General features: G+C 39.5%; 1 protein-coding gene across 1 annotated transcript; it reads right to left on the bottom strand.

Annotated features, from left to right (window-relative positions):
- Positions 1-11424: 11424 nt before the first annotated feature.
- Positions 11425-70987, bottom strand: LOC309979027 (RAD52 motif-containing protein 1-like; the record flags this gene model as incomplete). Its single annotated transcript, XM_082865607.1, has 4 exons — positions 11425-11532; positions 14691-14801; positions 70443-70511; positions 70865-70987. 4 exons carry the CDS (start codon positions 70985-70987, stop codon positions 11425-11427), a joined length of 411 nt encoding a protein of 136 aa, XP_082721733.1.
- Positions 70988-72089: the final 1102 nt, after the last annotated feature.

Genomic DNA, 72089 nt, shown 5'->3' with positions numbered 1-72089 from the left:
CAGACTTACTAGAGAATGGACTTGAGGCTATGGGGAGGGGGAAGGGTAAATGGTGACAAAGCGATAAAGAGGCATGGACATATATACACTACCAAACGTAAGGTAGATAGCTAGTGGGAAGCAGCCGCATAGCACAGGGAGATCAGCTCGGTGCTTTGTGACCGCCTGGAGGGGTGGGATAGGGAGGGTGGGAGGGAGGGAGATGCAAGCGGGAAGAGATATGGGAATATATGTATATATATAACTGATTCATTTTGTTGTGAAGCTGAAACTAACATACCATTGTAAAGCAATTATACTCCAATAAAGATGTTAAAAAAAAATAATAATAAACAATAAAATAAAATTGCAGCCTCCCTTTTCATATACTTTGTAACTGCTTGGGATGTGTCTATATGAACTGTGTACTATAGGCTTCTGTTATAGTCCTTACAATATTTTATTGTCTTATTTTCTGTAACAATGTTCCATGGATTCTTTGGGGTTAAGGTATATTAAAAGGGAGACTGCGATTCTGGGACTTCCCTGGTGATGCAGTGCTTAAGAATTCGCCCGCCAATGCGGGGGACAAGGGTTCGATCCCTGGTCCGGGAAGATGCCACGTGCCACGGAGCAACTAAGCCAGTGGGCCACAACTACTGAGCCTGTACGCCACAACTACTGAAGCCGGTGCACCTTGACTCCGAGCGCCATTTATTTTTTGGATAATAAAACCACCTCTGAGTGATTAAAATTTAGACCAGCTAGTCAAAATGCTTTATCACCTGTTCCTAAAAACACTGATCAACGGAACAAGTTTTACTAGGGATAACAGTGTAATTGTATTCTGGAGTTCATATCGGCAATACGGTTTATGACCTTGATGCTGGATCACGACATTTCAATGCTATAACTGCTATTAATTGTCTGTCTGTTCAACGACTTTTCAATGGTATAACTGCTATTAATTGTCTGTCTGTTCAACGATTAAAGTCTCACATGATCAGACTGGATCAGACTGGAGTCATCCTGGTTGCTTTCTGTCTATTGCAGGTTTCTTCCAGTATGAAAGGACAAGAGCAATACGGTTTACTTTACAAAATGTCTGCAAGCTAAATGATGATAAAATCTACATTCAATTAATTTATACATACCTTACTGTAGAACCGGGTTGGTTACGGTGGCAGAGCCCAGTAATTATGTAAAACTGAAACATTTATCTGCACTGTTTCAAGTCCTCTTCCTAAGAATATGTTTATAATCAACGTTCTTTCACAAATGACCCAATTTAACTCACCATAGCATTGCTCATATTAACTAAATGGAAAATCCTAGGCTATATACAAATCCAGAAAGGGCCAAAAATCATCAGCCCCCATGGATTATTACAAACCATTGCTGAGGCATTCAAATGACTTATTAAAGAACCACTATGTCCATCAACATCATCAATTTATATATTATTGCCCCAATGCTAGCCTTAACCCTCACTCTCACAACATGAATTCCTCTTCCCATATCTTATCCACTAATTAATATAAATGTAGGCATATTATTTATATTAGCCATATCACACCTAGCCATTTATTCCATCCTCAGATCTGGATGAGCTTCACATTCAAAATACTCACTCACTGGAGTTCTAGGGACAGTAGCACACACAATCTCATATGAAGTAATGTAGCAGTTATTCCATTCTCAGTCTTACTGATAAATGGATCATTTACACTTTCAACAGTAATTATTACACGAGAACACCTATGACTAATTTTCTCCTGACCGCTACCCAGAATTTGATTATCTCCGCAGTAGCAGAAATCCAATGAAACCCACTTGATTTCACAGGAGTAGAATCAAAACCTGTATATGTCTTCAATGTAGAAAATGTAGCAGGCCCACTCACCCCTTCTTTCCTAGAGAATATGTCAATTTCCTTATAATAAACATTTCCACAACAATCTATTTTTAGGAGCATTCGACAATCCCTAGGTGACAGAATTATATACAGTCCAAGTCATCATTAAAACACATCTAACAATCTCCTTTCTATGAATTTGAGCATCCTACCCAGAAGTTTGATATGATCAACGTATACATCTCTTATAAAAAGTTTTTTTACTACTAACATTAGCCCATTAAATGAGAGTTTTTTTCACTACCTGTCATCATACCAGGCAACCCACCACAAACTTAAGTACTATGTCTGACAAAAGAGTTACTTGGATAGAGTAAATCATAGAGGTTTCAATGCTCTTATTCCTGGAATTGAATTCTTCCTAAGAATCTTACATTCTCCATGCTACCACTTTACACCACATGCTATATAGTAAGGTTCTCTAAGTAAGCTTCAGGCCCATACCCCCAAAATGTTGTCGTATATACTTCCTGTACTAATAAACTCTCATTGTTTTTACTATCATTTTACTGACCATTTTCTCAGGAAACATAATTGTATAACAAGCTCACACTGGTTAATGGTATCCCCATTCTAATAAAAAACACGAACCCATAAGCTACAGAAGCATCCAACAAATATTTCCTAAAATGATCCACCACATCAATACTACTTATAATGGCTATTATCATTAATCTAATATACTCTGGTCAAAGAACACAATGAATAACAAAAATCTTTAATCCAGCAGCATCCACCCACATGACAATCGCCCTTGTCACAAAAGTAGGACTTTCCCCATTTCACTTCTGAGTGCCTAAAGTCACACAAGGCATCCCATGAACAGCAGGCCTGATGCTATCAGCCTGACAAAACTGCACCCCTATCACGTTTATATCACATGTCACCATCCATCAAGCTAAATATACTATTAATCATAGTGATATTATAAATCATAACTGGAGGCTGAGGCAGACTTAGCCTTACTCACCTGGAAAAAATTACACCGTCCTCATCAATTGCCCATATAAGATGAATAACAGCTATTATAAAGTATATTCCAATTATAACAATCCTAAACATACTAATTTATATCATAACAACACTCTCTTCTTATTATTTATGCCCAGATCATGTACTACAAGAGTATCGTTATCACACACATGAGATAAAACACCTCCCATCACAATCCTTTTCCTCACCATTATAGTATCATTAGGACATCACCCATCACTATCAGGGTTTTTACCCAAATGAGTAATTATCCAAGAGATAACAAAAATGATAACATCATTCTTCCAACACTAATAGCCATCACAGTAGTCCTCAACATATATTTCTACTTGCAGCTAACATACTCCACATCACTAACTATGTTCCCTTCATTAAACAACACAAAAATAAAACAATTTGAACATACAAAGAAATAACATTCCTATCATTACCAATCATAATATCCACATGATTACTACACATAACACCCATTCTGTCAGTGCTGGACTAGGAATTTAGGTTAGTTCAGACCAAGAGCTTTCATAACCCTAAACAAGTAAAATTTACTCAATTCCTAAAAACAAGGATTGCAAGACTTCATCCTACATCAATTAAATGTAAAGCAAACATTGTAATTAAGCCAAATCTTTACGAGATTGATGAGTTTTAACTCCAGGAAGCTTTAGTTAACAGGCCAATCCTCTAGTCAACTGGCTTCAGTCTTCTTCTGCTTCATTTAAGAAAGAAAAAAAAGGCAGGAAAATCACTGGCAGAAGTTTAAGCTGCTTCTCTGAAGTTACAATTCAATTTGTTGATTCAGCACAGGGTTTCTGAGAAAGAGGGCTCAATCTCTGTCTTTAGATTTACAGTCGAATGCTAGCTCAGTCTTTTTACCTCTGTTCATACACTGCTGATTATTTTCAACAAATCACAAAGATATCAGCATTTTATATTTACTATTTGGTGCTTGAGCTGGAGTAGCAGGCAGCACCTTAAGTATATTAATCCAGGCTGAGCTATGCTAACCTGGAGCGCTACTTGGAGATGCCCAAATCTGTAAGGTAGTCATAAGAGTCCCTGCACTTGTAATAATTTTCTTTATAGTTGTACCCATTATGATTGCAGGGTTTGAAAACTGACTTGACCCACTAACAACTCAGACACCTGAGGTAGCATTTCCCCAAAAGAACCATGTAAAATTCTGACTACTCCCCCCATCATTCTTACTCCTACTCATATCACCAACAGTAGAAGCAGGTTCTGGTACCAGTGGAATGCCATATTCAGCTCTAGCCTACAATCTGGCCCACGCAGGAGCCTCTCTCGACCTAACCATTTTCTTCTTACATTTAGCCCGTGTCTCTGTAACTCTTGGTATTATTACTTTTATTACTATAGTCTTTCATACAAAACCAGCAGTCATATCCCAATACCAAACACCACTATTAGTTTAATCTTCCCCGACTATAGCCATATTACTATAATTACCAGTGTCAGTCCGAACAGCCAGAATTGCCATACTGTTAAGAGATAGAAATCTCAACACTACTTTCTTTGACCCTGCAGGAGGAGACCGAATCCTATACCAACACCTGTTTTGATTCTTTGGTCACCCTGAAGTCTGCATTCATGGCCTACCAGGGTTTGTTATAAACTCACATATCATTACATACTATTTAGGACAAAAAGTGCCTTTCAGTTATTTGGGAATAGTATGAGTCATGTCTACTGGCTTTTTAGGATTTCTCTTATGGGCCCATCATATGTTTACCATAGGGATAGCTGTCAACTCAGGAGCATACTTTGCATCAGCTACCATAATTACTTCTATCCCTACAGGAGTAAAAGTATCTAGCTGATTAGCAACTCTTTCTTTAATTTTTCTTTTTTTCTTTTTTTTTGGCTGCGTTGGGTCTTGGTTGCTGCACATGGGCTTTCTCTGCTTGCGATGAGCGGCAGCTACTCTTCGTTGCGGTGCGCGACCTTTTCATTGCAGTGGCTTCTCTCATTGCAGAGCACGGCCTCTAGGTGCGTGGGCTTCAGTAGTTGTGGCTTGTGGGCTCTAGAGGGCAGGCTCAGTAGTTGCGTCGCATGGGCTTTTTGCTCCGCGGCATGTGGAATCTTCCCATACGAAGGCTCGAACCTGTGTCCCCTGCATTGGCAGGCGAATTCTTAACCACTGCGTCACCAGGGAAGTCCCTGGTTAGCAACTGTTCACGGAGGTAATACTGTATGACCTCCCACTATATTATGAGATTTAGGCTTTAGTTTTTCTTTTTACAGTAGGTGGTTTGACAGGAATCATCTTAGCCAACTCATCTCCAGACATTGTCCTCTAGGATACATACTATGTAGTAGCACACTTCCATGACCTAATGTCCACGGGAGCAGTCTTCACTATTATAGGAGGCTTCCTACACTGATTCCCACTATTCTCAGGTTATACAGTTAACTCAGCATGAGCAAATATTCACTTTCCAAGTATATTTGTAGTAGTAAATATGACTTCCTGCAGCACTTTCTTGGCCTCTCAGGGATGTGACTACGTTAGTCTGAGTACCCTGAGGCACACACAACATGAAGTATTTTGTCTTAGGCTCATTCATCTCAGTAGCAGCGGTAATGCTAATAATCTTCATTCTTTGAAAAGCACTTGCGTCTAAACAAGAAGTCTTAGCAGTGGAAACTGCTACTTCTAACCTAGGATGGTTACACAAATGCCCTACATCATATCCCATGTTTCAAGATCCTACCTATGTAAATGTAAAATAAGGAAGGACTCAAGTCCTTTTCAACCAGTTTCAAGCCAACACCATAACAATTATGTCTTTCTCAATAAATGAGATAAAAGTAAAAAGTGATGTAGCTTTGTCAAAGTTAAATCATAGGCTAAAATCCTGAATATCACTAAGGCATATCAATTTCATCTAGGCGCTCAAGATGCAACATCACCGATTATGGAAGAACTTTTACATATTCATCATCACACAATAGTGATTTTTAAAATAAGTTCTCTAGTCCTCTATATTATTTCACTAATATTGACAACTAAACTAACTCATATATGTACAATAGATGCACAGGTAGAGAAAATGTGAACAATTTACCAGCCATTATTGTAATCTTAGCTGCCCTATCATCATTGTGAATCCTTTACATGATACATGAAATCAATAACTCTTCCCAAACAATAAAAACTATGGGTCAGTAATGATACTGAAACTACAAATACACAGATTATGAAGATGAAATGTTGACTCCACTGTAATCCCCACATCAGAGCTAAAACCAGGAGAATAATGACTAATAGAAATCAACAACCGAGTAGTTAGAGATAGTCATTGAATATTAGTTAGTTTCATCTGAAATTGTTGTACACCCCTGGGCTGTTCGTTCTCAGGCCTAAAAAGAGCTGCTATCCCAGGACACCAAAATTAAAGAATCCGAATACCAACAGGTCCAGGCCTATGTTGTGAACAAGTTATTCCACCACCCCTACAGAATTTGTTCTTGTCATTGTTCACATCTGAGCCATTCTAATGGGTGTCTGCAGAAGCCCAGTGGCGGAGGGGGGTTGGGAAGGATGCAGAGCTTCCCGAGGAAACCACAGGACCTGGCATTCTGGGAAATTCAAAAGTGCTAGTCCATTTCTGGCAATCTGAACACTTCCTCCTGAAGGCTGAAGTCTGAGAGACATTCTTCCTCCCTTTGGCCACATGGCTAACAAGAAAAGTAGCTGACCTGCAAAATGAGCACCAGTTAGGGTGGCGGGGGGGACACTCCTTACAATTATGCGAAAATGTTGCCATTTCCTCCAAACTCTCAGGATTCACGTCTCATTATTCATTCACAACTGTGTTATTAGGGGTTACCACTGAATCAGGGATGACTCCAGAATTTCTGTACGAGGGGTTTGGGGCAGGTGAGCAATTCATTCTGTGAAAGAGAGTTTAAAACCAAGTGAATGGCCCTTTACATTAGCATGGGAAGACTTCCCCCATCCCACCTTGTCCCAACAGAGCCATTAATCTAGAAAAAACTACAGTGTCACTTTTCAGAGGTCTACCCTGTGTGAAAACATGGAGAAGACAGTTAGAATGTTAAAGTCAGCATGTTAAGTAATTTTCTTGAAATACTGTAACTAGCACCCAGTTTACTTTCTTCACAGTCCTTTTCATAATCTATTTAATTTTAGTCCTTTTTAATTCTCTGGTACACCTTTAACACCTAAATTCCAAGAGAGAAGGAGATTCATCTTATCTCCACTGCCTAACACATAATGGTTTCTAAATGTAACTGATTCCAAGATTGGCCTCATTTAGGAGTGGATATGTTGTTATAATCAGGTTTCCAAAATCTTTAGTATCAATACGGAATCCTTTCCTCTCACATTTCACAGGAAGCTTGACTTCTTATAGCCCAAACATGGATACGTTTGAAGTTTCCTTGACTGATTGAAATTGAATTAAAAGTAAAATAATTATTTTGTACAGAAAAAACTTTCAAAATTTTTTCATTTTTCAGAACATAATCACCTTTCTTTCTCTACTTTCCTCCCTTCAAAACAAACTTTGCAACATTGGGGTGAGTTAAATAATCAGAAATCTAGCCAAAAATTAAGCTCTCAATGACATGAAACACATTTTTTGCTCCTTTTAAATAAAAATCCTATATGCAGTACATTAATGTTTTCTTTGAGAAATTACACTGACAACTTAATCCCTAATTCGAGGTATCCATATAACTGGTTTACAGAAAGGTTCTTTGGCAAAATATTTAACACAAGATATATATGAGATGTTGAGATCTGGGTAATATACCTTACTTAAAAGGCATGAATAGTTTTTAAACAGTGTAGCATAATCACACTTAAGACCATAGTTACTTTGTTCCCAAGTCCCTGCAATTCTATTTGAGGGGAGTTCTAAAAGGCCTGTGTCTTCTCCTGTGTCCACAACCGTAGACATACACTGGTGGCCCTCAATCCTGCTCTCGAAACTTCAAATAAGGGGCCAGAGACAAGGTCCGGGACTTGGAAAAGTCCTAGAAATTCCCTGTCTCAAAAGCACTTTCAGAGTTTCACATTTCCCTAAGGAAGACAAGGCTGAGTAGACATGCCGAAGTCTTCCAAATCCTGCTGGTTGTTTTGAATTATGGCTATACTGGCTGTGTACCCCTTGAGTTTTTATCTCCACATACTTGAATTAAATCCTGTAGTTCCTCTTCGGTTCTAGCATCTGTGACCTCTTCAAAGGGTCTATATGCCACAGGTGTTTTACCACTTTCTGTAATAAAGTTAACAAGGATCAATTCAGAAGTTTTCTTGTTCTAAAACTTCCTATATACAATGGTAGCACCGAATAATTAGACATTCTTTTGACTTCTAAAAGCAGAAAATAAGAGCATTTTCCTAGAAGTTCCCTCATCTGACACTTCAGTTTTTATCATAATTATTTGTGAAAACATATATAAGAAGTATCAACTTTGGTTCAAAAACTTTTTGATCTTGGAAATAAGAACTAAGGAATAAGGACATAGAAATTAAAAGCTGTGGAAACAAAAATGTTCAATCACAATACAATTAAATAGGAAGGCATCAGGTGGGGGTCAAAGTGAGTTCAAACCTGGGAGAGATACCACTGGACTATAACAGATACTTCCTATTAGAAGTAAGGCAAGTGCCTACTCCTTGGGACCAAAATTCTACCAGATACAATGAACAAAGCTTTGGAGACAGAGACAGACAGACACAGCATTGGAACACTCTACTGGCAGAAACTGGCCCATGTACCCTTTGGACAATACAGCTTTCCTCAAGGCAAGCTAGAGACACCAGGCTTTTTGGTCTAAGGAGTTTTGGGTACATATAAGGAGTACATTGGCATATTAGGCACAAACAACCCAGGCATTAAGTTTGGTTCTTAAAGGTTGTTACCCAGAGTTGACAGCTGATGGAGATTCTGCCTGATGACCAGGGAAGTCAAACTTCACTGGAAGGACTGCCCAGGCTGGAAGGCCAAGACCAATCCAGGGTCAACTCTTACAAGCAAATCTCTCTGACAACTTAGCTAGGATTTCTCAGTCTCTCAGCCTGCAGGGCTGTGAACCAGGGGAGCAATTCTGTTCCGGGAATCTACTAATCATAAAGTTTCCTTTGGGCACAGCCTGTGACATTCTCACCGTTGTATAACTTGATAGGGAACACATCAACGCTAGTCAATGGCATGACCAATTTCAAGACTCACAAAAACATAGCCGATTTTTATATAAGAATCATATTCACCCAATATATCAGAAATGAAAACTGAAATTAAACTGATTCCAAAAACATAATCTAATAAACTCTTCAACAAGAAAACAACGGTAATAATAATAGTCAATATACTTTGTCTCCTTACTATGTTTCAGGCATAGTTCTAAGCTTTTTACATTCATCACCTCATTTACTCTTACAATATCCCCCATTTGGTGGTAAGTTGAATTACTAACCCTATATGCAGATAAAGAAATTGCAGCTTACAGATATTAAATACTTTCAAATGTCTCTGGCTGGAAAAACCTAAAATTGCAACAACGACAATATCTAAGAGACAAAGTTAGGACTCAAACTCAGGTGTCCAAGGCTTATAATCACTACACTATTCTGTATGATAAGCAAGCAATTGAGGAAGAACTGGATCAAACATTTTCTGTATGAACTGAGGCAAGTGATTCTACATCTAAACACTGGGGACAATAATATTTGCTGTCGTTTTCCTCATAAATGCCACAAAGAACAAATGTAAGACTCCTGCTGTGAAAGCATCTGGTGAATGAAAGAATATGTAATGTTTCAGATAACCATTATTTTCATCCAATTAACTTTTCAAATAAATTTATTTGCTCACTGAAACTGAAGCACTTCAACGACAATCAAAAAGGTCTTACCTAAAACTGCAATCAGCGATTTCTGGAATGCATCTGTCATAGCTTTCTGAATAGCAAGCTTCTGGGTTACCTTCCTTTTCATAAGTAATGATAATGACCCTATATCCAACCAAAACAGATGAATTTAAAATGCCTATATGAATAACTGATTTCTAGGTTATACGTTTAAAACTAAAAATGCATCTGTGATTCTTAGATCATTACCTTAGTGATTAAGGGCAGGCACAACACTGGGGTACGGGTGAATGTCTCCGTTGCAGGTATACCCTGGCATGGCACATTTTTACAGCTCGGATCTATTCTGGAAGTTCCTAAAATACTACATGGGAAATGCAAACCAAGAACGTGGCACAAATCTCATATTACTCACAGATTTCAAATAGACAAGCTGAGGCTACACTGCTACAGACCCTGCTCTCCCGTGCGTAAAGGCCTGGACTCATACAGTGAGATAGATTTGATTGTAGTGCAGATGATCTGGCCTCTACTCAACCATCACCCACTCAGGTGGATGGTGGAGCCTCCTCCACCCCATTCGTTAACAGCCCTGCCTCTGACTTAAAACCCTAAGCCCAAGTGCCATGGATTCTAGGAATAAACTCAGTACCAATGAGAATCCCCTTTCTAGGGACCTACATTTACCTATTCTGCTCAGGCCCTTTTATAGGAGGCAAAGGACTGAACATTTACACAAGAGTTTATTTCAATCTTTAGACAATGCTTTTGTTAGGATAACTGAAGGCCAGAAGACATGTGCATTTGAAGGAGTATTTTAGCCCAAAACAAATTATTAACAAAAAAAAAACCCTCAAAAAACAAAACAAAAAAACCTAATTTTCCCTCCTCCTAAGCTTCTAGGCAGGCAGTCAGTATTAAAATTCTAAAGTTTAAGGTGCTGTCAGGTATTGCCTAAGATAAAAACCTATATTGTCGGGCAGAACAAGTCTGCCCAGGGCTGTAGTTGCTTAGAAAAGGTGATGATGTATCTGAAAAGTTGAGTTTCAGAAAGAAAGGAAAAAAGAGAAATCCCACTGCCTCACGTCCCCACACACACACATACTGGAAAACAGACCTTCCTCCAACTTATCCAAAGGTTCCTCAGCCATGCCAACTCAGGGACTCCTGCACTCGTGGGAGGGCAACACCACGTCTAAAGCACAGAAGAACTTCAGGCTTTGCTTCTGAAGTGGTGTCACAATATCTTCATTTTCCCTTTCTTCAAGGTTATAAAGATCCCAAAGCTGTTAGGATTTTGAATTAAAGGCTAGACTTCAACATATACTGTTGTTAGAAATAAAAACTAAACTCCAGCAATCCCAGATAATAGTTTAGGTATGCTACCCCTTCAAAATCAACTGAGACTTGCAAATGAATGACTAGATATGGACAAGTATTTTTTATGATATACCATAGAAATACTGGAGAAAATTATGGACACCACCATCCAAGTCATTGAGATTATCACTAATTCTAGGTGGTAGGCCAATACTCAGATACTTCCATGTGGAAGTCTCTCACATCTCCTCCCCATAACCCTGTTCTATTCTTCTCTCTAAAGTCTAGGAGTTCAGTGTTGAAAAGAGTCTGGTTAGTGAAAGAAAGTCTACAGAGTTTACCTTGATGATCCTTTTTCACCACCCATGGAAACCAAAGAAGTAATTTGCCAATTCTTGGCATCTGGAGCTCTTTAGGGCAAGCGTATTATGGTGAACCGCCTTATGTCTGGTGCCGAGACGAACCTAAAGACATAAAAGACCTAAAAATATCACAACCCTACACAGAGACTTATTTTGGATATACCTGAGATTTATCAATACCAATTTTATAGAGTGGTTGTGAAGATTAAGTAGGACATTTTAAGCAATGTGTTCACAGTGAGCCCTAAATACATGTTATTTATTATTTTTAAGTCAGTACTTTTCTGCATCATTTCCAGGGCCCCTGATTAACCGGGAGGTTCCCTGACCTCTGGTGGTGAAAGTGATGATGAAAGCAACCAAGGAAGCCTGGCAGAAGCCTATTATGGGGCTGGGGGTAAGCAAAGGAAGTGAACTGTTTTACTCATCTCATCCTGTAGCTCCTGCTTGAGAATATGACCTGAAGAGGAGACAAGATGGACCTGCCACTGAATTAGGACCTTAATCTGTAGCACCCCCTCCCCAAGTTACTAACCCCTGTAAGAAGAGGGAATACGTCTACCTCTATAAATGTAAATGAAGCAACGAAAAGAGTTAGAGGTTCATCTGCATTAACAAGCTTCTTTGAGAGTGCAAATATTTCCTTTCTTAACTCTCTAAAGAACTTCCATATTACTGTGGATTTTTTACATCACTAGTTCTTTCTTAAATGTCTATTTCCATTTTGAACATGGTATAGTATATAAATATAGTAATAAAAATTCAAATAATACAAATAAAGTCAAAGCATTGTTAATTCTTTGTTGATTTGTTTGTGCATCTTCCTCTGTCACTAGTTTATGAGCTCCTTCAGTGCTTGAAGGAACCATGTATTATTCTTTCCTTGTTACCAGAAACAAGCATAAATATTGTCATATAATAGAGGAGCGATGGTCTGTTGACTGAGTGAATGAATGAGTACATAATAAAATGAAAGTACTTTCTCCAACTGAAGCTGCCTGCAGGGAAGGAGAAATGAAGACTAATTTTTAAATGTTGAGTGTCACATGGGACGCTAGGTCCTGTGTGGTGAGTCATAATGAAGCTGTCCTGGACAATTAGGAAGCTTCAGAAGGGCTCTGAGCCCCTGGGTGGTAGAGACAGTTCACATCTGGGATAACCTTGCCACAGTTCTTGCTGGCAAACATTTCCCTTCATGCTACTGAGAAAAGCTCAGATACATTAGGCCTTTCCTTCATTTATTTTAAGATGTTATTCTCTTTTCTGTATTTATAAAAAACACAGGGGAAAAAAGCTAAGACGTATGTATACCTGCCAGTGAATAAAATAACACATAATTGGAACTTCCATGCTGGTGCAGTGGTTAAGACTCCTTGGTCCCAATGCAGGTGGCCCGGGTTCGATCTCTGGTCAGGGAACTAGGTCTCACATGCATGCTGCAACTAAGAGTTCACATGTCACATTTAAGGAGCCTGCAAGCCACAACTAAAGGAGCCTGCCTGCTGCAAATGGGGACACCACATGCCACAACTGGGGAGCCCTTGAGCCGCAACCAAAGAGCCCACCTGGTGCAACTGAGACCCGGTGCAACCAAATAAATAAATATATAAATAAAATTGAAAAAGAACGCATAAGTAAATAAGGAAACAATTGCGGGGGTGTGGGTAGTAAACTAAGGCTCTGCATTAAATAAAGAAATCTAATATGAATGCCCTTTCCTCTCAACTCTATAGTGACTTGGAGAACATTTTCTTCATTACTCTATCAGTGACGGGCTTTACGCTGTGAAAATCTCACAACCTAGACTTATCGAATGGTCTTAATGTCCAATATAAGAAAAGAACTCATTACTTACAACTGATACCAAGTAACTGTTTCATACTCTTTCCAGGACCATCTGTAATATCTGAGTGGTACGTGAAATGGTCGCAGGGTCCGCAAACTAAAGAATGTCCGACACAAAATCATTTCAATCCCAGGGAGTACAGCCAGGATTGAAGCGGGTGTTAAACAGATTACAGAGGTGGGAGGTAGTGTACCTGGAGTCCCATCTGAGGAGAGTTCTCAGATTCAATATAGGTGAAATCAGTGAGAAAAGAAATACGGGGAGAATAGGCAGCAGGTCAGTAGGAAGTAGCCAGAGCAAGAAGCCAATCAGAGAAGACCCAAAATTATAAAGGGAAAGGTCTGGGAAATCTAAGCCTCACTCACTTACTCAGAGGAATTGGAAAGGTCCTTGAAAAAGGAATGGTGGCTGAATGGAGGCACATAATGAAATGTTAATTCTGGAAAAGTAAAATTGGATGGCATGTTGATATGGAATAAGGTTTCTACAATGCATTAGAGAATATTTTAACCATTTTCTGGAATCTGAAGGGAGTTCTGAATAGGCAGTTTGAGAGTGATGATGATGATGAAGCCTCCTTTATGTTACATATGACCAAAGTTTGTCAAGCTCGGGACTTCCCTGGTGGCACAATTGTTAAGAGTCTGCCTGCCATTGCAGGGGACATGGGTTCGGTCCCTGGTCCAGGAAGTTCCCACATGCCGCAGAGCAACTAAGCCCGTGTGCCACATCTACTGAGCCTGTGCTTAGAGTCTGTGAGACACAACTACTGAAGCCCGCGTGCCTAGAACCCATGCTCCACAACAAAAGAAACCGTCGTGATGAGAAGCCCACGCATGGCAACGAAGAGCAACACCCGCTCGCCGCAAATAGAAAAAGCCGGCACGCAGCAACAAGACCCAACGCAGCCAAAAATAAATAAATAAATAAATTTTTTTAAAATTGTCAACCTCACACATTTAAAATCCATATAAAAGTAAATAAAAGGAAGACTCTTGTGAAGATTTCTTAAATTAAGGGGCAGCGTAAAATGACATGGGGTTTAACATCAGTTAAGTTTGGGTTTGGCCTCTAGTTTCCACGTTTACTGTCATGAAACTTAAGTAAGTCACTTAACCATCCTGAGTTCGAGTTTCTTCATCTAGCAAAAAGGAAACAACTGGGGAACTGGGGGATCAGTGGAGCAGTGCATCTGAGAGCATTCTGTACACCACAGTGCTGTACAAACGCTGGCCTTTTTTTTTTTTTTTTTCCCCTGGTATCTTAGTTCCCAGACCAGGGATTGGACCCGGGCCCTCAGCAGTGAAAGTGCAGAGTCCTAACCAGTGGACAGCCAGGGAATTCCCAATGGCCTATTAGTTTTAAATTCAGCACATCATCCCAGTAGAGCGAGGAATTCCACATTTGGACCCACCTTCACTGGAGATGTGTGAAAAAGCTGCTTCTGGTCACATGGCTTTTGGGCTCTGTGGGCATCCATTGCTGAATAAAACTTGATGATGGCATAGAACCCAGGACAGGCCACTGCTGCGTTTGGGGAGACTCAGACCGAATACAGAAGGCCAAACCGGCAGAAGACTGTGAAGAGAGAATGCTGTAGGGCGGTCCCACGCTAAGAAAGTGCAGTAAGTTTCAGGCCCAGGAAACCAAACCACCCATTCCCTTATATTCCCCCAGCCCTTTGCCACAGGTAACTGTGGTGAGCCTGGAACTCCAAACACTTCTCATTTCATGACCAAGTTTCCCTCTGAAATCCTAAGCTTCGAGAAGCATTAGGAGGCAATGACTTCTGTTGGGAACTATCTCTCAAAAGCCTATGGGGGAGAGCTGACTGCTCAGGTCATCTCTAGAACTAAGATTCCTCTCAGCGGAGAGCACAGGCAGATGAGGTGCTGAAGCAGTACCCCGGGGAGCCCAGTTACTGGGGCGCGGGGCGGCTTCCTCCACCCCTCCCTCTGCTCCGGCTCGTCTCACTTGCAAGGCCTCGGCCGTGGGTCGAGAGCTCAGCTCCCACAGCGGCAAGGTTTTGTCACGCACAATGGGAACCGCAAAAGGTACCAACTGCACCATCCTATCGTCACAGCGCGTGCGCGGCTCAGGGCGCAAGCGAACTGCGCCAGAGAACGCGTGCCCGCGCTCTTTAAAAAGTTAGTGCCAATAAATCTAATATATAAAAAAACAGTTGAAAGCCCCTGAGTGTTTTGTAGATAGAAAAGCTTGAGATTCAGAGCAAGTTCAGAGCTTGACAGTCTAAGAATAAGCTAGCTCTCCATTCCATTAGAAGGGCTGGGTAGCAGCTTCTGGTTATGGAACCAGAAACTCTCAGGCTCCAAAGAGGACATAAAACAGCATCAATTGTCCTCTTTTTAAAATTGCAGAAACAAACAAAATATATTTACACTTGGCCTATAAGACAAAGGGTACTTGAGACCTAATGTATATAAAATCAGTTTACAAACTGTGAGGCACTATGTCAATAAGTTCTCATTTGCAGAGGGCACAGCACAGGATATGAGGCCAGTAATGTTAATTCCCTTCCCCCTTCCATTCCTTTCTCTTGTTCCTTTATGTATGCGGATCAGTTACATTATTAAGCTAACAATGTAACTGAGATATTATTAGCTTAATAATGTAAACAAGAATCTGATTTTTAGCCAGGGGGTAATTCTTAGAAACTTAGGGAGCTGGAACTCTCAATTAATGAATTAAAATAATGCAATTACATCATTAATTTTAAAATGTATCATCACTGATTACAAATAAAAATTAAAACATTAAATTAAAAATTAAAAATTTATTATCCTGCAATTGAGACTCACCACAACGTGTGATGTCTGTCAGGCATTCCCTGTCACAACGCAGCTTGACTGTCTTTCAGACAACCTCAATGGTATTTTTAAATTGGCAGAGGCAGCAGGCCATAAGGCTAGGTAAGATCCTATAAATGGAAACACAGGTAATTAAATTCGTGGTAAAAGAGTTACTTGAGTAGGTAGAAGAGGTAGGCCAAGGCCACCACAGACTAGTGCAAAAAGGAGTTCTTGGGGGCATATGGACTGCAGAACTGGATAGGGGCCGGTGGCCAATTGCTGCTCTTGACTGTTGTAAATAAATATAGAGGAGGAGAGAGGTGCCCAACAGAAGGATTAGGATGGCAGTAGGTATGGTATGCCTAGAAAAAAGTGAATAGGGATTAGAATTGAGTGACATTGATCTGTAGTTTAATTCAGAATTATCTCCTTCCAACCCGAAATCCTCACTTTGGGTTGAGAGTACACAGGAAGAAGGCAGACTTCTAAGAAGAGTCTGAATAAGACCGCACCTTCTGGAGTCCCTTTCTCAGGTCCTATTTGTGAGTAGTAATATATTAGAAGTTATTCTAGTAATAAAAAAGCATCATGTGGTTAAACAATAACAGAGATCGCATTGGCCAAATCTGGACAAAAGGAACATTCGAAAGAATAACTTTATCATTATAATAAGGTATAACATAGTTAATTGAAAAAAAAAGCACGTGAGTTCATAATGATACTCAAAATGAAAAGTGGGGAACTCTTCTTTATAGAATAATGTCAGCTAATAAATGCAAAAGGAAAGATAGAATTAGGAAAGTGTCATTTTGCATCTATCAATGTAATAATCGATTCACACTAGGATTATCATTGATGCACAGTTGGGTGAAGAGTTGTTTGAAAGTACGATCTTCACTGATCCCAAAGTATCAACCCACATATGATTTATCAATTACCAAGGGGAAAAATAACTTTACAATGGAGAGATATGGAAGATACCACCTTAATTAAGTGATCAAACTTAGTCCTGGGACACCTGAAGTGATGAAGTATGAAGAATACATCACCTATATAGTATTCTTCCCCAAAATATTTACTTTGAATCTAATGATGAAACAGACAAATACTGATTGTGGGGCAATTTCACGACAACTGGCTTAGATTCTTCAAAAACGCCAATGTCATAAAAGCCCCCCCCAAAAAAATGTGGTAGGGAAATATTCCAGATTAAAGGAAACAAAGGCATGACATGCAATGCCTAATCTTTAACTGGACCCTGTATCAAAACAAAACAGACTTAAAGAATGTTATTGGCTTCTGGTCAAGATGAAGTTACAAGGACCAATTTAACCTCCCACCTGAAACAATGAAAACATCAAACAGAACGTACGAAATAACAGTTTTCAAGAAACTGGACCTCAGGCAATAAAGTTCAGTGATCCCCAGGAAATGGGAAATAAATGAAGTGATCCCTATAATTGCCCAACTTACTTCTCTGAGAGAGTGCCCTGGTCATCGTACAGGAAAGAGAAGTCCAGGCAGAGCCTGGTGGACTCCCTGACTGAGGAAATGGAGCTGAGAGTCTGGGAAAACCAAGGTAACTAGAGTTCACAGAGCAGACTATCAGAGAGAAAAGAAGTGCACAGACAAAGAACTCTGGAGATATGCAGAGGGATCTCTTGAGAATTCAACAAAGTATTTGTCAGTACATTTGTGTGAGGAATTACTTGATGCCAGGCAAAGAACCCACATGAAAGGATTAATAATAAGAATAACTGGATATCACACAGGGTTGTAGGAATAATAGCTGTTCCTACAAGTCAGACTGGAAACCCTCATGATACTCAGAAAGGACTTATCTCAGTAGTTGCAAATAATGTGCTCCAGACTAAAGGGTACTTGGACTCCTACCCAACGAATCTTAAAAGCTAGACCTAAAAGAATAAAATTGTTTTGAGTAACTTAATTTCACCCAAAACAAAGGCCAAGCATTTTACAGGAATATAAATATATATATCACACAAGAAACCACAATTCACAATATCGGGGATCATATGAAAAATTGTCAAGCATGCAAAGAAGTAGGAAAATATGACCCATACTGAGGAGAAAAGGCAATCAATCAAAACTAAACCATAATCTATACAGATGTTAGAATTCACAGAAAAGAACATTTAAAAAGTTATTATACCTGAAATAAAGTTATTATAACTGTATTTCATATGTTAAAAAAACCCACACTATACACTGAAAATGTTAAGTATAGGCATAGAAAATGTAAAATAGGCCCAAATTGAGCTTCTAGAGGTTAAAAACCATGTGGAAATGAAAAAGATATTGAACGACCTTAATGGGAGATTAGACACTGCAGAAGAAACGGTAAGTGAACATTAAGGCATAGTAATAGAAACTACACAAAATGAAACAAAAAGAGTAACAAAACAAAACAACAACAAAAATGAATAGAGCATCAGTGAGCTGTGCAACAACTTCAAGTCGCCTAATACATGTGTACTTAGAGTCCATGAAGGAGAGGAGAAATACAAAAATTTGAAGAAATAATAGCCATAATTTTCCCAGATTGGTAAACACTATAAAGCCACAAACTCAAGAAGATCAATGAACTTTAAGCATAAGAAACATGGACAAAACTACACCAAGGCACAAAAAATAATCAAATTGCTCAAAACCAGCAATAAAGAGAAAAATTTAAAAGCAGCCAGAGGAAAAAACTACACAATACATGCAGAGGAAGAAAGAAAACAATGACAGCAGAATTTTTGTTGGAAACAACGTAAATGAGATCTCAGTGGAATAACATCTTTAAAGTAGTGAACTGAATTCTATCAAGCTAGAATTCTATACCCAGATCTGTCAAAGCCAAAGCAAAATAAAGACTATCTCAGACATACAAAAGCTGAAAGAATTCATTACTAGTAGAATTTCACTATAAGAAATTTTAAAATAAGTATTTTTAAGCAGAAGGAAAATGACACCAGATTGGAATATGGATCTACACAGAAGATTAAGAATACAGGAATAGGGACTTCCCTGGTGGTTCAGTGTTTAAGAATGTGCCTGCCAATGCAGGGGACACAGGTTTGATCCCTGGTCCGGGAAGATCCCACATGCCGTGGAGCAACTGAGTCCGTAGCCAACAACTACTGAGCCTGCGCTCTAAAGCCTGTGTGCCACAACTACTGAAGCCCACGCACCTGGAGCCTGTGCTCTATAACAAGAGAAGTTATCCAATGAGAAGCCAACGCACTGCAACGAAGAACAGCCCCTGCTTGCCACAACTGGAGAAAGCCGAGGCGAAGCAACAAAGACCCAACGCAGCAAAAAAATAAATTTTAAAAAATACTTAAAAAAATTTTTTAAAGGATTTTAGTCATTTAATATATGTCTCTGAACACAATGGAAATAAATTAGAAATTAACAAATCTGAAAAAGCTCCAAATATTTGGAAACTAAACAACACTCTTCTGAGTAACTTCGTGGTCAAAGAAGAAATCAAAAGGGAAATCAGAAACTATTTTGAACTCACTGAAACTGAAAACATAATATGTCAAGATGTGGGTTATTGCTAATGCGGTACTCAGCTTCCTCAACTTCCACCTTAAACTGGAAAAACGAGAGCAAATTAATCACAGAGTAAGAGAAGAAAGAACACAATAAAGCTCAAGGTAGAAATAAATAAAATGGAAAACAGAAAAATACTATAGATATTAAAAGGATAATAAGAGAATATTATAGAATACTTTATACCAATAAATTCAAGATGAAATGGAAAAATTCCTTGAAAGACATGCACTACTAAAGTTTATTAAAGAATAAAGGTATTAAAGAAATTGAATGTGCAATTTAAAGCCTTCCAACAAAGAAAGCTTCAAGTCCAGGTGGCTTAACTGATAAATTCTACCGAACATTTAAGGAATAAAATAATGCCAGTGCTACAAAAACTTTACCAGAAAGTTGAAGAGAAGGGAATATTTCCCAACTTTTTTATAAGGCCAACTTTCACCGTATCAAAATTAGACAATGACATTACAAGAAAACTATAGGCCAATATCTCACATGAACACAGAGACAAAAATTCTTAATAAAATTTTAACCTATCAAATCCAGTAATATATAAAAAGATGATACATCATGACCAAGTGGGGTTTATCTCAGGAAAGAAAGGTTGGTTTAATATTTGAAAATCAATTTACCCAACTTAGTACACTATAAAAAAGAAAAATCAGGACATCTCTGGTGAAGCAGTGGTTAAGAATCCACCTGCCAGTGCAGGGGACATGGGTTTCAGCCCTGGTCCCGGAAGATCCCACATGCCACGGAGCACCTAAGCCCGTGCACCACAGCTACTGAGCCTGTGCTCTAGAGCCTGTGAGCCACAAATACTGAGCCCATGTGCCACAACTAGTGAAGCCTGTTCACCTAGAGCCTGTGCTCTGCAACAAGAGAAGCCACCGCAATGAGAAGCCGGCATACTGCAACCAAGTTTAGTCCCTGCTCGCCACAACCAGAGAAAGCCTGCATGCCGCAATGAAGACCCAATGCAGCCAAAAATAAATAAACAAATTAAGAAAAGGGAAAAATCACATAATCATTGCATTAGATGCAAGAAAAGAGAATCTAACATCCATTCCTGATTAAAGAAAAAAAAACCCTGAGTAGAATAGGAATGGAAAGAGACTTCCTGAACTTGATAAATGACTTCTACAAAAAAACCTAACATCATATTTAATGGTGAAGGACAAAGTACTTTCTCTCCAGGATCAGGACAAAAGCAAGGATGTCTACTCTCATTACTTCTATTTGACATTGCACTGAAGGTTCTAGCCAGTGCAATAGGGCAACAAAAAATAAGAGATATTCAGAATGGAAATGAAGAAGTAGAACTATCTTTATTTGCTGATAACATGATTATGTAGAAAACCTGATACAAACTACAAAAATGCTACTGGAACTAATAAATGAGTTTATCAAGTTTGCAGGGTACAAGATCAACATACAAAAAGATTAATTTATCTCAACAAATAATCAGAGATCAAAGTTTTTTAATACTACTTATAATAGAATCAAACATATAAAATACTTAAACAAATGTGACAAAAGATGTAAAAGACTTGCACACTGAAAACTGAAAAATATTGCTGGGGGAAATTAAGGAAGGCCTAAATAAATGGAGAGATATAATGTATTCATGGGTCAGAAGATTCAATATTGTTAAGACATCAATTCTCCCCAAATTGATTTATAGATCAAAAGCCCAGTAGGCTTTTCTATAGAAATTGACAAGCTAATTCTAAAATTCATGTAGAAATAAAATTTAGAATAACTAAAACAATGTTGAAAAAGAACAAAGTTGAAGAACTAACAGTAACTGATTTCAAGGGTTATGAAGCTACACTTTCAAGACATTGTAATAGTAGGGTAAAGATAGACAAAAAAAATGAAAGGAACAGAATGGAAAGTTCAAAACTAGAGAGATGTGGACAACTGATTTTCAGGTTCAAAGGCATTTAAGTGGAGAAACGATAGTCTTTTCAACAAATGATGCTGGAACAATTGAATATCCAGGTGCAAAACAAAACAAAACAAACAAAAAAAGAACTTCCATCCAAACCATATACAGAAATGAACTGAAATTGGTTCAGAGATCTAAATGTAAAACATAGAACTTCTAGAAGAAAACAGGTGAAAAATTTTATGACCTTGAGTTAGGCAAAATTTCTTAGATACAACACCAAAAACATAACGCATAAAAGAAAAAAATAGATAAATTAGACACCGTCAAAATTAAAAATTTCTGCCCTGCAAAAGACACTCCTGAGAGAACGAAAAGATGAGTCACAGAATGGGAGAAAATACTTAGCAACTTATATACTGGATAAAGGACTAATTTCCGGAATATATAAAGAACTCTCAAAACTCCAGAAAAATATAGATTAAAGATTCAAAGATATACACATGGAAAATAAGCATATGAATAGTTGTTTGACATGATTAATCATGAGGGATGCTACAGTGAAATACAACTACACACCTATTATACTATCTAAAATTAAAAATACTGAGCATAGCAAGTGTTGGCCGCAACGTGAAGAAAATGCAATTCTCATACACTGCTGGTAGAGATGTAAAATGATCAAAATGGTATGGAAAACAGGTATTTTTAAAAAAATAAAACATACACTTACCAATGATTCTACTTGCAGGTATTTACACAAGAGAAATGGAAGTATACATCCATACAAAGACTTGTAAACAAATATTCATAGCAATATTATCTGTTATAGACAAAGACTGAAACAACTCACATGTCCATCAATGGTGAATAGATAAATTAGGGTACATCCATATAATGGAATACTATTCAGCAATAAACAGAAATAAATTACTGATATATACATCAATATGGATGAAGATTAAAATAATCATGCTGAGTTAGAAGCCAGTTAGAAAAATGTATACAGTGTATGATTCTATTTACATAAAATTCTAGAAAATGCAAACAGAATGCAGATCAATGGTTGCCTGGCGATTGGGAAGGGCAAGGAACGATAGGAAGGAAGAATTACAAAGAGACATTAAGAAACTTTCTGAGGTGATGGACATTTTGATTTTGGTGATGTCTTCATGGTGTGTATGTATGTGTGTGTGTGAAAACAGATTACTGTATGTCAATTATACCTCAAAAAGCTGTTAAAAGAAATGATATTATATGAGAGAGACAATTGGGGAAATTTGAATAGCAATCTTTATTACGTAATATTATTGTGTAGGAATTTTATTTCTTCAATACTGTGTGTTAACAGTATTGTAGTTACATAGGGAAATAATTTTTAATATCCAGAGAGGAGGGCATCTACCTGACAAGAGAGGGATCGCAATTGTGGCAGATGCTGTGGGAGGCTGAAGAAGATGAGGCTAGAGCAGTGAACAATGTGTGATGGCGTGGTGAAGACACTCATTTGTCAGCTGACCTAAGATGGTTGGAATAGAGTGCTAAATGCAGGATCCTTTCCACATACTAATCTCATGCAATCCCCTTAACTAGCCTTGGCATAACAGAAAGTTTCTATTAGCTTGCCATATTGGAGGGGGGATGGCACAATTTAAGGTGCAGTAAGTTGTGTAATAAGCTGTCACCATAGGGTCCTACAGAAATAGATTTTTAAACTGCAAAAAAATGAAAGTTGACCCTTCCCTCAAAACATATATGAAAATTAACTCAAAATGAATCATAGACCTAAATGGAACTATACAACTTCCGGAAGAAAACATAGGAGAAAATCTTTGTGATTTTGGGTTAGACAATGGGGTCTCAGGAAAAGATTTCTTAGATAAGACACAAAAAAGCACAAACCATCTAAGAAAAATTGCTAAGGGACTTCCCTGGTGGTTAAGACTCCGCATTCCCAACGCAGGGGGCCCAGGTTTAATCCCTGATCAGGGAACTAGATCCCACATGCATGCCGCAACTAAGAGTTCACATGCCACAACTAAGAAGCCCATGAGCCGCAACTAAGGAGTCCATCTGCGGCAACTAAGACACACCACAAGCAAAGAAATAAATTAAATAAATATGAAAAAAAGGAAAAATTGCTAAATTAGAGTTCATCAAAAATTTCAAACTTCTAGTCTTCAGAGACACTTTAATCCAATGAAGATAAGTCACAATCTGGGAGAAGATATTTACTAAACAAATATCTGAGAGAAAGGACTTTTTCCATTGCTTTTTATATAAAGCACTGTTAAAACTCAATATAAATATCCAATTAAAAATGGATTTGAACAGACAGTTCATTTAAAAAGATGTTTGCACATGAATAGACACTCAACATCATCAGCTATTACAGAAATGCAAAATGTGGCAAAAAACACGAGATGCAACTACACACATTCTAGAAATGCTAATTAAAAAAAAAACATATATAAGGATCAGGTGACGATGTGGAGAAACTGCAACTCTCACAGACTGCTAGTGGGAAAGCAAAATGGCACAGGCAGTTTAGAAAACTGTTCAGCAGTTTCTTAAAAAGTTAAATATGCACTTAGCATATGATGAAGCAATCCCACCCTTAGGTATTTTACCCCAAAGAAATGAAAACATATGATCGCACAAAACATATGTTCATACACACATGTGAGTGTTTTCAGAGGCTTTGTTCATAATAGCCAGAAAACTAGAAAAAACTCAAATGTTCATCAAACGATGAATATGTAAACAAACTGTGTATCCACACAACTAGAATACTACTCAGCAATAAAAAGAATGAACTACTGACAGGTGCAGCAAAACAGATGAATCTCCAAAGAGACTGGTAAGTGAAAGAAGCCAAAAACAAAAGGCTATATAACACATGCTTTCAGTTATAAGATATTCTGGAAAAGACAACATTATACGGACAAAAATCAGATTGTTGGTTGCCAGGGGCTGGTAGTGGGAGGAGGATGGATTGACTACAAAGGGACATGAGGGGTCTTTTGGGAGTGCAGAAGTGTTCTTTACCTCAAATGTGGTGGTGGCTACAGAAGTGTACTTTTGTCAAAACACATCACACTGTATATTTAAAAATAGTGAATTTTGTGAAATGAAAATTATACATAAATAAACCTGACTTAAGAAAATAATAAAACAAACCTAAAAAAACAATTGAGTGAAAATAAATGTCAGAAAAATCAACTTACAGTTTTTCTAATTCAAGGGTCATCATGAGGATGCCTTCAATTGTTGTAAGTGACACTTGTGTTGTTCCCATGTCTCTGAAGGAGAAGCCCAAACATGCATGATATAAAACCCAAAGACAAAAATTCTAAACTTAAGAAGATACTTAACATGTGATTACTTCAATTCTGGCTTCTGACTTGCCATAGATGATAATTCTAAAGCACTCTTACTGAAGAAATTTAAATTTGCATCATCAAATGAATGACCTTGGTGCTGAACAGCACAATCATTTTTTATTATCCGAACTTCTCATTTTCAATTGCATCTACCTCTTTGATCACTCATTAAAAAAAAATAATGTACCCCTTATTCCTTTTTGCTTTCTGGGTTAAATAATATTCCCACACGCATCTACATCTTCCATAACTATATGTGTTCTTCAACACTGTTCTCATTCTCTGCTGGCTGTCTTACCCATATATATTCTTTCTTAATCCTTTTGTTTGTCAATAAGTCTTATTCAATAACCCAGTTAAAATCTAAATTATGACTTTTTAGGCAAAATACTCAATCTCTGACGAAAGTAAAAAAGAGCAGAAATTATATTTTGAGCCATGAAAGTGTTGCAATACTTACAAATATTTTAATGCTGGCAACTTAAAAAGATAAGAATCTTCAACTGTTGTCAAAAGATTACGATTGAGAATTCTGAAAAATGGAATGGAATTAAAATTATCTGCATTTTCAATTACTTCCATGAAAGCTTATATTCGTTTTTTTTGGTATGGAACTTGAAGGTCAAAAAAAAACCATTTTCTCACTTTACCTATAAATCACCATTAGAATCTTTAAAACACTCTTTCATTGGGAACCCAGGTCTCTAGATGATAAAGTGGAGAAGAGAAACAAAGAAAAAAATAGAAAAAAAGTGGCTAGCAAAGAAAAAATATGTCAAAGAACTTTTCAGGTTAAAAACCATCAAAGTGACTATGCTGGTAGGAAGCCCTCGCTCTGTAAAAAAGTACTATTTCTAGTGTCCTCCATAATTCAAGGTGTTCTTCTTTCATCTCTACAATTTTTTTTAATTTAATGATTTAAACTACCCAGTTAAAGACAAAAATAGGGCTAATTCCTTGGTTCTGGAGCCTAAGAAGAAGAGATAAATCCAAGAGGAACTGGTGAAAGCCATACTCCCATCACATACTCCCATGTGTATACGTGTATCACAGCCTTTGTTACTGTGTATGTAATCACCTGTTTACTTGTCAGTCTCTTAGACTGTCAGCAACATGAGAGCAGGGATCACACTTTATTGTCATTATTATTCCTCTGCCTGACACAGTGCCTAATATTTACTAGGTATTTACTAAATGTTTCCCGAATAAATAAATAACATTTTGTTTATATATCAATAAAATAAACAAATTAATTTTGGGGAGCAAAATTTTATTCCAAAATGCTGGGATGGATTTCCTTCTTAGTACTTTCTTTCTTTTTTTTTCTTAATTCTTTAAAACAAATAAGGGGGAAAAAAACCTCAGAAGAAACAGGAAGAAAGAAAAGAATATCTGACTTTAGGTTAACTCTACTCAAGAATTATTAGCGTATTTTTCCAGAATATTAGAAAGATAACTATCAAAACTAATATCTTTTGGGTTGCCAGGCATCTGTGATCAGCATTTAACAGTTAATCCTCACAGTAACCTTATGTGATAGATATATTACCCCATTGTACAAATGAGGAAACTGAGGCACACAGAAGTTTCATAACTTGTCCTAAGTCATCAAGCTAGTAAGAAGCAGAGCTGGAATTTGAACTCAGTTCTGACTCTAAAGCATGTGTTTAACCTGAATGAAAAAAAAAGTGGGCGTGTTTTAAACATCTGTTACTTGAACCTTAAGTTTGAGAGCACTAAATATAGAAATACCTTTTCAATCTTCATCTACCCATCTAGGAAAGCCTCTATGAGAATTATATTTTCTCATTTTATTTTGTTATTTATTTCTCTTTTTATTTTTTCCTTAATCATCTCCCATGACAAATATTTAATTAGCCTATGGTCATTGAGACTTCAGAGATTTTAAAAAACATTGCAGGAAAATCAGTAATAAAATGATGGAGGAAGGACATCTAAAAATTCATCCCTCCATAGAAGCAACAATACCAATAACAACAACAACAAATCTGGCAAAAATGGTCAGAATCAACTTCTTCTGAACTCTGGAAATTTAACCAACAGGTTGCTGCACATTGGGGAGCAATTTATTCAAGGAAAACAAATTAATTTCTGTAAGAACAATGAGATCTGTGTTGCTTGAACTTGTCCTTGACCTTTGCTCTCCATGCCAGTGGTAGCCTTGAAAAACAGCCCACATCTCTGGTACCAGAAGGAGAAGCATGGACTGGGATGGCCTTCAAAGCCTCATTCCCAAAGAACTATCATTGTTTTACATGTCTTGTGGTCCCTGGAAGACCTCACTTGAAATGCTTGCCTGTGACCTGACTGAGAGCTGTCTAGTGAGAAAAGCCGCTTCTCAGGTGACATTACTGGAAAACATTTTCAAGCAAATATTTTAACATGGCAGTTGCATAAGGCAATGGATAACAGTTTGGGGCAAAAAACAGCCCAACGAAAAGGCTTAAAAAGAAAAGCTGAGACATGAGATGTCCACAGAGACTTTTAAATGTTCCAATGTATTCCTGGGAAACTGGAAGACCACAAGATATATTCCTGGGAATGTAGGAAAATAACTGTTAGCATTAATAAATGAGTTAAGCAAGGTTGTAGGATATAAGATCAATATTATTTCTACACGCCAGCAATGAGTAATCCAAAAATGAAATTAAGAAAGCAATTCCATGTGTAACAGCATCAAAAGACATAAAATACTTAGGGAAAACTTTAACCAAGTTAAGTGCAAGATTCACACTGAAAAGTACAAAACTGTTGAAAGAAATAGAAAAGGATCTAAATAAATATAAAGACATGGACTGGATTCATGGACTGGAAGATAATCTTATTAAAATGTCACTACTTCCCAAATCGACCTATGGTTCCACTGCAATTCCTAACAAAATGCCAGCTGATTTCTTTCCAGAAACTGCCAAGCTAATTCTAAAATTCATATGGCAATTCAAGGAAACAGAATAACCAAAACAATGTTGGTAAAGAACAAAGTGGGAGGACTCACACATCCTGGTTTCAAAACTCAGTTCAAAGCTACTGCAATCACAGTGTGGTACTGGAATAAGAACACACATGTAAATTAATGGAACAGAATAGACATTATAGAAATAAACCCTCATATATATGGTCTATTGATTTTCAACAAGCGTGCCAAAACAGTTCAATGTGGAAAGAACAGTCTTTTCAAATGATCCTGGGACAACTGTACATCCACACACAAAATAATGAAGCTGGACTCCTACACTTCACACCATATATGAAAATTAACTCCAAACGGATCAAATATCCAAACGTAAGAGCTAAAGCTATAAAACTCTTAGAAGAAAACACAGGAGTAAATCTTTATGACCCTGCTTTAGACAACAGTTTCTTAGATATTATACCAGAAGCACAAAGAACCAAAGAAAAAATACATGAACGGGATTTTATAAAATTTATAAAGTTTGTGCTCCAAAGGACACTATCAAGCAAGTGAAAAAACATATAGAATGGGAGAAAATACTACAGTTGGGAAGAATAAGAGGCAGTTGGGAGAAGAAAAGCATAGTAGTTGCTAGGTGTGACAATCTCAAAATTTTGAACTATTACATATAAAACAGCCACCCTGAATCACGGCAAAGGGCAGACCCAAGTTTTTTTGTTTTTAGTGTTTATGCCTTTCTAAATCTGAGAAGCTGCCAGGATTCTAGTACATAGCAAAAAGTGATGACAGCACCCTGAAGTGTGTCAGCTTTTGTGTGTACATAGCTATCTAAAGGAAACCAATGATAGTTGACTGGGGGAGCATTAGGGTTGCTCTGTGACCGCAGCTCAATTTGCCTTCATAATGTGGCCACACCTCCCTCATTGATATTCTCAACAACGGGGTAAATAATTTAATAGGGATAAGGCTTTGATTTTCCTCTTATTCTCTCTTAGTCCTTATGTTCTTGGTACAATATTGATGTACCACAGACAAGGCAGCATGTGAATGTTCTCTGTCTCGTTAAGTTATATAGCCTTTGTACATTGTAGAGCCCTTCAGTTTCTAAAATCTAGGAGCTTGTATTGTTAGAACCAAAGAAGTGACTAAAAGAATTTTAAAAATAAGCCAGCAGTCTGGACCTTCATAGGTGAATGAAGGAGAAACACTTTAAAGTCAGAAAAAAAAAGTATACTTAACATTTAGGGTTATCAACCACTGCTGGTTTTCCATAATATATTTCACTCCTGATTTTATCTGAAAGAGATATGATTACTACCAACATTCAAAAAGTGGTACTTTATTAATTAATAAGCTCTTGGCTCATTTTTGAAGTAGATTTCGGATTTAAAATATACTACCACACTGCTAACTACTTCACCTGATATTTGTCAATAACAGAGGCTTCATTCAAGAAACCTGCTGACTTATAATTACCTGAAACCCGGTGATGACTCAAGCTTTTTGTGGGGCCTGAAGCTCATTTACATTGAGAAATCCTATCTAATAAAAACATGTAAAGTTATGAATACAAAAATTGCTAGGACCCTTCTCAAGACCTTGGAAGCGACCTATGCAAGTGGGGAGCCCTGAACCCTAAGCTTCATTTAATTCATGATAAATCCACCTAAGCTGGGGCCCTTTTCCAAACTTATTTAATGCAGGCAACTTATAAACACCCCAGTGATATGTCATTATAGGTAGTAAAATGACTTAACTCAAGGGTGGTGTCTTCCCTTGGTGGCTTGCCTTTGGAAAGAGATGCAATAAAGCTTATGTCTCACCATGGCAAATGTTTCCTGAATCAAATTAGCTTTATCTATTAGAAAGACTTAGCCCAAAACAAAGACTTACTATACTGTGACAATCTTTTGAAAGTAACTGTGAACGAGTTTTAGGAGTACAGTACTAATTTATTTCCAACACCAGATAGTTCTGATTCTTTCACTAACTTTTTCTGTCATTTAAGAGGAACACAAATACAAAAGGAACGAGTTGGTGCCTCTTCCATTACAAATCTTTTCTAAACTACCACCCATTTTCGACTTCATCACCCACCTCCCTCACCTTGTTACCCTGCTGCATAGATGCTAGAATGGCTCTCATCTATGTTTTCCCATCAACATCCATCTTTCTCCTTCCAGTATGAAAGCTTCTTGGGGACAAAGTCCCTGCCCTATGTGTCTTTGTATCCCCAGTACTTTGTACAGTACTGACACACAGTGGGCATGGCACTCAGTGAATGTTTTTGAATGAATTCATTAATTTTTAAACTGCGATTTCTTTCTTTATTGATTTTCACAATGTATTGTCCTGTGTTGACTACATAACTATAGTGAAACTCTGATTCTTATAAGGAACTCTTGCTGTTACTGGATGTTTAGGAAAGGTGGTGAGCTTAAGATGTTGTACTGACGCTACAAAAACCTCCTTGTGAAGGGACCTCATGACCCTGCTCTACGGTGTGCAGGCAAAAGAACGACTGACCCTTGGTGCTCTCTCCCCAAGGTAGGCATCAGCAAACTAACAAGGGAAAGGAAGGAGGCCACTAAAAATAGGCATCTGTAGGAATTTCTAATCCAGTTCCAGACACAGCCTCAACACCTTCATTAACCCAAAATGTGTGAACTGTGTGAAACTGGATTTCTGACCCACAAGACAGGTAAGAGAGTTTTTTCCAAAGCCAGGTGTAGAAGAGTTCTTTTTACCTTGAGTCTGAAATCACTTTCGGGCCATTGAACGTACCCACTATCATTTCATTGTGTCAAGAGAAATCACAGAATTTTTGAGCTGAAGGGGTGTAAAACCCACATTTCTTATTGAAGAGAAGTCAGCAAAGAAAGTATATTGAATTAGGCTACAGCAATGTATTTTCTTTATATTTTTCACACTACAGCTGAACACAAACAATGTCTTTTCCCATACTACAAACGTTCCTATTGACCACAGATAATTCACTTCAGAGATATATGCTTTTTGAAAAATAATGTTCTGGGTGGCTGGGGAGAGCCCTGTGGTGTGTGTTCAGGAATTCTTTCTGCTTTACCATTTAAAAGAGCTAATAATGTTGGGGAAGCACCCACACCTTTTGCTCCCTGAAGAATTGGGTGCTAAACTTAGTTCTTTGCAGCTCTGTGTTGCATACATTTTACGCAGTTAGGAACTTTGCACATAAGCAGGAATCAAAGTTAAATTCAAAAGTGGAACTTCATGGGCCATTCGCATATTGGAGAGGCATCAGTGGGATTCCTTGACAATGCGACTTTGAGTGTTTTTGCTTGGTGCCTTTTATTGCCCATGCCAAAGATAAGTACTATGGAAAGCAGAGTGTTTCATATATATATGAGTTAAACAAGTATCATGGCCTCTTTGTACCTTAGTTTCCTAATTTGAAAAAACAAAATAAATGGCTCTCAAGACATACTTTCCTGAGTTCATACTCGGCTTACACCCAGCTAACCAATAACTGCATGATGTTTTTACACACAGTTTTTTACATTTATTCATCTTCTGTTTCACTTACTACTTGTGGAAAAACTGCATTCCATGCTGGGCCTGAAACGTTCCAAAGTTCAGTTCTGTAAGTAAATTGCAACCAAGATTTCTACAAAAAAAGACACAAGCAAAAGAAGAAGAAAAATATATATTCTTTCAGAACATTTATCCTTTGGCAATCATTCTAATTTATATATGATGAAACATAACATCACTACTCCCTCCATACACTAAAGAAATCTCTCTGTGGAAGATATTATGATTTATACTTTCATGATTATATATGTGGTGCATTAGATACAAAATAGTAAATGCTTATTAAATACTTGTGTTAAGTGATCCTTAATATCTCTAGAAAGGCAATAGTATAGACATTTTGGGCTGGATAATTCTTTGCTGTGGGAGGCTCTCCTGTACAGTGTTGGATGTTTTGTAGCATCTCTGGCCTCTGTCCACTAGATGCCAGTAGCATATACAGTTCTGACAAGCAAAAATATCTCCAGACATTACCAAATGTCACCTGTGTGCAAAAATGACCCGGGTTGTGAACCACTGCTCCATAAAGATTCCTCTGATCTGTGTAATTATTCTCACACTAATCTTTGCTAGCGATAAAAAGGATTTGCTACAAAATTTTAGTAGTAATTTTCATATTTCAAAATGAGTAACAAATTAATTTTATAAAAAATTAAGCTTTATAAAATTTGCAAACATAATGAATTATATTTGTAACTTACATAAACTGTAAAAAAGGTAGTGGTTCAAATGTATGTCTTTCGATAGACGGTATTTTATTGCAGGATAAATCTCTAGGAAAAGTAAAAGGAAAATATTGCCTCAATTAGCTATTAGATATCTAATTAGTAGGGATAACTAGTAGAAGTTAGAATGATAATAATAAATAAGAAGCTTCGTTCTAATCTCCAAACCTTAGGAATTACTATTTGAACCTTCCAGAGCCCCTAACCCTGCCTTCACCTCTCTTAAGAGTCTCACCTTCAGGATCTTCATAAATTAAATATACAGCTATAGATCAATAGATTTTGGAGATAACCTTTTCTGAGGGCAGAAACATTGATTAGATTCCACCTTTTGTAGTCTCATCAAATTCTAGATTATGAGCTCAAAGTTTTTATCTCTATATATTATAATTTCTAATATTAAAAGGAATATTCTTATATTTACACACTCCCCAGTATAGTTCTGTTTTTCTAGGCCAATTCATTACTAGAAGAAATAAAAGATAACCTTTCACACAACTTGAAAGGGAGTTACTCCTATCATTAATATGTAATGTTAATTCAGGATTACACTTTCTATCATATTGACTTTTATTCGAAAATACCTACTCTTGACAATAGCTGACTATCATATTTCCATTGATTCCAGCTTAGTCTCTCATTTCACCTGCATGGATATAACTGTCTTCAGACTGGTGTTTCCATCTCTACCCTCTCCCTTTCTAAGCCATCCTCCACGCGATCACCAGATTAACTCTTTGGAAGCGGTTCTCAAATACCAGCATCTCTTGTGAGCTTATTGAATATACAAATATTCAGCCTACTCTGGACCTCTTAAATCAGTAACTATGGGGCTGGAACTTGTGTTTTCACAAACCCTCCAAGTGGTTGGTTCTGCTGCAGGCTAAAGCTTGTCCTAAAGCACTGCTGTGGTAACATGATAGCTTGGCATGTTATCCTTGGCTTGGCCTCCAAAACTCTAGATGATCTGGCTCTAATCTCCTACTCTTCCCACTTGTACTCTACAGGTACTCAGAGTATTTTTCCTGTGTGTTGCCTTTCTCCCACTTTCCTTTTGCAACCTTATTCTTCCCAAGATGTCTGTCATTGATACCCAATGGCCCTTCGTGCTCCCATTTAAACAGCATTGCTCTAATAACATCTTCCCTGATCCAATCTGAAGTCTTTTTTTTACCTCTTTTGTGCTCCAATACCAACTTGTAGCTCTCCTTCCCCATATTCATTTCTTTCTTTAAATATAGCTATTTTTGCAACCCATTTCCTCTGAGCATAAACTCCTTCAAAGTATGGACTAGATCCTGCTTCTGTATATCGTCTATCATGTTTAAAGCCAACGCGTGGACATGAAGCAAACTCAAATATTTATAAAATCAACAAATAGCTGGGGAGTGAATAGAAGGAGGAAATGACTGTTTTAAAAGAAATGTAGATTTATTACTTCATGGTGCCTCCATAGCACTTTGTCATTATGGTTTGAGCTTATTATATGTTTATTTTACCTATGAGATCATGAGTTGCTAAAAGGAATCCTGTCTTACCCATCTTCATGTTTACAACACTAGGCATAGTGTGTATTAGCATATTCTTTTTTCGCTTTTTTATTAATTGGCATTTTTTTTAAAGAATGAGAATACTTATGCTAACATAAAATAATCAGATTATAAAGTATTTCATAGTAGAAGTAATGAAGGGCATAGTCCACTGAGCAGTTATCTTATTGTTTTTCTGCAAACTGTGTTTGTAAGGTTTGGAGCCCTGATGGCAGAGACTAATATAAAGGTGATTGCCCCTTAATGTTTGGAAGGTTTGATAATTAAAAGAACTATTTTTAGGGTCATGTGAGGCTCTTTATACCCATTTCCCTTAAGCCTTTTATATTTGCAAGAAGAATCTATTTGCTAAAGAGGATCATTAATTGGCCTAATAAGGAATAATGACATACACGGCTTTGGATGCCATGGACAAAGGACAAGAACTGAGCTTTTATAGCAAAAAACACAGTTATCTCCTTATCCTTAAATAAAAAGAAATACTAGGCAAGCATTTCCTCTTTGATAAAGAAGCTGGAGAGGGAATTCCCTGGCGATCCAGGGGTTAGGACTCGGTGCTTCCACTGCTGGGGACCTGGGTTCAATCCCTGGTCAGGGAACTAAGATCCCGCAAGTCGTGTGGCGTGGCCCTAAAAACAAAACAAACAAACAAAAAACAGAAAACAAAAGGCTGGAGAGATTTTTGTTAGGGGCATTTCTGATATGCTTATTTAGCGTGAACATTTCTAAATATACCACTTAACCATCATCTTAAACATTCTTAATATCAGTATCACAGTTCGTGCATTGAAATCCTTAACAACAGTTTTTTCTTGTGGTAACTTAACGTGTTCCTGACCGTACTGATTTTTTTTTTAAGATTTTTTTTTGATGTGCACCATGTTTAAAGTGTTTATTGAATCTGTTATAATATTGCTTCTTTTTTTTCATGTTTTGGTTTTTTGGCCATGAGGCATGTGAGATCTTAGCTCCCTGACCAGGGATCCAACCCACACCCCCTGCATTGGAAGGCAAAGTCTTAACCAGTAAGCCACCAGGGAAGTCCCTTTACAATACTGTTTACATAATTCATCTGCTTAAATATTTACTACTTAAATGCTAATTTAATTTAGATTAAATTATTAAAGCTATGAGTTAATGGCTTTCATATTAATGTAAGTGTTCTATATTTTCTTGTCCTGCAGGTGACAATTTGAGGTTAACTTTAATTCCTCTCATTTCACTAAACCAACTTTTTCAATCCTTTTCTGTAAAGGCCAGATAAGTAAATATTTTAGGCTTTGCAAGCCACATACAGTCTCCATCACATATTTTTCTTTTTTCTCATTTATAGCCCTTTAAAAATCACTTTTAACTTATAAGCTGTATAAAAATGGACTGTGGGCCAGATTTGATCCATAGGTCATAAACAAAATGTAAATACAGATGGAGACTATATGAACATGTATATAACAAGGTTCATATGGGAGTCTATAATTGCTGAGACCTCATTACCACTTTTCCTCTACAACTAAAGGGTATTTTTCTATCTATACCTTGTCTATATAGTTAAAAAATTAAAAATGAATAGGAGATATTTAGTGCTAGCGATGGGCTGGGGCCCTACACAGACTTACAGAATTGTAGAATTTAATTGCTAGAAGAAATTGAAGACATTATCTCACTTGAACCCCTTAATTACTGTATAGATAATCTACTTTATAGATAAGAACTCATAAATAAATATGATTAACTTACAAATATTAGAGGGATAGCAAGCCTTCAAATGAGTTCTTATGTAATTCAGTCAAATCATTTTCACTGAGAATTCTGAAAAATGAAAAGGTTGTTTCTGGATCAAAATGCAAAATAACTATAACTATATACTACATTGGACTAACTCCTATATGTGGAGGAAAGCTGGGTAATGGTGTCACCTAAATAACATAATTCTTATTTAATTTAGGGATGGTGATTTCTGCTCTGTTTCCATTTAAACCTTCTTTTCACGTCCTCCTTTGTGTCCATCTCTCTCCATCATGCATGTGCTTACGCGCGTGCGCACACACACACACACACACACACACACCACCCACTCTTCCCACCAAATCATATAGTTAATGCCTACTCTCTAGATCAGGAAGTCTCGGTTAAAACCCTGCTCTTGGTTGCACCAACGTTGCAGTGCTTCCCTTCCCTACTCTCTTTCCCCAAACCTTATTGGGAAGTCCCACATAGAACTGTATCAGGCAAATGAAGCCATCTGATTTTTCCCCCATTACAAACTTTTTGAAAACTAAAATGTGCATAAAATATACATAACTGTTCAATAATTCAATTGAACTGTTCAACTATTTAATAATTACAAAACATATGCCCAAGTAGCACCATTCACGTCAAGAAAGAATCCTGCCAGCATCCCAGAAGCCCCCCGTGTGCCCTTTTCCAATCACAACGCTCTCTCTGACTTCCTAGAGGGAACAACTATCCTCACTTTAGTAATAATTTCCTTGCTTTTTAAATGTGGTTTTGCCTTTTCGCTATAAGCCATAAACAACACAATTTAGTCTTGCTTCTTCTTGAACTTTATATAAGTGGAATCATATTATATGTATTATTTTCCACATGGCTCTTTTTATTCAACACTATTTTGTAAAATTATTTTATTTTTACCTGTAATATGTAGTGTTGCATGTCCAACTACATGAAGATTCTGAGTATTTGAAAATGGCTAATGTGACTAAGGAGTTGAATTTTTAATTTAATTCATTTCAATTATTTTAAAATTAAAACTAAAACTGATACTCAATGTAATTATTGGAAAATGTTTATGTTAGCAAAATTTTCATGTGTGATACTACATTTTCGACTGTAAATTTTATGAAATCTAAATACCATATCAAGTATTTGTAAAAAAATTTAGCAACCAAATTGTGATTTCAAATAGTATGGGAAAAAAAATGTAGATCCTCTCATTAGTTTTTATATTGATTACATGTAGATATGATAATACCTTGGATATTTTAAAATACTTAGTATGAAAACAACATAGAATATCTTATTAATAATGTATATAATGATTACATGTTAAAATGATAATATTTTGGATATAAGGGTTAAGTAAAAGATATTAACATATATTTCACCTGTTTCATTTTACTTTTATTTTTAAGTGGCTATCAGAAAACTTAAGATTACTTATGTGGCTTGCATTATGTCTCTGATGAAGTGTATGACTTCTAAGTATGATTATACCACACTTTACTCATTCAACTGTTGGTGTATACTGAGATTTTTCTAGTTTTTACTTATTAAAGACAATACTGCTTTGAAACTTCTTGTATTTGTATCCTGATACATATTTGCCTGAGTTTGTCTAGGATGTAATAGGGATACAAAATTGTTTCCTAAGAAGTTGTGCTATTTCAAGTTGGCAGATTGAAGCATGTCAAGTCTCCACCCCTTCAACTTCCACCAAAATCCTTAAGAATGATAGAAAAGATATAATTTAAAAATCACAACCTTAGCTCAGTGTGTGGGAGCACCTCCCCTACCAGAAACCCCGAGCTGTCTACAGGGTGATCAGTTGGAATAGTGCGGTAGGAGCAGCCTACAGCACACATCAACCCATCTTCCCTCCTTGATCAAGGCAGCAAAAGGTGTTTTCTTCTAGGCAGAGTAATTGGTGTTAGAAAGTGGGCAAGGTCCCAGAACCCTGGAAGAAAGGTATGCACTCCCTGACTAGCCACCAGAAGGCACCTTCCACCTCTGCCTTATTCTCAGGGGAACCCATTGGGTGTAATAAGCCCCAACAGCTCATTTCACTTCTCCCCTAAAGCTAGGAAAGAAACGCAGTAGAATCTCAACTACAGATGAATTACACTCAGGAATGACCAAACAATGTGAGAAAGTCAACTCCATTAAGGACAGAAAACAAAAACAAACATAAGAGCTTATAGCCAATGAATCAGAGTTAACAAAGCACAAGAGGACCTTAGGATAGCACAATTATTACCCTCAGACAGATGTAGGCAGATAGTGCATCCATTAATCAACTCAAGAATATACGAATGAAAAGTGTTAGCAATAATTTAAAAAAACTCAGTATATGAGCAGCAGAAATGACAGTTAAAGAATAAATTAGGAAACTGAGAGATGCAGCCAATGACTTCTCCAAAATGCAGAATAAAGGGAGCAGGAACGATTCACAGTCAAGCCTGACGCCTGGGTCTGCATGAAGAATGTTAAGCCCTTTGCTTCTGCTCGTCTCACAATAAAGTCTAGTAACATGCTGCGGGGAGGAGGGCGTGGTGTTTTGCACCTGTTTCTTATATCTGATAAGCAGGAAGGAACATAGCCAGTACCCCAAGAGTGGAGTGAGGGACTGGTAGAGAGAGCCAGTACAGAAGAAAGTATATAAGATGTCAAAGGTAGGTTTCTCTTGCTTGGAAGAATCCCCTTCCTTGCAGGTAATATTAACAGTGGTACATCCTTCAGGAGCCTTGGGGATCTGAGCACAGGCTATGTTGCCTTGAGAATCTATTTCCACTGAGTTCTGCATTTAAAACGTTCTGCTTTTCACTCACAGTGTCTCTTGGTCACATATTTATATTAATTCCATCTCATAGTTTAATTCCAGCTCATAAATTAATTCTTTACTCATAGCTTATGAGAATTAAAATATTACTACCTGGAAACTCTGCAACTCAGTTATTAAGGTGGTTCATATTATACAGAATATAGTCACACACATTTGTGTAAGATCACTAAAGCAAAAACACAAAAGACTTCAATTCCCACAATGAACTCTTGGAGCCCTGAGCATGCTTCAAAGACCCTGACCTCAATTTGAGATTCACCGTTTTAGAAGGAATCGCAGTGATTGTCAGAATACATGTTAGGAGGAATGGTCAACAGATGGTGCTAAGATTGATTGTTTTCTCACCCCTAAATAGTGGTTTCATATTTCCATGGAAATTATCCAAAAAGAAAAGAAAAACAAATCAATATGTCCAACGACATTTATGGTAACCCTTTCCATACCTTCAAAGGTAGGAAAAAACTCTACCTCCCCATATCGCTTAACAAAACTGTATGTATACACCATACATGATATATAAATATCACAGGAAATGATGGTATATGAAAAAAAGCTACACAAAAGTGGAACTCATATATACTAATTATAACTGAACACTGACAAGAATTCAGTAAGTACAGCAAAGAGATGATCCTCAACTCTTTATGGCACTGTCTTCTCTGACTGGCTGATGCCCATATCAGACTGGTTACAGTTTGAATATCATGGTAGGACAGGGGGTAACCAAACAGTATGTATTTCAAATTAATGGGGTTTCTGTCTCTGAAGTTGTTTGGATGACAGGATAGTAGAAATTTTAAAAATAACAACGGTAAATTCAGCCTAGAAGTAAAGTTTAGACTGAGAATGAGTTAGTCACCAAAAATTTACCCAAAAAGGAGCTTCAAATAAGCAATAACTGAATAACTGAAACAAAATACATTAATCTGTAAAATTCCAAATATTCATTTTGACTGAAGAAAAAAATTTTTAAACTATGGGGAATCAGAGTTAAAGCCAGATCTAAAACTTTCTCACACCATGAAAATATCAAAACCAGGCATGAAGTAACATTTAAGAAAGATCCATGTCTAACTTTTGACCAGGGTTCTAGTCTAAGGCAATCTTCTGAGTTTCACATTCATTCTTGATTCTGTATTACTGACAATTATCCTTCTTTCCACCTCTGTAACTTCTAGGAAATTGAGAGGGCTCAGGGTTTCTTTGTTTGATTGATTTAACTATATATATATATATATATATATATATATATATACACACACACACACACATACACATACATACACACACACAATGCAAACAATAGGCCTTTCTGGAAATGATCTACTCTCCTTCCCCTGCTTTCTTTCTCCACAAAGTACTTAACAATGCTTGAAATTATATCTATTTACTATACTTATATACTTATTTCTATATATTTGTAAACCCCCTGAGAACTGGGATACTTGGTCTGTTTCATTCTTGGGCCTGTAACCCTAGCATGTAAAAGAGTTCCTGGCATATAGTAGATACTCGAAAAATACTTTTTGAATGAATTCAGAAAGTGACAAGTTATCAACTATCAGATACTTTTATTTAAAACAAATTATCCATTTATCGTCACTCATGAGGATAAGTACAGGAAAAGAAATGTCTTTCTTCTCCCCTACATTTGTGACTCAATCTTTTGAGACAAGAATCCTTTGAGAATTTAATAAAAGCAATGGTTCTTTTCCCTAAAAAATTGCACTTTCTTGAACACACACAAAAGTGTGCATGCAATTTCGACTTGTGGATTATCCTTTTAGGGCAGAGGTCTGTGAATAGAGAGGACTGAATCCAGAGTGCCAAACCTGGATGGGAAATAAAAGTACATCTCAGTTTTCACAAATCTCTAACTAAAATCAGCACTTCCTTCCATTATGAATGTAGGCAACAAACCACAGTAGATCAGCAGTATAGTTAATTTGGGCCCAATAGAAATCACAGGTCATTTCATATCACGTATATATTGCAGATACCTCAAAATATCATTTATTCTCGTCACTACCCTGGAGGTATAATATTTATTAGACCTACCACTGTATCTTGTTTTTTAATGTGTTAAGAGAAGCGTATTTATTACTATTTCACTAATTTTAAAAATATTCTGAAAACTATTTCAATATAGCTGGTTTCTTTTGTTTTTCTATATAGTTGGGCTTATTATACATTTTAAAACATTATCCCAAGAACATAAGCTTCTGCAGCTTGCCAAAGAGGTATACACTGGGGAGCAGGAGGGAGGTTAAGGAATCCTGCTTTGGGGAACCACTGACCTCAAGTTAGGAACCTCTGCTTATAAGGTATAAACTTCAAGCTGACTTAGAAATCTTCAAACCTTACCAGACTCATGTTATAATGTATCGTCTCTCAAACATGCTTTTTAAAAATTAATTTTTAATTTAAATTTATTTTTTAAAAATATGTAATATATATTCACATCTCAAAATTCCAAAAATATGTAGCAAACAATTCAAACTTTTTCTCTTACCTCTGTCCCTCAGTCTACCACTCCCCTCCACTCCCAGAGGAAATTAAGTTATCTATTTCTTGTGCCAAATGATTTTCATTTTTCTTACAAGTTTGGGAAATAAAATCTCCAAGTTAGATACTATCATGGGAAATATAAACTACATATAATATTTACGAAATCTGTAAATTAAAAAAATTGCCTGGTTCTAGCATTTTTTTCCTCACCAATAAGATGTCAGACTAAGGAGGCATCTCTTTAAGGGTGGTCATAATACCTGTTTTTAGATTGACTGTTATGTCTTCTATTATTAATTCAGAAGTCATTTATGACTTGTCTATTCAACTTGAACTACAGATATGACCACAGACTGTTATGAAAAATTACTTTGAATGTTTTTTTCCAAAATCATTTAGGTATCCAAACTGACATTTTCTACAAATCTATAAAAAAAAATAGTAACAGAAAAATGGGCAAAGGACAGACAATTCAGAGATAAAATACAAATGTTCAGTAAACATATAAAGATATTTAAGTTCACAAATAATAAGAAAAATTCAAATTCAGATGGGCCTCCTTTTATTCACCCGTCAGATTAGCAGAAAAAAAAAAAAAAAGGGGAGAATATCCAGTGGTGGTGGAAGGGTGTGGGGAAATGAATGTCATCACAGCATGATGACTGGAGTATAAGTTGGCACAACATTTTTGAGGGCAATTAAAATTTTATATCTAAATAGTCTTCACCCCAACAATCTCATTTCTAGATAACTATTCTATAGAAATTAATGACCAGGCTCACAAAAATGCATGTACAAGGATATTCATTGCAGCAATGCAAGTAACAAGAAAACTGGACATAATCTAAACATCCTTCAATAGGGGCATTATTAAACTGATACATTCATACTATGGAATATCAGGCAAGAGTTTAAATGAACGGGGTAAAGTTCTATGTACTGGGAAGGAAAGAAATCTAAGACATATCATGAAATGAAGGAATCAAGTTGCAGGATGTTACTTATGTATAAAAAAGATAAGAAAAACACACAAATCTATTTTGTTATCTGTAAATATGTATGTACTCAAACATATGGAAAAGAGTCTGGAAGGATTAATACAAAATTCAAAGTAGTGGGTGGGGGATTAGGGCACAAGGAGGGTTTTCACTATATCTGTTATTTCATTGTTATATATTGAGAATACAAACATGTATTACTTGTATAATGGAAAATAAGTTTAAATTGTCTCTTACTGATTTTAAAGAGGTCCTGCCAAATTTAATTTTTAAAATAAACACAGAATTTCAATCATTAGGTTGCTTTGGGATATGGAAGGGGAAATACCTTTTCTCACAGGTATTGACCTCAAAATTCTGGACCAAGAAGGATCTGACAATGCAGTTAGCTTTTTGTATTGATATTTGGGGAGAGTATACTCACAGTTTCTAAGCCCAGCAGTATACCTTCCATATACTTTCATCAATGTAAGAAATAAAGTTTCCTTGGAAATTTCTGTGAAGAAACACAGTTCATATCCTTTTATAGGTAGGAAGAGAATGCAGAGAATAAGGAAAAGAATAGTGGCCACCGAGTGGGAAATAACTCAAATGCAGAAAAGACCAGCTTTCCAGTTCCCACAGCTTATCAGCTTCTCAGTGTGCACAATTAATAAAAACATACCGTGAGGCCACTGGCACAAACAATGAAGCATCTGCTCAGAACCTGAACTTCCTATCTGTCCAATTTCTTGGATACATGCCAATTACTTTTTTTTCCAGAATCACTTATGTGTCTAAAATGACTCCTACAAATCAATGAGAAAAATGGCAAACATTTATCAATATCAGCAAATAAATATAAAGAAATCCTATGCCAGGAAACATCAAGGCTTTGGCTCAGTCCCCTCAGAATCTCTCCATGTGTTAGAAGGATACAGGCAATTAGAAATTATAGGGAGTAATATGAAAATATCTCTTCAACATACTGCATAGGGAAAAGCACAAGTCACTGAGCAAGGAATAAAGTTATTACCTCATTAAGGGGAACAAAATACAAAGGAAAGAGATCGGAAGGAAGGACACACATCAAAACAGTAACAGGAGTTACCTTATTGGTGGTAGGGAAGGTGGGGTGCAATTTTAACGTTTTATCCTATATACTTCTGTGACATTTCTTTTTTTAAACAGTGAGAATGTATCCATGAATTAGACATGTTTAAGACAAGCTGTTAAATGCCTGAGGTTCAGTTTCAACCACTAACTCAGTGGTTGACTTTGAATCTTTCGCTTTAGCTTTGCCCTCTTCCCTCAGCAACAATGTAACTATTCAGTTTATATGCACATTTTTCACCGGAGTCAGAAAGAAGTCAAAACGGATACCTGTCTGCCCATCTGCCTGAGGGACATTTTCACTCAGAGCCTTCTGCTTGCTTTATACTCACCAATAAAAGATGCCTAAGACTGAACTCATCTCCCTCAAACTGACTCTGCTTCCCAACTGCTGTATTTCCACCTGTTATACCACCATCATTCTTCCCATCAACACATACGAGTTTTCTCTTTCCTGTACTACAATCCCCCAACTCTAGTCAATTACTACTTCTTACCAGTTTTTCCTCTGTAGTACTCTCAGGTTTTTCTTTCTACTTCCATCACAACCACTCTAATTCGGCCCCTTCTCACTTTACTCCTAGATTTTGCTAAAGCATTCTATCTGGTCTCCCTGAATCAAGCTTTCCTCTCTAGATCCCTCTACATATGAAATCTAAAATAAGCCTCTTATATTAATCATTTGTCTCTCTTGCTTGAAAACTTGCAGTGGCAAGTTTTCTTATCTTACAGCGTAATTTTCAAACACCCATTGCCGATAGCCAAGGTATTTTATAATCCTACCTTTCACTGTTGCCTAACCCAATTCTTTTCAGCCAGACTAATATATAAAATTCTGCTCATCCCTGCAGTCACACTTCTGCCTAGACGGTACTGCCTCTTATTTTTCTGACAAATCACAGCCAATCTTTAAGTCCCAGCTAAAGATTTAGGTTATCCATGCAGCCTTCTGTGACCTCCACACCCCTGTTATTACAGGTTCTGGTGAATTACAGCACCTATCTGTATTTCTCTTCATACTTAATTATATATTACCTCCCTTTTAAGGCATATCCCCTGTCTTCCCACTTGTCATTGTCATGTTCTGGAGACAATACCATATACTTCTGTGGCTCCCAGAGTATTTAGCCCTGGGTTGGGCACAAAATGGGTGCTACATATAGAAAGCCAGGGGACAAAGATGAGTTCTAGATATAACTGAGGGATGGAATAATAATAATAGCTAACACTAAATATATGCTAGGCACTGACAGAAGAGCTTTACCTATATTAACTCATCTAAATCACCCAATGAGATTGGAGTCATTGGGAGATTGAGGAGTCATAGGAGTCATCCTATGAGATGATGACTACCATAATCCCCATTTTACAGATGAGGAAATCGAGTCATAAAGCTAATAAATGACAGACCTGGGTTCAAACCCAGTTAGTCTGGCTCCAGAATTTCTACTCTTAACCACTTTGCTGTATTACCACAAATGAGATGGGGAGAGGGACAAGTTGCTGTAAAGAGGATGGAATAAAGATGGGAGAAGAGTAGATGTTAAGGAATTAAATAATGGGCTAAAATATGGAGAAGGAAAAAATAAGGGCAATTAAAAGTAAAAGACTGGAGGAGAGGGAAAAATAGTAAGAAGGAGAAGGAAGATAAGGAATCATTGACAAACAAAAGGTGAAAACAGGAAGTCAGTCACTGTGGATTGGGGAGATAAGGAGGACCCAGGAAGGCCTGAAGAAAGGCTGCCATGTCAGGCACAATGCAGAGAACAAATGAGGAGAGGCGATCCTTACCTGATGGTGAAGGTGCCATTGTAGGCGTCAGGCTCTGGCTCAGGCACTCTGTGGAGCTTCTGCTTTGGGCTAAGACCAACACACGACAGCATCGCATTTGTGCAGGTACACAGCTCACATATGCTGAAGTTTGTGGCGGCATTCTGTTCCGGCTGCTTCTTTTCTGGGGTATATTTTACACCAGGAAGGCCTGTGGATACTGAATACTGAGTCGAAGGAAAAAGAACTGTCTCAGATGCCTTGGTTGCAGAGATATGTTAACTCACAGGTCCACAGGTGGAACTGTGACTTGAGTCAGGTTTGGTTGTGCAAGTGTCACCTCAGGGTGTTTTGGCTGGGGAGATGTAGTCTGCTGTAGGGATCTAGAATGTCCAGCCTCCATAGTGGGTTCTGGAGTGGTGGTTTGCTCTAGGTCCACATAATGAACTCTGACGCTGGATGATGTTGAATGCTGACCTTGATCCTTACTTGGATTTGGAATTGTCACCTCCTGCTGGAATGGAGATTGAAATACAACGTCCTGAGGTCCCTCTGGAGGCTGAGTTGGGGTGTCCTGCATGATTGGAGAAGGTACAGTCTCCATATTGCATCCTGCAGTAACGGTAAGTTGCACATCCATAGGTTGAATTGTGATTGAGTCAGGTTTGGCTGTGCAAGTGTCATCTCAGGGTGTTTTGGAGGGGAGCTGTAGTCTGCTGCCGGGCTGCAGAATGTTCAGACTCCGTAGTAGGTGCTTGTGTTTTGGTAAGCTCCAGGTCCAAAGGTTTAACTGTGATACTGGGTGATGTTCGATGCTCAGCATGATCCTGATCTGGGGCTGGAACTGGCACCTCGGGATACAATGGAGACTGAGCTACAACTTCCTTAATGAGCTCTGGAGGCTGAGCTTGGGTCTGCTGCATTGCTGGAGAAGGTTCAACCTCCATACTGGATTCCAGAATTAATGTAAGTTCCAGGTCCAAAGGTTGAACTGTGACCTCAGTCAAGGTTGGATGCTGAGCCTGAACTTGCTCTCGGTTTAGAAGTGCCACCTCGGGGTATGTTGGAGGATCTATAGTCTCCTGCAGGGGTGTGGAATGTTCACCTCCATAGTAGGTTCTGGAGTTGTGGTAAGCCCCTGGTCTAAAGGTTGAACTGTGACACTGGGTGATGCTGGAAGCTCGGTGTGATCCTGATCTGGTGTTGGAACGATTGGGTTCTGATATACTGGAGGCTGAGCTACAAAAAATTTCTTAGGTGGTTCTGGAGGCTGTGTTAAGTTATCCTACATGGATGGAGAAGGTTCATCTTCCTTAGTGGGTTCTGGCCTTATCGTCAGTTTAAGGTCCAAAGGTTGAATAGTGACCTCAGACAAGGTTGGATGATGAGCCTGAACTTGCTCTGGATTTGGATATGTCACCTCGGGGTATGTTGGAGGAACTGCAGTTTGTTGCATGGCTGAAGAATGTTCAGCCTCCGTTGTAGGTACTGGAGCTCTGGGAAGCGCCAGGTGCAAAGGTTTAACCCTGACCCTGGGCAAGTTTAAATGCTGAGCTTGGTCCTGTCCTAGTGTTGGAACTGTTATCTGATAATGCACTGGAATTTGTGCTACAACCTCCTTAGGTGGTGCTGGAGGCTGAGATGGGGCCTCCTGGCAGCTGGAGAAGGGTCTGTCTATTTAATGGGTTCCAGAGGTAGGTCTGGGAAATCCTTCTGGACTGGAGAAGATTCCATATTCTCAGGGATCTGTAGAAGCTGAGGAAGGGTCTCTTGAGGGACTGGAAATGGTTCCACCTTTGCAGGGAGCTCTGATGACTGAGCCTGAAGCTGCTGCTGTGTGGGAGAAGGTACCACCCATCCATAGGGGCCTCAGGAGACATATCTGAGCCCCACTACGGAACTGGAGACTGAGCTGGAGCCTCTTCCTGGATTAAAGAAAGCTCTGTCCCTCCAGGGGGATCTGGAGTCTGAGTAGGGTCCTCCTGCTGCACTGTAGGATGTTCAACCTCTTACTGGGCTCTAGAGTTAAGACAACTGCGAGATCCATGGGTTTAACTGTGGTATTAGGCAACACTGGATGTTCAACTTCACCTGGACCTAGAGATGAGAATGACACTTCATTATGTACTGAAGGTTGAGCTGCACCATCTGTAGAGGCCCCTGGAGGCTGAGTTCGGTGCTGATGCTGGACTGGAGAAGGTCCAACCCACTCAGTGGGCTTTGGATGCTGAGCTGAGCTCTCCTGCTGGCTTGGAGAAGGGTCAGTTTCCTCAGGAAGCTCTTCAGGTTGAGTTGGGGCTCCGTGCTGAACTGGAGAAGGTTCAACATTCTCAGAGGGGGGTGGATGCTGATCTGAAAACTCTTGCTGGACTGACAATGGTTCCAACTGCTCAGGGGACACTGTAGACTGAGCCGAGGTTTCTTGTTGGGGTGGAGAAGTTTCAACCTCATTAGTGAACGCTGGAGTTACGGTAAGTGCAAGATCCACAGGTTTAACAGTGACATCGGGCCGCTGCAGAAGCTGAGCTTGATCCTGACCTAGAGGAAAAACTGTTGTCACAGGATGCTCTGCAGAGAAAACTACAGTCACATTAGAGAGCTCTGGAGACTGAGTTGGAGAGGATTCCACCTCATCATGGGACTCTGGATGCTGAGCTGTGGCTTCCTGCTGAGGTGGAGAAGGTACGTCAGGAGCCAGTGAAAGCTGATCTGGAGTCTACTGCTGGCTTGTGGCAGGTATAACCTCTTCTCCACGATGCTCTGGATACTGAGCTGGGGTCTCCGCTTGTACTGAAGGTTTATTATGTGTACTATCTTCTAGAGTGCGGCTGGAGCCTCCTGTTGAACTGGCAAAAATTCAACCTCCTCAGGTGGCTGTGAAGGCAGTGTGGGGCCTCATGTTGCACCGTAGAAAATTCTGCATTAGTAAGGGGCACTGAGGCTGAGCTGAAGGCTTGCGCTGACTTGGAGAAGGTCCCACCTCTGGAGTGGGTTCTTTTGTTATGGTAAGCTCCACATCTGCATGTTTGACAATGACACTGGATAACTCTGAATGTTGAGCATGAGGGTGACTTGGAGGTGAACCTGTCATTTCATGATGCTCTGGAGGTTGAGCTGGCTGTTCCTGTTGAGTCGGAGAAGGTTCCACCTCCCCTGAAGGAGGCTCTGGAGGCTGAGCTGCTTGCTCCTGCAGGGTTGCAGAAGTTTCTATCTCTGCTGGAGACAGAGCTGGGATCTCCTGCTGGGTTGCAGAAGATTCTGCCTCATTAGGGGTCTCTGGATACTGAGCTGAGGCTTCCTCCTTGGTTGCAGAGGTTTCAGGTTCTCCAAAAGACTCTGAAAGCTGAGCTGGAAAGTCCTGCTGGGTTGCTGTTTTCACCTCCTCAGGAGGCTCTGTAGGCTCAGAAGGCTGAGTCGGTTGCTTCTGTGCACTAGGAGAAGGCTCAGCTTCCACAAGAGGCCCTGGGGGCTGACCTGTAGGCTCCTGCTGGGTTGGAGAAGGTTCAACTTCCCCAGGAGGCTCAGAAGGCTAAGCTGGTTGCTCCTGCTCCCTTGGAGGCTCAACCTCTCCAGGAGGCTCTGGAGGCTTAGCTGAAGTCTCTTGTTGGGTTGGAGAAGATTCTGTCCCCTCAGGATGCTCAAGCGGTGGAGTCAGGTGCTCCTGCTGAGCTGTAGGGAATTCAGCTTCCGTAGTGGGCTCTGGAGTGATGCTAAGTTCCAAATTCAGAGGTTGAGGTGTAACACTGGGCAAGTTGGAATGAGCGTGACGCTGAATGCCAGGTAGAGATGCTACCTCTTCACTCACTGGAATTTCATGTACATACTCAGTAGGGAGACCTGGAGGCTGAGTTGGGGCATCTTGATGGAGTAGAGAAGGTTCACCTCCTCAGGGCTCTCTGGAAGCTGAGATGCTGCCTCCTGCTGGACTGGCGGAGGTTCAACCTCCTCATGGCTCTCTGGAGGCTGAGATGGGGTCTCCTGCTGAACTGGAGAAGGATCAACCTATTTAGTGACCTGTGGAGTTATGGTAAGTGCCAGATCCAGCGTTTTATCAGTGACATTGTACAAGTTTGACTGCTGAGCTTCATTTACCCCATGATGTGCTACTGGTTGAACTACAAGCTCCTTAAGTGTCTCCAAAGGCCGGGCGAGGGCTTCCTGAGAACTTGAAGTTTCTAGTTCCTCAGGGGCCTCTGAAGGTTGAGATGGAGCCTCCTGCTGAAGTGGAGGTGGTTCTACCTCTTCAGTGAGCTCTGGATGACGAGTCTGGGCCTCTGCCTGGGGTGAAAAAGATTCAACTTCCTCAGGGGTCTGCGGATGCTGAGCAGGGCCCTCCTGGGGAAAAGATTCAGCCTCCTCAGTGAGCTCAGGATTACGAGTTTGGGCCTTCTGCTGGGATGGAGAAATATCTCATCATCCTCAGAAGACTCCCTGTCGTGTAGCTTTTGTGCCATATTTTCCTTGCGTGTGGCGTTGAGAGGCCTATACGTATCCCTATGTCAAAGTGGCCGCCTTCTCCCAAAAGGGTCCTCCTAGGAACAGAAAGGGAAATGTTAATTCTGCATCTCGCCTGCTTTCTCTGGCCACAGTACTTTCTCCTCCTCAAACTTACCTGACTCTCACTTTGCCCTGAGCTTCTCTTACGCAGCAGAAATCGAAAAAAGCCCCTTGGAGGCACACACACACAGTTAGTGTTACATGTCCTTTTTGCATCTGTCTCACAATGTGTTATCTCTGGTCTTATTAGGACTAAATGGGTACCTTAGTCCATAATCACAATGAGCAAAATCACCACAGATCCGGGATCTTGAAAATCATTGCATGCATGCTGGCCTTCCAGTTCTCTGTGTCTGTCCAAAATGGCCCTCTAGTGTCTCTGGGGAGACCTTTACATGTAGCTTAGCATGGAGTATAGGCAGGATTTTCAGCCCCACTCACCTTTCTTGGTCCTTGGCCAAGTGACATCATGCAGAGAAAACACTGCACAACGGCGCAGGGCAGAAACATGTTACTCTCTAGATGCGCTTCACACCAGTCCGTTTCGGACTTAGTCGCACATGCAGCATTTGCTGGGGGTGTGGGTGTGGGGAGAAGGTGCTTTTATTTTCCTGGCTGCTCTATCCTAAAGTTGAATCACACCAAGTAAACACATGAAACCAAGGAGCAAAGTTATATATACCTCTCTGACTTTCATACTGCAGGCTGTCACTGTGGTGTCAGTGAATTGTGGAATCAGTTTAAAGGCCATGACCAGCAGGGAAACACAAAATACTCTTTCTGAATACAAACAGAACAGAAAAAAATCAGAGTGCACAATAAGTTTGTTTCAGAAACTACTCATGTCCATATAGTACGTGTATACTGAATTGTGACATAAAACGAAGCTCAGAGCCCAAGCACAGTGCGATCAGTAGAGAAGTCCTCAGTGGAAAGGGACAATCTTCTTTTTGATAATCACTAGCAGTATGACCACGGGGCAAGATATTTTCCCTTTCTGTTTCTCCAGTTCCTTATTATAAAAGGAAGAGACAAACAACTGTCTAAAGTTTCTCCCTGTTAAAATTCTATGAGGTTTAGATAAAGGGAATACAGAGTAAGGCCCTGAAAAACAGTAGGATGAGAAGGGATGTTTTCTTGCCAAATTACAAAAGGGACTCATATGTTCTACCTTTCATCAGCTTTGAGTGAGGCCAGCGCCTAAATCCCCAACCATGTGGCCCTCCTACCCCAGAGCCTCCTAGAAGGCCTCTGGCCTGGCCTGATGCCTAGGAACCAGGCATCAGGCCAGCAGGAACAGGTACAACCAAAACCTCTCCCCGTCCACCCTCTTTCCTTAAAGGACTAGTGAAAGCAGATGAATCGGTGCCAGTCCTGTTCTAAGTCAGCTTGGGCTGGGAAGCAAATTCTGCTAATAAATAAATTAGGGTAAACCATTAGGGTAATTAAACATTCTTCCTGCTTTTGGTCAGGAAATTGAAATAGATGAGTTCTAAGTTCTCCTCTAGTTGTAAAATTCTGCTTTCAAAACCAGTATTTACCTTCTGCTTCTCTTTTTCACTTCCTCTTTTGCAATTCTATGAGAATAGATGTTTTTAAAGAAAACATGATCATGATTAGCCATTACAAGTATTTCCAAATCCTTATTCATTCCTTTTTACTTTAAATCTTATCTACCCAGTGAGATGATAACGTTTTTAAGGAAAGGAAATCTACCCTGTTTAATAATCCTTTGACTCTTTCACAGTACCTAACATAGGGACTTGCATGCAGCAGGTGATATATTTTATTGACTGTTTTAGATAATGTTCAACAGATAACTCCTAGTAAATCTCTTAGAAGTAGGAAAAGAAAATAAAAGTATCTAGCAGAAACATAAGCATTGTTTTAAAGTCAAGAACAACAGTAGGATGCCCATGATTACTGCAACTATTGATCATTGTGGAGGAGGTCTTAATCAGTATGATAAGAAAAAGGAAGTATTGGAAAGGAAAAGACAAACATATTTGCACATGAAATGAGGGACCTAAAAAGACCAAAAGAATCAACCTAAATTTTATTGGAAGTAAAATGAGTAAGATGGCTCCATACAAAATCAAGAGATCAACATATAAACCTCAATAGCTTTCCCATATAACACAAATAACTAACGAAGAAACAGAAGAAACATCCCATTTACTAAATCAATAGAAATGCATAAAGTACCTAGGAATAAACTTAACCAAAAATTTGTAAGACCTATGTGATGAAAATATTAAAAATTTTCTGAACGACATTAAGAAGATGTACTTACATGGCATGAGATACCATCCTCCTAGAAGGTTGTAAAGAGGTCAATTCTCCTCACATTAACCTCCAAATTCAATGCAATGCAAATTCAATTCAATTCAATTCAATGCAATAGCCAAAATAATTTTTAAATAAAACCTGGCCAGCAGACATTTGGTAGAGAATATATGTAAGAATAGTTATGAAATGTACGAAAAAGAAGGTCAAAGAGTAGGACCTTGTCCTACCAGATATAACATGTGTTATAGAGCAACTGGAATTAAGCAGTGTGATATTGGTACTGGTACAGGACAAGATAACTGGATTAGAGGATAGAGTCCAGATAAAGAAAGAATATTAGACCAGGGAAGAAAGACTAAACCATTCAGTGAAATGTTTGAAAACAATTAGATCTTCATATAGGGGGAAAATGTTAGATCCCCTACCTCAACCTCACGAAAAAAACAAATACAACAAATTCTAGACAGATTATTAAATTACTTGAAGAAAATATTATGGATTATTATTACATCATGAGGTGACAAAGGCCTGGCTAACAAAACCTACCGCACATGAGCCATGAGGAGAGGTCGGGCAGATATGGTGGCTGACTGTCAACACACATCCTACTCTTCACAGCCCTTGCCCCCTTTTTCCCTGGACCGTTTGTCTTCTTCTTGTTGACTTATGAAACTCTTGGGAGTTCCCTGGTGGCCCAGTGGTTAGGCCTTGGCTCTTTCACTGCTGTGGCCCGAGGTTCAATCCCTGGTCAGGGAACTAAGATCCCGCAAGCTGCACAGCATGGCCAAACCCCCATGCCCAAACAACCAAACAAACAAACAACAAACTCCTTATAGTAAAGAAATACTGGCTTTCATTGAATTTCAGTGTTTCGAATCTTTCCAGTTTTTTTGTCTCTGAGGAGACAAGACAAAAGAGTGGAGTAGGGAGCACAAGCTTTGCAGTCGGGTGAAACTGGCTTCTGCTTTTGGTTTGGCCACGGGGCCTTACATTGATCTCCTTCATCTATGACAGAGGGATAGTAATATCAACCTTACAGGACTGTGGGCATTAAATCAGACAATATATGGAAAACTCTTCCTCTTACGCTTGGCATGAATCAGTGTTAAGCTGGTGTCACAGACAAGATGGTGGAATATATCAAAGGCTCTGCTTGTGGCATCAGGCTCTGAAGGCTCTTTCCCACCATAAGATTATAAAAATATTGCTTTTATTTTCTTCTAATACCTTTATGTGGTCTTTCTTCACATTTATGGAAATATGTTTATTTAAGATGAAAAATGGGGATCCGCTATTATTTACCCCCCAAATAGTTATCACCATTAATTCATTTTTTTCCACTGATTCGAATATTAAAACATGACATTTCAAAAGTCTTAAGAAAACATGGGTCTATTGCTTCACTCTATGCTACTTCAAATAAATATTCGGCTGCATTATTCCTCACTGTGGAATTGACATAACGCCTCATCTCTCTTCCGTTGAACACCATTATTGTCTACCATAGGAAGAGCACTGCATGGCCCCTGTCCTCAAAAAGCCTATCATATAAGTGGGGAGAGGAAATAATGGTTAGGACTCCTCGGTTTCACTGCGGAGGCTACAGGTTTAATCCCTACTTGGGGAACTAAGATCTCGCAGGCGAAATCAAAACAAAAGAAAACAAATGCAAGGTTAAACTACATAGAAGTTAAAAACAATAAAAAGGGGACTTTACAGAAACTGTAAAAAAGCAAAAGGCCATATGCCATCTGGAGATGTAGAGGGTACAGTCTGGGCAATGGCCAATGACTAGCAAGCTGACCCCATGCTAGTCTCCACCCTCCTAGGCTCAGAAATCATACTCTTCCGCACCAAGAGAGAACTCATGTCTTCCTGTTGTGGCGGTCTCACTTTATCAATATCACAGGATTGATCAAAAATCAGAATGCCAAATTATTACTGGACAATGAGAAATACATCTGTTCTACACACAGGGCATCCATGTCTGCACAATCAGTGAATTACCTTTTGTAGATACAGGCCTCAGTGGCACACTCAAGCACAGTCACAAAATCGAAGGCTACTTGGTGAGAACAGAATTAGAAAAGGAATCAGCTGAATCGAGAATTTAATGGGAAGGCCTGAGGTAGCTGGATCGGCCCATCTCCTCAATAGGCACAGCCTGGCTAGTGGGCCTGACTCTTCAGTTATGCTGCCTAAGGTGCCATCTCTACTCTCAGGCAATGTGAGGATGGGCACTGCCCATGTTGGTCTCTCCTCACCTTTTCTGTGCTTTCACTACTGACCAACCCTCCTGCAGATAGACACATTTCTCTTGAGAAGTTAGTACATCATGTCAGGTTTTATTCAAGTCTGATAGGCCAGGAAGCCATTGGTCCTTACACATCTCTGCTCAGCTCCGTGATGTGCTAACATTGGTGTTTCTCTTCTGGGCAGCTGCCTTTTAAAAAACTGCTTACCACTCTTGCTAGTTCTGAGGGGAAGTGACTATTTGCTATGGGCCCTAAGAAATGGTGACAAACCTTACAGGACAAGGATCAGGAGGGCTGGAGTATTCAGGGAACGCTTTATGAAGAAAGATATCTGAACCTGAGTTGGTCTTTGAGAGGTTCATAGGACTTCCACAGGCAAAGCAAAATAAAGGAATTTTAGATGGTCAAAGGCACAGACAAAAGTAGGAATGGGTTTGGTGTAACTAGCGTATAGTGAGGAGCTGCTTTGGCTGGAATGGGGGCTGCCATTACAAGAGAAAAGGTCAATAAAGTAGGTTGGATTGGTAGGGTAGAATCAAGATTGTCAGCTTATTAAAGTCACTCTTTTAATGTTAGCAACTGCCTATTGGGAAAAGTAATAAACCATTATGTAACTAAACAAAAGGTAAACAGGCTAGCTCCAGGAATAGGCTACTATAAATATGACATACTTTAGGGTAGCCTGCTGCAGGATTTTACTTGCAGTGTTTTAATGGAAGCTATCTACACAATTCCTAATACACCGGAGAAGAAAGCTGCTAAGTAAACCTAAGGAATTGAAGAGATCACACTTTTATCTTTTAGCCACGACCTTTTAGACCTCCCAGGGTGACTGATAGCTCCATGAGTATGGAGATCCTATATCTCTCATCATTTCAGCCAACAAGCAAAGAAATCAACAGTAGAATGAGAGTGACTGGTGAGTACATCAAATCAGCATACTTTTTTGTGTTGAAGAAATTTTACTATCATGTCAACTCTGGCCTTCTTATAAACTTCACTTGTCAAAATAGTCCAATGGCTTGTTACCATGGATCCAATTCCATAGAGATCTCCTGGGAGTGGGGTTCCTTTAAAAATCCTGTGGGGACTTCCCTGCTGGCACAGTGGTTAAGAATTCGCCTGCCAGTGAAGGGGACCCGGGTTTGATCCCTGGTCTGGGAAGGTCCCACATGCTGCGTAGCAACTAAGTCCATGAGCCACAATTCCTGAGCCCGCGCGCCTAGAGCCTGTACTCCACAACAAGAGTAGCCACCACAATGAGAAGCCCACCCACTGCCATGAAGATCCAATGCAGACAAATAAACAAACAAAAACACAAACAAACAAACAAAAATCCTGGGAATATACTTTTCAGTAAAAGAACAAAGTGTATTCAGTCCTCATGATTAAAGAGAAGAATCAAGTAGTAGGAGGAGGAAAGGTGGCTTTGATTCTCAGTTTGTGGGTTCTGAATCTGAATTAATTATTGTCCTTACCTCAATGAGACACAGAATTGTAACCAAAATCGTCACTACTACAGTTACAGATATTGCCAAGATGAGTTTGTTGTTATAGCCATATCCTGGAACAACTTCTGTGAGCTAAAAAAAATAAGTAACAATTTTTTAAATACAAGGACATGGAAGGGATGAAAGCTAACTATTTTTAATCCTATTCTAAATGATAGTTAACTATTCTTAAAATACTATAAAACCAATCCTTTCAGGCAAGTCGCTTCTATAAGAACAAGCCAAATTTAATGTTATTAATCTTATCATTAGCATTTCCTTCTACAATTTATTTATCTACACATTATTTATCTTGTGTTATGCCTTTTCTAGTCTACCCTAGGAATAGTGGCACACTCTCTAAACGAGCAAAGTGGGAGATCACTGTCTTAGCCAGTTTCATGGCTGAAGATAAGATACAGACTAGGAGCCCATGGTATTCCTGCTTGGGCACGTTAATGGCATGTCCTAAACTGAGTGAAAGTCCAGCTCCCATGTGTCAGGGGTTATCCTCACCTCACTTGACTTCTGCTCTTTCTGCTCACTCTGGGCTTCTGTGCTCTCACTGATATAGTTGTCAGTTTTCCACTGGTCCGTATGCCATTCCGTTTTGGAAACATTTACTTCTTGCTGCTTGCTGAGAAGTTTCATCAGGAGGCCTGTTTTAGAGATGAGGTTGGCACAGGTCAGCTGCACGTGTGTCTCTGAGCAGTCCATTTTCAAATTCTGGATAACATGAGAAATGAGCTTTTGCATGTCATTGCTGGGGATGAGGGACTGTAGCTGCTGGTTTAGCTGAGTTTCAACTTGATCACCTGGGGATGTGAGCCCTGGGAAAGTGAAGCCTGTGGGCTTGGGGATAATTCAGTGCCCGTGTTGTGGTACTCCCACTGTGTTTTGTTGGTGTGTTGAACAGTTGGCATACTGTTATCTGCAGCAACAGTAGAATGTGCAGTGAAGACGTTCCTATGGGTAGTGTTTCCAGGGCCGTTTCCTCCTGGCAGAGTAGAGTTTCCTCTAGAAATAATTTCATCAGAAACATTTTGTGCAGTATTGTTTTCTGAACTAGTGTTTTCTGCAGAAGTGTCTGTAAAAGAAAATAATGCTGGAAAAGGATTTTCCTGAGAAGTCACTTCTCTTGAAGGTGAAACAGCCTCTCGTGGAGGGGAATTTATGAGACTCCTCGCTACAGAGAACGGAGAGCTTGCAAGCATCATTCTACTGAGTGAACTTTTCTTTCTGAACTTTCGACTCCTTTTGACTTTGGGTTTTCTGTGGACCCGATGAGACTGAGTTTTATGCAAGATGTATTTTTCACCAGAAGGTGAGATTAGTTCAGGAGCCTCAATATTTCTAACTCTAGCCTTTACAGCTTCTTAAACAAAAATAGTGTGGGATAAGTCTTTTGATTTGCTTTTAACCTCTGATGGGGATTTTGGAGGGATGGAGGCAGAAGGCCTGCCCTTGAAGTACTGTTTCAGGGAAGAGGAGCCTGCTGCCTTGTGTTCCTTTATGAATGAAGACTCTGCATTGGACGACTTTCCCACCAGCTTCCTGGGCCTCTGCACCATGAGAAGCTGTTTCAGCTTTCTTGGGGATGGCCTCCTGAGCCTTCTTTCTTCGGCAGTGTTCGCCACAGATTGCTGGGCATTCCATTTCCTCCTGACGCTCTCATCTCCCACTGCTTTGAGGTGCATTTTCTGTATGCCCCTTGGGCCCCTGAGGACCCTGTTCACTCTCAGCAGCTTTTTCTCTGTACTCTCAATCTTTGCTAGGCTGTCTTTCTCTGGTTGGGCAGCTTCCAATTTCTTTTGAAAGATGTGGAGTTTAAACATGGCACTTAAATGGTTGGAACGCGTATGCGGGGCAGGTTTATCTTCCTTTTTAACCTCATCAAATTTTTCTTCGGTTTCTGCATCTAACAAATTTTCCAGAAAGTGAAGTTTCTTCAATTTATTTTTATTAGTTGAATTGTTGGGTACAGGTTTAACAGAAGGGCTCCTTGTATTGATTTTCAAAATGCCCAGTGGCATATCTCCATCTTGTGTATTGAATGAATGGTAATAATGTTGATTCCACATCTCCTAGATTTCCCTCTGAGATAAGAGGCAGTATGTAATTCAGTGCACTGATAATATCACTTTTATTATTAAAGTCCAGCTGCTCATTCATGAAGCCTGACAAGCTGACAGCACTTTATCTGAGGATGCCCTCTCTGACTCAATAGTCAGCTCGCTGCTGTTCTTCTTCCAGGCTTGTAACACCTTCATCAACGATTCTTCTGCATTCCCTATAGATGTTTCTTCATCTGTCAAAAATAACTGTTTTTGATCATTGAAGACTGATGGGACAGCTTTTAGTTAGTCCACAGCCAAATAAATTAGGAATCAGTCAACGTTTGAGTGCCACTTAGGAGAAAAAGAAACACACACTTAACTCTATGACTGGCAACAGCAAAATGATATCTCTTGAAAAAGTGGCTATCTACTCAGAAAATTCTGTAGTGTGAAATATAGTAACTGTATTCAGGATTACTCCACTGGTTCCCAGGGGCCAGAACTGAAGAAAAGCCAAGGGTGGAAGACAAATATACCCCTACTCAGCTGGACTCTCTGCAGATCTACTGTGACTCCTCAAATTTATATACCTGATCCTGTCCTTCTTCAGAGGCAGAGGAGTGTGAGCCTTCCTCTATCCACCTCTTTAGTGTGCTTGTGTCCTTGCTACTATCACAGATGACCACGACAACAACCGCCGTTAACAGGTCGTCATCTGGACATTTTCTTCTCCACCCACCCACCGAGTCCTTTGCACACTCGCTGCTTCCATATATCCCAGCCCTCATAACAGAAGGCTCTATACAGAAAAAAAACACTATGTCCGCCCGAGCTCTTTGCTAAAATTTGGGCAGGGATCTGGAGTATAAGTTAAGAGATTTGCCCAATTGTATGCCAATGTGGAATGTTCAACAAATCAATGGAATAATACTTGAGGTCCAAAATGCAGAAGGGAAAAAGCAACTTCTGTCAGATGGCTACTTTGCCTTCATTTCATTTTACTTCTAATATTTCCAGCTTCACTTGGGGAACCATCCAAAGCTTCTGACTGTGTGAAGGTAATGTGTACCATTGTGAAGCTGGGCTTCACTTCCAAAACGATTAAAAGTATTTTTCCTGAGGGTCAAAGGAGGAGAGAAGGGTCATGAGAAAGGAGGAGCATGGGCTTGCAGAGAGCCCCAAACTGGAGAGAGGAGATCGGGGCACTAGGGTCATAGCACTTAACATCTCTGATCTTGTTTCTCCTCACCTGTAAAAGGAGATTAAAAATGCCTTTTCTGCCCACTTCTGGGGTAGAAGGGAGTAATACAACTAGTAAAAAAATTGTTTGGGGGAGTTCCCTGGTGGTCTAGTGGTTAGGACCCGGCACTTTCCCTGCTGTGTCCCGGGTTCAATTCCTGGTTGTGGAGCTAAGATCCCACAAGCTGTGTGTCACAGACAAAAACAAATTGTGTTGAAAAATCAGCGATATTGTCTTTATATAAGTAGCCAAGTATTATTATTTATGATGTGCTCTAGATCAGCGATAGAGACCTGTATTCAAGCTACGTGGGCATGAAAGCACATTTTGGAAGTCACCAAGTTAGTGCCAATAAATCTAATATATAGAAAAATAGTTGAAAGCCCCTGAGTGTTTTGTGGATAGAAAAGCTTGAGATTCAGAGCAAGTTCAGAGCTGGACAGTCTAAGAATAAACTAGCTCTCCATTCCATTAGAAGGGCTAGGTAGCAGCTTCTGGTTATGGAACCAGAAATCTCAGCCTCCAAATAGGACATAAAACAGCATCACTTGTACTCTTTATAAAATTGCAGAAAAAAACAAAATAAACAAAAACATATTTACACCTGTCCTATAACACAAATGGCACTTGAGACCTAATCTATATAAAATCAGTTTACAAACTGTGATGCACTCTATTAATAAGTTCTCATTTGCAGAGAGAATAGCATAGGATATGTGGCCGTTAATGTTAATTCCCTTCCCGCTTCCATTCCTTTCTCTTGTCCCTTTATGTATGTGGATCAGTAACATTATTAAGCTAACAATGTAACTGAGCAACTATTAGCTTAGTAATGTAACCAACACTCTGACTCTTACCAAGGGGGTAGTTCTTAGAAACTTAGGGAGCTGGAACTCTGAATGAATGAATTAAAATAATGAAATTACATCATTAATTTTAATTTTAAATTAATTTTAAAAATTATCATCATTGATTAAAAATAAAATTAAATTAAAAATTTATTATCCCACAGTTGAGACTCACCACAATGTGTGAAGTCTGTCAGGCATCCACTGTCAGAACACAGCTTGACTCTCTTACAGACAACCTCAATGGTATTTTTAAATTGGCAGAGGCAGCAGGCCATACGGCTAGCTAGGTAAGATCCTATAAACGGAAACACAGATAATTAAATTCAGAGTAAAAGAGTTACTTGAGTAGGTAGAAAAGGTAGGCCAAGGCCACCACAGACCAGTTAAAAAAGGAGTTCTTGGGGCATATGGACTGCAGAACTGAATAGGGGCCGGTTAGCCAATTGCTGCTCTTGACTGTTGTAAATAAATACAGAGGAGGAGAGAGGTGCCCAACAGAAGGATTAGAATGGCAGTAGATATGGTATGCCTAGAAAAAAGGGAATAGGGATTAGAATTGGGTGACACTGATCTGTACTTTAATTCAGAAGTATCTCCTTCCAACCCAAAAGCGTCACTTTGGGTTGAGAGTACACAGGAAGAAAGCACACTTCTAAGGAGAGTCTGAATAAGACCGCACCTTCTGGAATCCCTTTCTCAGTTCCCATTTGTGAGTAGTAATATATTAGAAGTTATTCTAGTAATAAAAAAGCATCGTGTGGTTAAACAATAACAGAGATCGCATTGGCCAAATCTAGACAAAAGGAACATTCCAAAGAATAACATTATTATTATAATAAGCTATAACATAGTTAATTTTTAAAAAAGCACATGAGTTCATAGTGATACTCAAAATGAAGTGGGGGGAGCTCTTCTGTATAGAATAATGTCAGCTAATAAATGCAAAATGGATGATAGAATAGGAAAGTGTCATTTTGCAACTATCAATGTAATAATTGATTCAGACAAAGATTATCATTGATGCACAGTTGGGTAAAGAGTTGTTTGAAAGTAGGATCTTCACTGGTCCCAAAGTATCACCCCACAGATTATTTATCAATTACAAAGGGGAACAATAACTTTACAATGGAGAGATATGGAAGAAACCACCTTAATCAAGTGATCAAACTTAGCACTGGGCCATCCTGCTGGGATGGAGAAATTTCAGCTTCCTCAAGGGGTTCTGTAGGTTCATCTAGGCTCCCCAAAAAATCCGTAGGTGGGCTGTCCTCAGGATAAATGGCATCCATACTGGGATCTAAATAATCACCCTGCAACTGTTGTTCTAGACCCTGCGTGTTTTTTTGAAATTGGCCTATACTTCCAACAATAGTTTTGTCAAGCCGTTGATGCTGAACTAGATCTTTCTTCAGGTTTGGGGGTGAAACAATAAACTTCATTGGTTTTGAGCTGTTACTACCTAGAGGTGGAACAAGTATTTCAAATGACTGGTGACCTTCAGCCTTCTATAGACCTATGTGTTTAGTCTTACTTTTGTGTCGAGAATGGAGAACCAAGGGCTGATTCTGATCCCAGTCTAGCACTGGAACTGCCTCTGGGAGCTTGTGATGTTGGGTTTGCTTGTTATTTAGATCCTGATGGGGAAAAGCAAACTGATCTGGCCCTGTAGACAGCTCTCCAACCGAATCCGTGTCCAGGTATGGAACCCCAGTCTCAGTCAACTCCTGATGAGGCCGGGCCAACAACTGGACTGGAGACAAGGACGTTAAGTAATTAAAGCCCCCGGCTTCTGCCAGGGGTTTAAGGGCATGGGGCAATTTGGGAGGAGGGTCTGAGGCCTGTGAAGACCAAGCCTCTGTCAGCCGCGGGGAGTTGGGGGTCACCTGGACGGGGCCCAGGGCCCACTCCGGCGGCTGAACTGCCTGGACTAGAAGCCACCGTCCTTGCCATGTGAGGAAGAGCCGAGGCAAACAATGGCGCAGCCGGGACATAATATGCGGCGGCTCCAGGGGCAGTGACCCAGGCCAGTGAGGAGCCGGAGCCACATCCTGCGTCCGAGCTGAACCGCTATGCCAGCGCCAAAGCGACGGCTCACGTTAGCAACCGCGCGCCCCGCCCCCGCCTAACGACCCTCCCGTTATTTACGACATCTTTAGTTACGCCACCGTTATTAGGCGTGTGGAGATCCAATCCGCGCCACCAGAGTGGGACTTTCTCCCAGAGTCCCCAGGGCGCAAGTCATCCTTCCCCTTGCAAAGGTGACAATTACCTTCCGCAGGGCTCTCTTCCCAACCCCGCCCTGCCCTCCCTGGCCCCAAACAATGAGGCGGGATGTGGGCTGCAGACCCGAGTGGCCCCAAACTCCAGCAGCCCAAGGGTTGAGGGGGGAGGGAAGGATGCAGAGCTTCCCGAGGAAACCAAAGGACCTGGCATTCTGGGAAATTCAAAAGTGCTAGTCCAGTTCTGGCAATCTGAACTCTTCCTCCTCAAAGCTGAAGTCTGAGAGACTTTCCTGCTCCCTTTGGCCACACGGCTGACAAGAAAAGTAGCTGACCTGCAAAATGAGCACCAGTTAGGGTGGCGGGAAGGGAACACACCTTACAATTATGGGAAAATGTTGCCATTTCCTCCAAACTCTCAGTATCCACGTCTCATTATTCATACACCACTCTGTTACTAGGGGTCACCACTGAATCAGGGATGACTCCACAACTTCTGAAGGAGGAGTTTGGGCAGGTGAGCAATTCATTCTGGGAAAGAGAGTCTAAAACCACGGCCCTTTACATTACTATGGAAAACATCCCCCATCCCAACTTTTCAAAACAGAGCCATTAATCTAGAAAAAAACTACAGTGTCACTTTTCAGAGGTCTACCTTGTGTGCACATATGGAGAAGACACTTAGAATATTAAAGTCAGCATGTTAAGTAATTTTCTTGAAATACTGTAACTAGCACTCAGTTTAATTTCTTCACAGTCCTTTTCATAATCTATTTAATTTAATTTTAATTGTCTGGTACACCTTTAACACCTAAATTCCAAGAGAGAAGGAGCTTCACCTTATTTCCAGTGCCTAGCACATAATGGTTTCTAAATGGAACTGATTCCAAGATTGGCCTCATTTAGGAGTGGATATGTTGTTATAATCAGGTTTCCAGAATCTTTAGTATCAATACGGAACCCTTTCCTGTCACATTTCATAGGAAACTAGACTTCTTAAAGCCCAAACATGGATACGTTTCAAGTTTCCTTGACTGATTGAAATTGAATTAAAATAATTATTTTGTACAGGAAAAAACTTTCAAAATTTTTACATTTTTCAGAACATAACCACCTTTTCTTTCTCTACTTTCTTCCCTTTAAAACAAGCTTTGCAACATTGGGGTGAGTTAAATAATCAGAAATCTAGCCAAAAATTAAGCTCTCAATGACATGAAACACATTTTTTGCTCCTTTTTAATAAAACTCCTATATGCAGTACATTAATGTTTTCTTTCAGAAACTACGTTGACAACTTAATCCCTAATTCGACGCATCCATATAACTGGTTTACAGAAAGGTTCTTTGGCAAATTATTTAACACAAGATACATATGAGATGCTGAGATCTGGGTAATAAACCTTACTTGAAAGGCATGAATAGTTTTTAGACAGTGTAGCATAACCACACTTAAGACCATAGTTACTTTGTTCCCAAATCCCTGCAACTCTATTTGAGGGGAGTTCTAAAAGGCCTGTGTCTTCTCCTGTGTCCACAACCGTAGACATACACTGGTGGCCCTCAATCCTGCTCTCCAAACTTCAAATAAGGGGCCAGAGCCAAGGCCCGGGACTTGGAAAAGTCCTAGAAATTCCCTGCCTCAAAAGCAGTTTCACCTTTTCCTAAGGAAGACAGAACTGAGTAGATATGCTGAAGTCTTCCAAATCCTGCTGGGTGTTTTGAATTATGGCTACACTGGCTGTGTACCCCTTGAGATTTTATCTCCACATACTTGAATTAAATCCTGTAGTTCCTCTTCGGTTCTAGCATCTGTGACCTCTTCACAGGGTCTATATGCCACAGCTGTTTTACCACTTTCTGTAATAAAGTTAACAAGGATCAATTCAGAAGTTTTCTTGTTCTAAAACTTCCTATATACAATGGTAGCACTGAATAATTAGACATTCTTTTGACTTCTAAAAACAGAAAATAAGAGCATTTTCCTAGAAGTTCCCTCATCTGACACTTCAGTTTTTATTATAATTATTTGTGAAGACATATATAAGAAGTATCAACTTTATGATAAAGTTTTCAAAAACTTTATGATCTTAGAAATAAGAACTAAGGGGACTTCCCTGGTGGCACAGTGGTTGGGAATCCGCCTGTCAGTGCAGGGGACATGGGTTCGAGCCCTGGTCTGGGAAGATCCCACATGCCGCGGAGCAACTAGGCCCGTGCGCCACAACTACTGAGCCTGTGCTCTAGGGCTAATGAGCCGCAACTACTGAAGCCCACGTGCCACAACTACTGAAACCCCAGCACCTAGAGCCCATGCTCCACAACGAGAGAGGCCACAGCAATGAGGAGCCCGCACACCACAATGCAGAGTAGCCCCCACTCGCCCCAACTAGAGAAAGCCCATGTGCAGCAACAAAGACCCAACACAGCAAAAAACAAATAACAAATTTATAAAAACAAAAAATAAGAAATAAGGAATAAGGACATAGAAATTAAAAGCTGTGGAAACAAAAATGTTCAATCAAAATACAATTAAATAGGAAGGCATTAGGTGGGGGTCAAAGTGAGTTCAAACCTGGGAGAGATACCACTGGACTATAACAGATACTTCCTATTAGAAGCAAGGCAAGTGCCTACTCCTTGGGACAAAAATTCTACCAGATAAAATGAACAACGCTTTGGAGACAGAGACAGAGAGAGGGAGCATTTGAACACTCTACTGCCAGAAACTGGCCCATGTACCCTTTGGACAATACAGCTTTCCTCAAGGCAAGCTAGAGCCACCAGGCTTTTTGGTCTAAGGAGTTTTGGGTACATATAAGGAGTACCTTGGCATATTAGGCACAAACAACCCAGGAATTTAGTTTGGTTCTTAAAGGTTGTTACCCAGAGTTGACAGCTGATGGAGATTCTGCCTGACGACCAGAGAAGTCAAACTTCACTGGAACGACTGCCCAGGCTGGAAGACCAAGACCAATCAAGGGTCAACTCTTACAAGCCAATAAGGTCTCTGACAACTTAGCTAGGATTTCTCAGTCTCTAAGCCTGCAGGGCTGTGAAGCAGGGGAGCAATTCTGTTCCGGGAATCTACTAATCATAAAGTTTCCTTTGGGCACAGCCTGTGACATTCTCACCGCTGTATAACTCGATAGGGAACACAATCAACGCTATTCAATAGCATGACCAGTTTCAAGGCTCACAAAAACATAGCCAATTATTATATAAGAATCATATTCACCCAATACATTAGAAATGAAAACTGAAATTCAACTGATTACAAAAAGATAGCCTAATAAACACTTCAACAAGAAAACAACGGTAATAATAATAGTCAATATACTTTGTCTGCTTACTATGTTTCAGGCATAGTTCTAAGCTTTTTACATTCATCATCTCATTTACTCTTACAGTATCCCCCATTTGGTGGTAAGCTGAATTACTAACCCTATTTGCAGATAAAGAAATTGCAGCTTAGAGATATTAAATACCTTCAAATGTCTCTGGCTAGAAAAACCTACAATTGGTACAACAACAACAACAACAAAATCTAAGAGACAATGTTAGGACTCAAACACAGGTGTCCAAGGCTTATAATCACTACACTACTCTGTATGATAAGCAAGCAATTGAGGAAGAAGTGGATCAAACACTTTCTGTATGAACTGAGGCAAGTGATTCTACATCTAAACACTGGGGACAATAATATGTGCTGTCGTTCTTCTCATAAATGCCACAAAGAACAAATTTAAGACTGTTGCTGTGAAAGCATATGGGGAATGAAAGAATATGTAATGTTTTAGATAACCATTATATGCATCGAATTAACTTTTCAAATAAGTTTATTTGCTCACTGAAACTGAAGCACTTCAACGACAATCAAAAAGGTCTTACCTAAAAGCACAATCAGTAATCTCTGAAATGCATCTGTCATAGCTTTCTGAATAGCAAGCTTCTGGGTTATCTTCCTTTTCATAAACAACAATAATGACCCTAAATCCAACCAAAACAGATGAATTTAAAATGCCTATATGAATAACTGATTTCTAGATTATATGTTTAAAACTAAAAATGCATCTGTGGTTCTTAGATCATTACCTTAGTGATTAAGGGCAGGCACAACACTGGGGTACGGGTGAATGTCTCTGTTGCAGGTATACCCTGGCATGGCACATTTTTACAGCTCGGATCTATTCTGGAAGTTCCTAAAATACTACACGGGAAATGCAAACCAAGAACGTGGCACAAATCTCATATTACTCACAGATTTCAAATGGACAAGCTAAGGCTACACTGCTACAGACCCTGCTCTCCCGTGCGTAAAGGCCTGGACTCATACAGTGAGACAGATTTGGTTGTAGTGCAGATGATCTGGACTCTACTCAACCATCACCCACTCAGGTGGATGGTGGAGCCTCCTCCACCCCATTCGCTAACAGCCCTGCCTCTGACTTAAAACCCTAAGCCCAAGTGCCATGGATTCTAGGAAAAAACTCAGTATCAATGAGAATCCCCTTTCTAGGGACCTACATTTACTTTTTCCGCTCAGGCCATTTTATAGGAGGCAAAGGACTGAACATTTACACATGAGTTTATGTCAATCTTCAGACAATGATTTTGTTGAGATAACTGAAGGCCACATTACATGTGTATTTGAAGAATTATTTTAGCACAAAACAAATTATTAACCAAACAAATAATAATAATAACTAATTTTCCCCCCTCCTAAGCTTCTTGGCAGGCAGGGAGTTCTAAAATTCTAAAGTTTAAGGTGCTGTCAGGTATTGCCTAAGATAAAAACCTATATTGTCGGGCAGAAAAGTTCTGCCCAGGGCTTTAGTTGCTTAGAAAAGGTGAGAATGTATCTGAAAAGTTGAGTTTCAGAAAGAAAGGAAAAAAGAGAAATCCCACTGCCTCACCTCCCCACACACACACATACTGGAAAACAGACCTTCCTCCAACTTATCCAAAGGTTCCTCAGCCATGCCAACTCAGGGACTCCTGCACTCGTGGGAGGGCAACGCCACCTCTAAAGCACAGAAGACCTTCAGGCTTTGCTTCTGAAGTTGTGTCACAATATCTTCATTTTCCCTTTCTTCAAGGTTATAAAGATCCTGAAGCTGTTATGATTTTGAATTAAACGCTAGACTTCAACATATTCTTTTGTTAGAAATAAAAGATAAACTCCAAGAATCCCAGGTAATAGTTTAGGTATGCTATACCTTCAAAATCAACTGAGACTTGCAAATGAATGACTAGATATGGACAACTATTTTTTATGATATACCATAGAAATACTGGAGAAAATTTTGGACACCACCATCCAAGTCATTGAGATTATCACTAATTCTAGGTGGAAGGCCAATGCTCAGATACTTCCATGTGGAAGCCTCCCACATCTCCTCCCCATAGCCCTGTTCTATTCTTCTCTGTAAAGTCTAGGAGTTCAATGTTGAAAGGAGTCTGGTTAGTCAAAGAAAGTCTACAGAGTTTACCTTGATGATCCTTTTTCACCACCCATGGAAACCAAAGAATTAATTTGCCAATTCTTGGCATCTGGAGCTGTTTAGGGCAAGTGTATTATGATGAACCTCCTTATGTCTGGCGCCGAGATGAACCTAAAGACATAAAAGACCTAAAAATATCACAACCCTACACAGAGACTTATTTTGGATATACCTGAGATTTATCAATACCAATTTTATAGAGTGGTTGTGAAGATTAAGTAGGACATTTTAAGCAATGTGTTCACAGTGAGCCCTAAATACATGTTATTTATTATTTTTAAGTCAGTACTTTTCTGCATCATTTCCAGGGCCCCTGATTAACCAGAAGGTTCCCTGACATCCGGTGGTGAAAGTGATGATGAAAGCATCCAAGGAAGCCCGGCAGAAGCCTATTATGGGGCTGGGGGTAAGCAAAGGAATGGACTGTTTTACTCAACTCATCCTGTAGCTCCTGCTTGAGAATATGACCTGAAGAGGAGACAAGATGGACCTGCCACCGAATTAGGACCTTAATCTGTAGCACTCCCTCCCCAAGTTACTAACCCCTGTTAGAAGAGGGAATATGTATACCTCTATAAATGTAAATAAAGCATCAAAAAGAATTAGAGATTCATCTGCATTAACAAGCTTCTTTGAGAGTGCAAATATTTCCAGTCTTAACTCTCTAAATAACTTATATATTACTGTGGATTTTATACATCACTACTTCTTTCTGAAACGTCTATTTCCATTTGAACAGGGTGTAGTATATAAATTTAGTCATAAAAATTCAAATAATACAAATAAAATCAAAGCATTGTTAATTCTTTGTTGATTTGTTTGTGCATCTTCCTCTGTCACTAGTTTATGAGCTCCTTCAGTGCTTGAAGGAACCATATATTATTCTTTCCTTGTTACCAGAAAGAAGAATACATATTGGCATATAATAGAGGAGTGATGGTCTGTTGACTGAGTGAATGAATGAGTACATAAGAAAATGAAGTTACTTTCTCCAACTGAAGCTGCCTGCTGGAAAGGAGAAATGAAGATTAATTTTTAAATATTGAGTGTCGCATGGGATGCTAGGCCCTGTACGGTGAGTCATAATGGAGCTGTCCTGGACAATTAGGAAGCTTCAGAAGGGCTCTGAGCCCCTGGGTAGTAGAGACAGTTGACATCTGGGATAACCTTGCCACAGTTCTTGCTGGCAAACCTTTCCCTTTGTGCTACTGAGAAAGACTCAGATACATTACGCCTTTCCTTCATTCTATTTTAAGATGTTATTCTCTTTTCTGTATTTATAAAAAACACAGGGGAAAAAAGATAGATACCTGACAATGAATAAAAGAACACATAATTGGAACTTCCGTGCTGGTGCAGTGCTTAAGATTCCGTTATCCCAATGCAGGGGGCCAAGGTTCAATCCCCGGTCAGGGAACTAGGTCTCACATGCATGCTGCTACTAAGAGTTCGCACGCCACATTTAAGGAGCCTGCCTGCTGCAAATGGGGAGCCCACATGCCACAACTGGGGAGCCCTTGAGCCACAACTAAGGAGACCGCCTGCTGCAACTGAGACCCGGTGCAAGCAAATAAATAAATAAATAAATAAAATTGAAAAAGAACGCATAAGTAAAGTACAGAAAAATTTTGGGGTTGTGGGTAGTAAACTAACGCTCTGCATTAAATAAAGAAATATAATACGAATCCCCTTTCCTCTCAACTCTATAGTGACTTGGAGAACATTTTCTTCATTATGCTATCAGTGACGGGCTATATGCTGTGAAAATCTCACAACCTACGCTTATGGAATGGTCTTTATGTCAAATATAAGAAAAGAACTCATTACTCACAACTGATACTAAGTAACGGTTTCATATTCTTTCCAGGACCATCTGTCATATCTGAGTGGTACGTGAAATGGTCGCAGGGTCCGCAAATAAAAGCATGTCTGACAAAAATCATTTCAATCCCAGGGAGTACAGCCAGGATTGAAGAGGGTGTTAAACAGGGTACAGAACTGAGAGTTAGTGTACCTGGAGTCACATCTGAGGAGAGTTCTCAGATTTAATAAAGGTGAAATCAGTGAGTAAAGAAATGTGGGTGAGAAGAGGCAGCAAGGTCAGTAGGAAGTAGCCAGAGCAAGAAGCCAATCAGAGAAGACACACAATTATAAAGGGAAAGGTCTGGGAAGTCTAAGCCTCACTCCCTTATTCAGAGGAATTGAAAAGGCCCTTAACATAATGAAATGTTAATTCTGGGGAAGTAAAATTGGATGGCATGTTAATATGGAATAAGGTTTCTACAATGCATTAAAGAATATTTAACCATTTTCTGGAATCTGAAGTGAGCTCTTAATAGGCAGTTTGAGAGTGATGATGATGATGAAGCCTCCTTTATCTTACATCTGACAAAAGTTTGTCAAGCTCGGGACTTCCCTGTTGGCACACTGGTTAAGAGCCAGACAAAAGTTTGTCAAGCTCGGGACTTCCCTGTTGGCACACTGGTTAAGAGCCAATGCAGGGGACACGGGTTCGATCCTTGTCCGGAAAAATCTCACATGCCGCAGAGCAACTAACCCCGTGTGCCACAACTACTGGGCCTGTGCTCTAGAGCCGGTGAGGCACAACAATTGAAGCCCGTGTGCCTAGAACCCATGCTCCACAACAAGATAAGCCGACGCGATGAGAAACCCATGCACTGCAACGAAGAACAAACTCCACTCGCCGCAAATAGAGAAAGCCGGCACGCAGCAACAAGACCCAACGCAGACAAAAATAAATAAATAAATTCATTAATTAATTAGAAAAATTTTTGTCAACTTCACATATTTAAAATCCACATAAATGTATATATAAGTAAGATTCTTGTGAAGATTTCTTAAATTAAGGGGCAGCAGAAAATGACATGGGGTTTAACATCAGTTAAGTTTGGGTTTGGCCTCTAGTTTCCACGTTTACTGTCATGAACCTTAAGTAAGTCACTTAAGCATCCTGAGTTCGAGTTTCTTCATCTAAAAAAAAGAAAGAAACAACTGGGGAACTGGGGGATCAGTGGAGCAGTGCATGTGAGAGCATTCTGTACACCACAGTGCTGTACAAACGCTGGCTGTTGTTTTTGTTTGTCGGTTTGTTTGTTTTTTCCTTGGGATCTTAGTTCCCAGACCAGGGGTTGAACCCGGGCCCTCAGCAGTGAAAGTGCAGAGTCCTAACCAGTGGACCACCAGGGAATTCCCGATGGCCTATTAGTTTTAATTTCAGCACTTCATCCCAGTAGAGCGAGGAATTCCACATTTGGACCCACCTTCACTGGAGATGTGTGAAAAAGCTGCTTCTGGTCGCATGGCTTTTGGGCTCTGTGGGCATCCCTTGCTGAATAAAACTTGATGATGGCAGAGAACCCAGGACCTCCCACTGCTGTGTTTGGGAAGAGTCGGACCGAATACAGAAGGCCAAACTGAGAGAAGACTGTAAACAGAGAATGCTTTAGGGTGGTCTCACACTAAGTAAGTGCAGTAAATTTCAGGCCTAGGAAACCAAACCGCCCATTCCTTTATATTCCCCCAGCCCTTCACCACAGGCAACTGTGGTGAGCCTGGAACTCCAAACACTTCTCATTTCATGACCAAGTTTCCTTCTGAAATCCTAAGCTTCGAGAAGCATTAGGAGGCAATTCCTTCTGTTGGGGACTAACTCTCAAAAATCTATGGGGGTGAGCTGACTGCTCAGGTCGTCTCTAGAACTAAGATTCCTCTCAGCAGAGACCACAGGCAGATGAGGTACTGAAGCAGTACCCCGGGGCGCCCAGTTACTGGGGCACGGGGTGTCTTCCTCCACCCTTCCCTCCCCTCCGGCTCGGCTCAATTGCAAAGCCTCGGGGGTGGGTCCAGAGCTCAGCTCCCACACCAGCAAGGTTTTGTCACCCTCGATGGGAACCGCAAAAGGTACCAACCGCACCATCCCACCGACACCGCACGTGCGCTGCTCGGGGAGCAAGCGGACTACGCTTGCGCACGCGCACCTGTGCTTTTTAAATACTTAGTGCCAATAACTAATATATAGAAAAATAGTTCAAAGCCCCTGAGTGTTTTGTGAATAGAAAAGCTTGAGATTCAGACCAAGTTCAGAGATTGACTGTCTAAGAATAAATTAGCTCTCCATTCCATTAGAAGGGCTAGGTAGCAGCTTCTGGTTATGGAACCCGAAATTCTCAGGCTCCAAATAGGACATAAAACAGCATCACTTGTACTCTTTATAAAATTGCAGAAACAAACAAAATAAACAAAACTATATTTACACCTGTCCTATAAGACAAAGGGTACTTGAGACCTATGTATATAAAATCAGTTTACAAACTGTGATGCATTATATCAATAAGTTCTCATTTGCAGAGAGCACAGCATAGGATATGAGGCCATTATGTTAATTCCCTTCTGTAGTGGGATAACTGAGGACATGGAAAGGAGACGTGACCCATGAGCTCCCCGCCCCCCCAGCAAACTGAGGGCTGGCGAATAAGCCAGAACTGCAAACAGTCCTGATTGCTTTGAGCGCCCCCCCCCGGCAAACCGGGTGCCTGCAAAAGAAGCATTGAGTGCTTTGGGCACTGATCCATGAGATGTCCTCAGTATAATCAGAGTGGTGGGAACACAAGGAAATGTCCTTGTGCTACTTCAGTATAATCAAAATAATGGTGGGAACTCTGTGCTGTTCTTGCGCTCAAGGACGAAGCACGGCAGGTGCTCACGAAAGCCAATTATTGCTTGTATAATTAATAAAAACATAGGTTGCTGCTTTGGCACTTCTGAAATGTTAAGAAAACAAGTCTTAAAGTGTAAATCTAGATAATGCTTTAATAAAAGTTACCACAGCAAGACAGACGGCGCTGTTTTGCCTGAGCGAGCGGCAGCCCTCTCCTGCTGTGCTTTGGCACAATTCATCTCGTATCATGAGCTTACTTTCGGCCCTGTCCTAAGAAACTACAACATTTGGCGCCCGAACAGGGACCTGAAGGTAAGTAAGTAATCGCGTGATCGCAGGACCGAAGGGGAAATTGGTCCGC

The sequence above is a fragment of the Leucopleurus acutus genome (assembly GCF_964270905.1).
Source record: "Leucopleurus acutus genome assembly, chromosome: 2".
NCBI lineage: Eukaryota > Metazoa > Chordata > Mammalia > Artiodactyla > Delphinidae > Leucopleurus > Leucopleurus acutus.
The sequence above is the reverse complement of the archived record's forward strand: the minus strand, read 5'-3'. Positions and strand labels throughout refer to the sequence as shown.